The sequence below is a fragment of the Athene noctua genome, chromosome 7, assembly GCF_965140245.1.
Source record: "Athene noctua chromosome 7, bAthNoc1.hap1.1, whole genome shotgun sequence".
In the NCBI taxonomy this organism is placed as follows: Eukaryota; Metazoa; Chordata; class Aves; order Strigiformes; family Strigidae; genus Athene; species Athene noctua.
In genome coordinates, this window is record NC_134043.1 from 43,615,556 (window position 1) to 43,687,644 (window position 72,089).

A 72,089-nucleotide genomic window follows, 5' to 3' on the forward strand; every position below is an offset into this window, starting at 1 on the left:
ACAAGCAAGGTGTGAGGGGTGGACGGGACACACAAGCCTCTCGGTCCTAAGGACATCTGTCAAGGCAGTTACTGGATGCAGACATATAAAGTTTGTACCACTGTTCCCCTACAGAAACAAAAGAACAGAACACATCTGAATATCAAAGCTACTTTGCTTTCAGCAACATTTTTAGCACAACACTTCAAATCTCTTACTAGGTTCAGTGGTACAAAGACTCTTCGCTGGCACCTTCCACAAGTCATAAATTAGCAACAGCAGTAAAACAAGGCAGCCATTCCTGGGCTGAACCTCACGCCAGTAAACGCAACGATCACCTCTTAACCCCATAAAACAAGCATCCTGTATCTCCAAATCAGACTAGACAGCTGCAGAATACCAGCCCTGTGCTTGGGGCATGGGCTCCAGGGAGGAGTGTGGAAGGTGGCCCCCATTATTTCCTGCAGGTGGGGCAATTGCCTGTGACTATGCAGGGAGAGAAGTTGTCTTCACCTCTGCAGGGAGCCAGCTCCTAAATTTAATAAAGGTTTCTCCTTCCAATTGCTTCACTGAATATGAGAGCAACACTTGCTCTTGTAATAAGACATCACCTGCTTTTCAAGTACAAACTAAATGAGCTTTCCCCCCAAAATAATTGCCAACTATTAAAAGGTTACTGTTGGAGCTCTAGAGGACTGTTAAAATACAAAGAAAGATGTGCCACATTCTTCCTGAAGTGATACTTCAAACAAAAGCTATTTGTGTTTTGAAATGTGGCACTAGAACAATGACCAGTTGTTTTTGTAAAGTTTCAGACTGAGAACCGTGCAATTATTTTCTAAGAGTAGCATTTCTTTGTTGTTCATGGAAATGCTGGAAAAAAACCCAGGTGATTCAGTTGGTCCCTGCCTTAGTCAGCACAGGAGTCTTAGCCTATCTCTCATCAAGCCCACACTGGACAACGACCAGCTCGGGACCAGACCAGGCAACTCTGCTTCTGCCAGGGAACCATCCCCAGGGAACAGCCCCCATTTTCCTTTCACCTTCTTACTCCTCATTGCAGCCTCAAATCTTACACGAGATAGCAATTTGCTTTTGCTGTTTTGTTAAAAGCAGATTTTAAACAACTATTTTCTCCTTAAGAATCAATTCTTACACCTCTCACCATTTTGAGTGCTACTTAAGAGCACTTTGAAGGATCAGCTTTGCAACATCCACATGCACAGTCAGAATTGCATCAGTAACAGCCCAGAACTGCCTCATCACTATTACCCTGTAGGGTACAATTGCCTCACGCCCATAACCTTGAGAATTCCCTAGAATGGACAAGTTTGGGGTAGATTTTCTCCAGCCATATTGCATTGAACTTAAGCTGCTGCACTCTTTTTTTTTTTTTTTAGTGTCTGATCTTTCCTGTCATCACTCTGACCTGACAAATGTCTGGGTGGGGCACTTCCAGTGTACTCCCATCTCCCAGGAAGGCAAGGTATTAAAGCATGAACCAGTTTCATCCTTTGCCATGAAACCTCTGCAGTATGTGTTAGCATGGAAGACAACATCATTCACTGACACTGCTTACCCCTTGGCCTGAATTAGAACCAGGCACTGTGAAATGCTGCTCTAATTATGCTGTCTAGAATGGCTGGGCCACTGTTCATTAAACAAAAAAAGTTGAATTAACTGAATCCCCTTCTCATCAATCTCAGTTCTGACAGTTATTCTGACAATCAGGGCAGCATTAAGTGAGACTGCTTATGAAGAACAGAACCTGGAAGATGGTCTCACCTAGGACACAACTGCTTTTCCCTTGCAAGTCGCAAACTCGAACACATTGGGAGATGGAGACTAGCAGAGCAAACACCTGTTGAAGCACATACCCTCATGTCAGGAAGCAAAGGGGAAGACTTCACAAAACAAATGGTGAGAGAAAGATGCAGCAGCCATCTACTTACTGCAAAGCGTCCAAGGTGTAGTTCTGCCTGAAGAGCGGACATCCTTCGAGCTACTGTGGAAAAGCCACTCTCGGAGAGCAAACCCAGCACTGGAAGTTCAGTGCCAGCCCAGGCAGGCTAGTTTGCACCAGCCACAGCGAGGCGGCAGGAGCAGCAGCTTTTCTGCAGTGCGCAGCTGTGTGTCTGGACAAGGCAGTGGTGACCGCCAGCGTCTGACCAACCCAGGTAGTCACCACATGCATGCCCTGGCCTTGCAATCCTGCCCGAGAGCTGCCCAGAGCCCCACAGCACCTCAGCAACCATTGTTTGTCATCCACATGCTAATCCTCAGAATAACACCAAACTCCAACTTACCAGTTTCGGTGATGAAGCAGGTATATATTTTTTAAAATCTCAGAAAACATAACAACGTAAGACAAAATTCTATTCTATACCCCTTAAATTATATTTCAAGTACAGCTCTGCAAACTCAAACCAGAAAACAAGATGAAGAAGATCTGGTCTCCAGGCCAGTGATCCAGAGCTAGAAAGCACTATAATTAGAATCAGGACTGAGACTGAAGACCCCAGTTTGTTTGCAAAACTAATTAGCTAATGTCATTAGAAAGCAAGAGAATTAGAGAATAAGCAAGAGCAGAATCAGACTCTACAGCTATCTAAGCAAAGGACAGTTTAATAACTGTACTTAGGATATTTTTTAAAAGAAAAAAGAAATCAGTACGGATTAGATTTCAGCCTGGGCAATATTCATACGTCTCAGACTTAGCAAAATGGGTTGGAGAAGAGGGTTTTATCATAGTAAACACAGCTACTTCACAGCAAGATTTATTAATACATCCAAAAGAAAGAAAGAAAATCATTTTGTCACACTATATACAGATAATACATACAGTGTTTTATACACATATTACATCAGTTTTTACACAAGAAAAATATACATAAAAATGTAAACTTTTGTATACAAAAACCCTTAAACAAATTAAACAAGGACCAGATAACAAAAGGAGACCAATCTATTATCATTTCATTGATTTTTTTTTTTTTTTAATGGTAATACAGTACATTCATTGAGAAGTATGAGGAACATGTGAGCCAACCTTTCCTATTTAAAGGGAAAGTACAAACGCGAGCTTTCCTACCCGCCCCTGGAATGCTGTCCATGAGCCTCCAGCACTTAGAAGCAGTAGAGTGAGTTGCTATTGCTGCCGGGGACCCTGTAGGAAGCGACCCTTCTTCTCGGGCATCCCCATGCACCGCACTCTCCGAAAGCGACACATCTGCAGAAGCAACCTGGACTGGGCTTTTTGTGCGTATTAGCTAGACTTCCAGCTAATATCATGAGACGGGATGCAGCAATGCAAGTTTGTATGTTCCCTTTAAGCAGTCATTAAGTGGATTTAGCTTGCTGGAGGAAGTTGTTTATTTTTCCCAATGTACGGTATGCTGAACACATGTGTCAGGGATGAGAGGGAAGAAGGAAAGGGTGTAAGAGACTGCTAATCCTTGCTACCATGCAGTTACTTCAAAATCAGGTACGTTTGCAAGCTACAATTCACTGGTTCAAAATACACTGCCTCACCTTTGCTTTCCCACTGCAACTTGTTTACATTTTAAACTCTAGTGGCCAACCAACTGTAGGAGGCTCTTTGTTACAAGGCTGTTTCTGATATCAAAGCGTCATCAAGCTACCTTTAAAATGACACCAAACACAAACTTCTCTGAGACAGCCTTAAAAAGAGTGAGCATTGCCTCTAAGCACTTCAGATTGTCCATTTGCCACCTTCTCCTTTATTAAATCCAGGATATTTACCCTTAACTGCAAAAAGGATATTGGTTGAGATTCTGACATCTGTTTTGCTCCACTTGCACATAAACATTTTGGGGAATTGGAGGAAAAAAAAACCAAAAACCAAACCCACAACAATAAACCCAAACCTTAAAACCTCAGGCATCAAATAAGAAGGGAAGTACTTAATATGTTGGTGAAACAGTTGCAGAAACTCGCTGGAAACAAATGATAGATTCCAATGAAGGCTTCTCACATTAGATAAGTTTAAAGACTTGTTACAGACATCTTCAATAAAAACATCCATCCTCCACAAAAAAATGTAACACAATAGTGATGCACTGGTATTTCTCCTGAAAAGGACAGAAGGACATGAAATCTCCTTAGTGACATCAGTACTATTGAATGTAGGAGGTGAACAATGATTGACAAAAGTAAAGTAATGAGGGGAAAAAGCTGCATAAAAGAAACTATGAATCATTAATCATAATTGGACAAAGGGGAGGATGGGACAGAATGCAATTACAGTATGCCCCTGAAGGAAATAAATACTTAGAAACTTGTGTTTCTATTTCTTTCTTATGTCCATCTAATTTACGGTGGGAGTAAGGGCTTGTCTGCTTGCTTTTGGTTGTATTCTCTCTTTTTTTTTAATAACAACCCTTCTAGTAAAAAATCAAAAGACAATTACAAATGGCTTTTAGATAATTAAGAGTCTCCTTTTTAAAATAAAACTTTGATAACACATCTCTCCATTTCTTCTATATAATGCAGCTTCAGTGAAAATATGTCATAAGAGACAGCAATTTGCAAAAAGTGGGTAAAAATTGCTAACCAAGGTTCATAACATATACACATGTATATGCAGGACATCTACACTCTATATACATATTTAATATACGTATGCATGAGTATATATCAGGAGAGAACCAACAGGTATGTTCTCCACATACATAAACTGAAATAGCATAATATATGTGTGCATATAAATATGTATTATACACACACAGTACACAGACATACCCATACACACGCCCGAACATATGTATTATAGAAATAGTCGTATATGATTGAATGAAAGCTCAGATGAAACAGTACACCAGTTACCTTTTTCTAATAGAAATGCAAGGAAGACAAAGTTCCATGGCTGACTTGTGGCCAAGAAAAATCGTGCCATATCCATACTGAAAATGTGGAATGACATACGGCTTGAAGACCGAATTGGAGCAGCACTCTCCATTGAAACTGAAGCCTATGTTAGCCAGGAGTTTCAACAGTGCTTAAATGTGACTGAGCAGGTTTCTGACAGCTGCTTTCTGCTAAAAGGATACAGAGGCTCCATTTAGCCAGAAAACAGAAAATAAAATACTTAAAACCACAATTTACTTGCATAAGCAGGTTTATTCGATACACAATCAGATGCAAAGTGCTAGCATGTTAATGGTCAACTCTGCAGCTCATTTTAAAACCTGTTTAATGGTAAAATGTACTGAGCTGTGTTTGTCGATATGTTTGATGACAACGCCACTGCTCAGAACAGAGCACAGGACTGCCTTCTGCCTGCATTACAGGGAACACAAACCAAACTCTCTTTTTCTCCCCGGGGCTGAAAATTGAATACGGTTTTAGGTGGGCACATCTTGAATGTTTACCTCTAAAATATGATGCTGGGTTAACCATTTAATATGCTAGGAAGCTTTGCATCAGGTTCTAAGAACAGTTTGTGTTCATCTGCAAACCAACTGCAGCAGTCATACTCAAGCACAACTGAATAGCAGGGAAATTCTGCGTAAGTTCAAGCAAGTGCTCGGGGCCCAATTCAGCTGCCACTATAGTCACCAAGAGAATTCCCCTATGGCATGAGCAGAGCTGCATCGGGCCATTAAAGCTGATTGCTGCTAGCAAGAGAAACTGTAGAGATGCGGGGACAAGGAGGAGCTGGAATGAGGCAATGGAGCAGGGAAGCAGAAGAGGTTGGCATTGCAAGAGGCCTCAATGAGTATTAATATAGAATAAACAAAAGCAGAAACGTACAAGGAAACTCCACTGTGAGGGCTGAGGTAACACAAATCAATGGTGACCAAGCTCAGATCAGCCACTGATGTCATCCAAACCCCTCAGAAGAATTAAAACAACCTTGTTTGGCACAAGTGCTTACCTGTTACACATGTTACGTGGATAGTCTCTCTCTTTAGCTCACACACTTACTCATGTTACCACTAATGTACATGTGTGTGATACAACGTATAGTCCATCTATACATCTGTACGCATGTATATATAGATTTAGATTGATTGCATTCATACGTATTTATTGTACATCATGAGGGCAAGTCCACATTCAGCAAAAGTGCGACCAACATCTCATATACAGATATATCTCTCTGTACAGGTATACACAAAAATGGGTCTATTCTTCCCCATAAAGGCATAAAGATTTATGCTGCTAACTCCCATTACCACCAAATAAGCAGAAGGAAAGGCCTCTGACAACTTCCACCTCCCTGCCCTTTCACTTGTATGCATATGTGCCAGAAACGAATTGCTGGGAGGGGAAAAGGGGGAGGGATGCCTGGGGGGTATCAACATACTGATAGGGAGGGGGATATAAAAAAAAAAAAAAAAAAAAAATTGAAAAATTAAGATTTGATTTGCAACTGCTTAAAAAAAGCCTTCAAAAAATTCAAATGTCTGTGCAATACTGGAAGCTCTGCTTTTCTAAACAGATTTTTAAAGTCACCAGGATCATCATCATTAAAAGTGATACTGTATGAATAAATAACAATTAGGTTACTTCTCCAGCCTAAATAGAACAGTATGAAGAGTAAACCAATCTGTAAGAATGTTTCTGACTTCTCACAATTTCAAGTGAGAATTTCCATAAAGAAACCTTCCTTCTCCAATTATGAAAAAAAAAAAAGTTAAGTGGCCATAATTAAATTCAGAATTTCACAGCACAAGTGAAACTCCATGGACTGAAAGTGTATTTTGTTCTGCAATCTCACAACAGCAATTTCGGGGAAAAATTAATATACACAAAGACCCTCAGGAAAGAAAAGAACCTACTTGAAGACAAGATCCTTTTACAGAATGGAGATCACTCCACAAACTATGTCCCTTACAACCTAATTTGAAAACACAAGTACACCGATTGACAACATTTTCCAAGTCAGACCATAGGAGATTCGGGTATTAAATTTGCAAAGATACAGCAATTCCCATGCCTCCCCATCCCACCAAAAGCAACCCTTCTCATTTTAATTTCTCCTGAAAAACATTACTCATTTCTCCCATCTCTCCTCCTCCCCCCATTTGTTTTACTTAAAGGCTGTCTTTGGGAGCTTGGTATTTTCATGGCATTTTAAACAGGGCTCAACGCAACTCATTTAAAAAAACAGTAAAATTGACATGATATCAGAGTTAGCCTTATAACAGAAGATTATGTAGTAGAGAGTATCAGTTATTTATACAACAGTGAGGACGTAACAACCCCCTACTAAATAATCACATTTCTACAATACATTCCATCACCTCTCAACTACTTTTCTCTTTACAAAACTATGACCTACATACAATATACACATTCGTATCGCACATACATCCCCCCCCAATGCATATTTTTTGTGTGTATATATAATACATACATGCACACAAGCAGTCTAATTCTATTTATAAGTCACAGTGGGAATTCCTTTGTGAGGAAAGGAGGGGAAAAATTCCTGAATAAGACACTGTAGATTCCTAATGTTCCGACTTTTCAATTTCCAACTCACAGAGCTAACTGGAAATAAATACATTAAAAAAAGAAAAGGTCTTACAAACTTGGTTCACAACTTCCAGCTACAGTAGTTGGATTTTTAAAATTTGATCTATTTACCCTGTAACTAAATTTCTAATCATAGGTACAAACCACGGATAAATTATTGCAGAATGTAACACTCAAAATAAAATTTTAAAAGAGTTATAGGAACAGTAATATAAGGGTTAAAAAGAGTTCTATGCTTGTTGATACAGGATACCATTTTATTTTATTTATATATATATATCTATATATAGATATAGATATCTGCAAGGTAGCAAAGAATAGCTGTACACCTTGACACGGCAAAGATCCAGTGTAAAAAGGTGCTTCACTAGTTTGTTTTTCCAAAAAAGCTTGTATATAATTTTATAGCTATTAAAAACACATATGCAACATAATTCATTACACTCAATACAGCTTTAGTATAAAACTTATAATTTATGAGGTGATGTTAATAGCATAAATTAATATACCATTTCTCTTAAAATCTACAATAAGTATTCTGAAAGCTCATTGGGGAAGGGTATCTTTAAATAAAAAGTTTAAAGCTGAGCGTGATGAAAAAGATTCTGTATGTTGTACTTGAGATGAGAGCCCCGAGAAGAGAAAGAGTCCCTAAGCCAGACACCGTGGACTATAAAACTGAACAAAGATTTCTCCTTCTTGCGCTCTCACTTAGGTGACGCTCTACCTTAAATTATTATTTACTTTTAAAACTATTTACTTTTTTTTTTTTTTTTTTTTTGTTAACTGCCCTTATTTCCACAAGGAATCCCTGAGACATACCCAAAACCGTACAGTGAAGGTCATCACTGTTCAGAGAAACTGGTTCAACCCCTTCTGGTAGGATGTAGCTATTTTGCATGAGAATCAAACTGTCCATCACTTCAGAACGAATCTATTTGCACCGGAACCAACTACACTCTAAGATGCAGGTTAGAGTCATTTCAGGGTAAATCAGTCCACTCCAAGGTAGAAGCCAACCCCATCACAGTTAGCTACATCAGAGCAATCTGCACCAAAGTTAAAGTTTTCCAGAGGATATCTGGGAACGTTACCTATCCAGAGTTCACCTCCATGGGCACTGGCTGACAATGACAGAAAGCAGGTAAAAGATTAGCATTAGACCGAGTTCAACATGTGTATGCAGTCGAGAGGTGGGTACTCTGGACATCCCATTCTGTGTGTGTTTGGGGGACTAGTAAGGGGAAGGAGTAGGAAGAATGCATTTTTCTACATCGAGTAAGTACAGTTTGAAGGTCAAAAGCCCAAGTCTCATCCTCTTCACTTCCAAGCCAAATTCTATGAACCAGAGTAGAGTGAAAAGGTGCCAACACTTACTTCAAGGAGACAGAAAGCCTCCAACTATTGCTGTCAACCTATGGCCAAGCCCACTTTCTCCTTTCATGTTCCAGTACATTACCTTATTCCGTAGTAGTCAGAGAAGGAGTATGTGAAAGTACAATAAAACAGGGGAAAGCAAAGAACCCAACAACCATGAGAAGCAGCTGAACAGCAGAGGGAAAAGCTCTCATAATGGTTACTATTGTGGGCTTTTTTTTTTTTTTTTTTAAAGAAAGGCTGAAGACAAGGAGGGACAAAATTGTTTTAAGACATATCTTTTGTGACTCCTTCTCCTCCATCAAACTCTTCTTTAGCAACAAAACTAGTGTTTTTGTGTAGTTTTAAAGACAAAACCAAAACTTTACCTGATAGAGCTAAGGTCTCTCATGATCAGACCTCTCCTAAAGCCCAAGCTTAAGTTTAGTGAACACAAATATAGATTCTTTTCATCAGACCTCCTTACTTTTATTTGGGCTTGCGGATGTTAAAAAGAATAATTTAAATTTTTCTTTATGACTTTCTAGTGATGCAATTCTCAAAAGAGGAACTTGTGAGAAGGTAAACTTGCTAAAAATGTCTGCACATTCACTGCTAGTGTGTGCACTCCCGTGACCGATGTTGTACCCTTGGCATATGACATATTAGCGTGCTGTGAAACATCATCTTACTCATCATCTGAGAAATACTTTGATCTATTGCACTGCTGTTCTAGCATCCAAAATGTATGTTATGAACTGCAGTAATCTCTCCTCCTGTTCATTTTACAGTCAAATTTGCTCAGGACCACAGAAGACTTACCAGTTGGCATTACTTACTTTGGAAGTATCTGAGAATGGGAGAATAAAAGAAAGAATGATGAAGAATGTAGAGGAAGGAAATAAAGGAGGTACAAGAAGCAGCCCACAACACCCCATCATTAAATGTTACCCAAAAGATCAGAAAGACCTTGTGACCAGAAAGACCTAAAGATCTGCTCAGCACATTAGCCCAAAACTACTCCTTCAGTTAGTATTTCCACCATCACTGAACCTTGCAACAGGCCTGCACAGGAGACTCCTTCACATGTAGTAGTAAAAATACAAAAGTAAAACTAAATGTCCCACCAAGGAACCTTCCCAGACACCCACACAAATGCCTCACTGCAGAAGATCACTGCAGGTAAGTTTTCTATTGTTTGTCTGCTGAAAGCACCTCCTGTCACCGTCCCTGCACCCTTCAAGTCTTGAAAGATTCAACTGCAGGTAGCTGCCTCTTCTAAAAATTTTTCCCTCCTCCCTGCCCAAAGGCTCATACTGTTGGAGAATTAACAAGTGGATTCAGCTCACTGCAGCACAAAGACAGGGAGAAATACCTCTGGAGCCCTGCTGATGTCTACAGGGAAATGCAGCAGCCACGGTGTTGCAGGAGCTCGGGGAAGAGCTGGAGTTCAGAAGCGGGCTAACAACGCACGTATGTAACCACCAGGGCCAGCTTCTCAGGGAAGACATCTGTCCACTGTTTATCGTACTCCTTCGTGAGACTCTTCTTTCCCGGCAGATTCAATCCCAGACTGTATTTAGATGTGGTTACAGCAAAACGAAGCTTCAAACTGAATTTAGCTACTGGCTTGCAGGTTCAGTCCTAGGACCTTCACCTTGGCCATGCCCCTGAAGCCAGTGGCATCACACTGTGCCTAACAGCTCACAACACAACTTCCCAATTTTTCAATACCCATCTCCCTCTAACAAAAAAAAAAGTGCCACTTCCCTTGGCTTCTCTTTGCTATTATGGATGACTCTCCTTTCACCTTTTTTTTGCTTGCATTTGTACTTCTGATACCGTATCTCTGATTTTTGCCTAGCAGGTGATAAACTTCTCAGGGTCTTCCAATGCTTTCCAAATGAGAACTGCAAACCCTCATTTCGCTAACCTGCTGAAAGAAGTGAGAAATCTAGCTGTTTCGGTCTTCTCCACAGTGCCTGAGGCAGACTTGCAACTGTGCTAACTCTCGTCATTATTGATTTAAAGCCTTTATGCCCAACCATAGAGAGATGTGTGATACTAATGAGAAGGGAACTAAACAAGAACCTGGAGAAACTGGAAAGCAGGAGGAGACAAAATGATCCCATCTTTTTGCATCACGCATCCATCTTCTCGTATCCTAGTAATTAGAAGGCCAAAGAACAATTCAACTTTGAGGTATTGCAGTGCGTATGGCTCCCCTCAAAGTTGGTGTAGTCTTGCTAAGTGAAAGGAAACATCAAAGCATGTCTTACAGAATGCCTTACACACCAGGCCAGCATGAGGCTGTTCCTGATGAGCCTCTGTAACACTGTCGAAGTTCATCTTGCGTTAAGTACTTTTGTACAAGGACTAATTGAGGTGCTATTATTACCAAAAAAATTGTTACCGGTATTTTACTCTAAGTCTAATTTTTCAATTCTTTAAAACTCAAATATTATGTAAAGAAATTAACTTTTAGGTTCAACTAGTTTTATTCCATTCGTTAACATGTAAAGGGCACGACAGGTATTGACCATCTCAAATCAATGGACTGAAATTGCTCCACTGGCTCTTTGGTGAAAGGGTGATTAGAGTGCTAATTGCTATATGAGGAGATGATACTCAAAAACCTTTGCAGGAGAGCATGGATTCTACTCTGGAACAACATAAATAACAGCCTCAAGGACTACCTTAACCAGACCTGCAGTAGTTCCCAGAGGAAAAGGTGTGAAACATCTCTGGCTTCACATACTTCTGATTGGATATCTCACATCCAACAGTAAGACACTGATTCACTGAAGTCAATAGGTTGCGTGGGTGTAGAAGCCCACCTGGAATGATCCACCTTGTAAAGCTAAGCTCAAGACCCGTAACTGCTTGGTAAGCTGTAACCATGAAATTGGTGGCAGTGGAAAAACATGAGGTGAACCAGGAAAAGGCAAGAGTGGTGGCCCATTGCAGAACTCTGTGTCAGACAGGACAGAGGGATTCCTATTTCAAATGTATACAAACTGAAGTTTATTTTTAAAAGTGCAGCTTTATTGCAAACTTAGTTTGCTCATTGAAAAATGTTATGTAGTCACTTTTCAGGGAAGAGTCATCAAGGGATATATAAAAATTGAAGTGTAAGCTGGGGAAGAGAGTGGATATCCTAGGCTGCCTTAAAGGAATGCAGGTACATAATGGCCATTGATTCCAAATGGGAATTATGGACCTACACAGCTCTGACGCCTTTTAAAATTCCCTGTCTAAATCAATGCTCAGATTAGGAGCTGGGTTCTGTTCTGAGTTAGACTAGTACAAACTCACAGTGACCTTAGACCAAAGAGCTCCTCTGTCATTTATACCAATGCAACCAAGGAGAACTTGGCTCTCAGTTCTTCTCCTCCCTTCCCTTCCAGCATTTGCTAAGAAAGAGAAATGTGACGTGGGGCAAATATACTCTGCACTAGCTATAGCTTCATCAAAAAGTTTGATGGGCACAAGAATGATTTTAAGACCAAAGTCCTGAAACCAATTTATAGAAATTAACATCCTCTAAAATGACATGAATACACAAGCAGATTAAAGAATTGTCCATTTGGTATACTAGTTCTCCACTCTTTTTCAGCCAGTCATCCGAACACATTGAAGAAGGTATACGGACACAACTAAAATCATTTGCAAATCAAACAGTGTCTCCTCAACAAAGTATGTGGAACATAATACAAAAATAAATAAACGCCTTGTCAGATTTGCCTCATTTCACAATACCACTGGGCATTTCTCAATCAGCAGGACAATCACAAGCAGGATTTCATAGGCTTCAATTCAACTTTTTACATGATTTAAAAACATTTAAATGTTACAAACATATTTAAATCACCACTTAAAAATATTCGGCTTATATTATTAAGATCTATTTTACCAAGTATGAAATAAGGACTTCATAACAACAGAAGCATGAAAATCATTTTTGTTTCCTCCACCCACATACACTTGCAATTTCAGAAAAGGACATATGCATCATCCATACTCCTTTATATTTAAGGAGGACAAATCTTTCAAGAAAAGAGGGATAGTATGATTGCTACAACAGTAAGAAGACACAAGACCTATCCCATTTAAATTCTATTCCTTAACAAGATGGAAGGAGAGGTTTGGGTCAGAGATTTTGGTGTGGGCCTGACTGCTAACAAAATGAATTTCTATAGCAACTAAACTTCCTTCAATGATCCCTTGCTCAAACAACTTATTAGGCCTCCCTATTACACGTGCTTGGTATCTCTTAATTTCCTGAATTAGACTAGAATACATGCAGGTAGGATATTTTACTGTAAGGTAGAATGAGATCGGTCTTCTACAGTAACAGGCTGAAAAGTGGGATTTTCTATTCTCTCCCATCTGCATCTCAGAAACAAACCAAGAAGCGTAGAGACTTGTTATATTAAGTAGGACCTACTTTTATAGTCAAAGTCAGAGTACAGTAGCAAGTGTAAGATCACAAGCAAATTCCTTTTTTCCCTTCCTGACAAAGAGATGCAAGTAAACACCTCAGAATTTCTGCTGCATTTATCTCTTGGATTAAAAAACATTAAAAAAGTCTAAAAGCTAGCGGACTTATTTCTTTAAGAACTGATATTACTATCAAAGAGTCTGAATACTGTCTTTAGCAGGTGGGCAATAAAAGCAAAACTGTCCTGCAGACAGAAGGAATTCCTATCCCCCCAATTTTGCTTTAGTGATTTGTCTTTTGGATAGCCATAACTGCTGATAAGTACCTGCTAGTTCCTTACATACATTCAGCTTCCCATACAGAGCATCAACCCCTACAAGTGTCAAAAAAATTATATGGCTCCCAGGGCGGGAAAAACTATCCAAGAAAGTCTCAGTAGCTAGACACAATTTGAGAAATGCATCCATTTGAAACTTACCAAATGGTCTGACCTAGACTTGTGTGGATGGGCAGAATACCAACCAAATACTGCCGGTATCAGCTGGGAAATACCTGTCAGCCTGTCAGGCAAGGAGTTCTGGACAAAGCCACACCAGAAAAGGCAAATAATCAATGCTACAAGGCCACAGTAATTCAGCAAGGGAGGGAATTTCTGCACAGGAATCTTCACTAATCCATGCATGATCTATTTCAATCCTTCTGGTTTTTTTTTTTTTTCTTTTTTTTCCCTGGGCTAACTTTGTATCAGCCTTCAGATTTTTGGGCAATCGATCAACTGATCCCCTTGCTGCTCAATGAATTAAACACCACCGTAATAAAAAAACAAAAATTAGCATGCAGTAAGAACAGTGACCAGTTCTGGAAGGGGACAACTCCCACTTCACCAAAAGAAGAAAAGGAACTGCTGCTCCCTGCACCCCAAACACACACACGCACACAGAGGAGGTCAAGAGATTATTTTAAGAAACTGCCAAACTCATCCTTGAACCATGATCTTGACTTAGGACTTCAGTGCACCATTCTCAAATCAATGTGTGCAGCCAAGTTTTCCATGCCAGATGCTACCTTTGGGAAAAAAGTAAATTAAAAAAAAAAAAAATCAAAAGACTTCTGCCCACTGGAAAACTTTCTACCAGATGCTAATGGGATGGCAAGCACTGATCCAAACCCTAGGAAACAGTAACATGCATCAGTAATCTGAGGTATCTTCCCATTTCTAGGTCTTACTGCTAAGATCAATTACACCCAGTAACTGTGCTGTATCCTTAAGGAATTATTGGGGAACGGTGAACCTGCCTGCAATAAATGAGCACCGGTGCGTAACAAGCACATGTGAACGCTACAGCAAGGTTCACAGAGGGCTAACCCTGGTCAGTACTGAAGCAGGGGTTTTCTTCTCAACCCCCTCTTAAAAAAAAGGGAAGGGAGGACAGAAAAAATAAAGAAAAAGGAAAAAAAGGAAAGATAGAAAACACAGGTCCCCCATCTACCTGCACAGAGCCAGGCAGACAAGCTCAGTTGGAGGTGGTGAAGGGCGCAGATGCATTATTGGTACTGGTAGCGGTGGCACCGGTCACTGCGAAGCCCGTGGGAGGAGCTATGGAGCTGTGGCTGGGCTGCAGGTCCTTGGGGATGCCACTGTGGGAGCTCAGCTGGTGCCCGAAGGCTGCGCTGAACTGAGGGAGCTGTTGTTTAGGGGAGGTGGAGGCCATGAGTTCAGCGGAGGCAGGACCCATGCCACTAAAACTGGTCTGCGGTAACCCCGGAAGCACACTGGAGCTGTTGGGGGTCACAGTGGCGAAGGCAGGCTGTGTGGTCTCTGAGTGCGAGGTGGTAGGTGGTGTGGACAGGGAGGTGGACAGGAGGTGTCCATCTGCACCAAGAAGGTTGCTAAACGGAGAGGGGTCCCCAAGATTGACAGGAAGATTTCCCCAGTGAGTTCTGGGGTTGACCACCCCACTAAGTGGCACATCCAGCTGAGTTGGGAGCAAGTGCTGTGCCATCATGGGCATCTCTGCTGAGAAGGTAGCTGCCAAGTTATCACCAGAAAAGGATGTGGTGTGAGGGGATGTGATATGGTCACTGTAGGGAGACGGCACATGCTCACTATCATAATGGCTTCCATGGGGTGAGGAGTGTGAATGGTCACTGCTGTATTGCTGTCGTGAGGTGATCAGGTCATCTGCCTTGCTCAGCAGCTGGGCAGGGTGGGGCCTCTGGGAGGCATGGCTGCCATCATGAAGTCCATGAAACTGTCCTGGGAAGGCTCTCTCCCCAAGGCCACTCTGGCTTATCAGAGTGGCAGAAGTAAGGCCGACGTTGGCTGGGGCTGAGAATTGCCCCTGGATCTGCCCTGCCAGGGGCGTAGGTGGGTTGGACAAGGTAGCAGAACGGAGCAAGTTCTCATCCAGCTCCAGACCGGAGAAATTATCATGTACTATACGCCCATTCAACAGCTCCCCCAGATCCGTGTTAACCTCTCGACTCAAGGACTGCATTCCTGGAGCTCCAGCACCTGTAGAGAACACCCCTATCCCTCTATCTGACAGCTCCTGCACTGGCACACCATCTGTCTGTGTAAGTACTCCAATGGTACTCAGGCACTCAAGAGAAGTTACAGCCTGTAGGGCCCGTTCCAGTTCTTCAGCCTCTTCTGTAGTCGGAAGGAGATCTCCATTTTTACCTGCAGAAACAGGGACACCAGAAGTTAGTGTGCTCCTCTCAGGTGAGCCTGGCACTGGCACTCTAAGGATGCGGCTCGTACAGCAGTTCAGTACAGAGCTGTAGTTATGATAACCTTCCAGAATGGCTTGCAGTACACAGAAAATTTCATTCACCACTGTTCACCAGGTAAGCAAGGTGCGAAAAATGAGAAATTACACCTTCCTCTTCAATGGAACTCCCCTCTCTCCACCATCCTCTTCCACAAACTACAATACAAAATGCCTCCCAAACTTACTAGACCTAAAGTAAAAACACTTAAATAAGATTTTCTTCAACGTTGCAATAACAAATAGCCTACAAACTCCCTTCTACTTACGACATTACAGCATGGACTTAAAATTTACACAGTCAGTATAATCCAGGTTAATTTCAATTCAAACACAGTCTGACATCTCGTCATATCAGAAAGCGACCAAAGAAATCACGTACCCCAACTCTGAACTGTTCTAATTTCTTTGTTGTATGTCATAGGTACTGAGCTTTAGAATCGAGAAATTCAGGCACAGTTCTGATCAAAAGCTAGTTTCAAAAATGTATTTAAAGATTTTATTCTCACTCTCTTGTCCTTTTATCAAAGGCCAACATTGACTGTGATTCCAGCCCCACTCGATGGCAGAAAGATGCCATTACTGAGAATAGTCTTGATTAAACTGCAACACTGACAGGCAGTAAAAACGCAAAATGAATTATTAAAATACTAAACCAATTAGGATTTTCAGAGCAGTAATTACAAGAGCAAGCAGAGAACTACACACATGAACCTTCTTAAAGTCTGCTTTACTTCAGAGCTCACAAACAAATAATAGAGGAAATGTACACTTCCTTCTCTAGAATTTATTACCTTTAGGAAAGCAGGCAACCTCTCAAAACGCATTTTACAAACACTCACTTCTTCAGTTCACTGACTCTGTTCATGTTCATATAAAATAAAATAAAATGGTACCTTCAAAGAAATCAAAATCTTGCAAGTCATCGGGCAACCGCGGCAGGACATCAGAGAAGTCCTCCTGATTCAATTCCAAGTCATGTGGAATGTCTGTGATTTCATTGGCGATATCATCGGGCAGCTCATCGGCACTCAGCTCTGGTGTGGAGGGGCTCCTGGACAGAAAGCACCATTAGTCCCCAAGTGCTCAACTCAGATTCCTCCAAACGACAACTGTATATTGAATGCATATCCATCTATAATGGGTGTTTCCCCACACATTTTTTTTTTTTTCCCCTCATCATCTATGAAAAAAATGCTTTTAGAAAGTTTCTTTAGGAAGCTTACATTTAGCCTATTAAATACATAAGATGCAGCACCAGGAGCAAGATATTTTATCCATCAAATCCAATAATTGTTCAAATCTGAAATGACCCACTCTAAGGCCTTTTTTTCAAGTCACGTGCAGTTTCTAGCCTTGCTCCAGTCACTGATCAGCACAGCACCATCACACCTTTCTACAGTGCTCATTGACAATGTTCAAGCTACCAGTGGGCAAACTGGGGCAGAGCTACCACTGACCGTATGTGGGGCATCTCTACTGGCAGTGAGACACTAGCAGGCATGGTGAGGTTCCCTTGGGGCACTGCAGGAGGAATGGGTTTCTGGGGCCGGCGTGGGCCTCGCCTTCTCTTCTTCTTGTGTTTTTTGGTAAGTGCAGGTGGCTTTGTTTTTTTCCTGGGTTTCCTCTGCTGCTGGTGCTGAACTTTACGGGAGCTGTCCCCTCTCAAGAAATTGTCCTTTGGGAATAAAACAATAGCAATGGAAGCATATTAAGAACAAGTATCACTGTCCTTGCTTTCTTCCCTACCTAGTCATTCCACAGAGATTCACATGTAATGCAAGAGAGACTGCTCACTTACACCCAGGCAAGGTAACAAAATTTAAGCTGTTTCCTTCTTCGTTGATCCCAATGGCAAAAATCACATAGACCAAATTATGAGGTATGCTAAACAGGAGATAGTGCAGTGTCACTTTAAAAATCATCATAACAAACCCTAACTAAATCAGTAGAAAACTGTAACCTTTGGCAGAATTCCTGTAAGTATTAAAGAGAGAAAGCTGTTGTGAGGTGGCGATAATGGGGATAGTGTGCAGCAGCTGAAGCCATCATCCTCAAGTGCCCGCTGGCATAAAAGAGAGACAGCACTGAGGAAATTGAATTAATACTGTAGGGCTAGCGTAAGGACGTGGGTAAACAACTAAGGCCTCACTGCTTTTGATCAGCAGTCATTGACCGATTAAAAAATAAATCAAACCATCATCAGTTTTCAGTTGCCATCATACCAGGAATGGCAGAGGATTGTATGTGCTACAGAAGTAAACCCCGAGAGACAAACTGAAGGTTTCCTGGGAGAGGGGAAAATCCCCCACAAATCTGTGTAGTGCAGACCCTCACATTTTAATCCAGAAAACTTCATAATTCACCAATATTGGAGAGGCTGGACAAAAACAGTAACAAAACACCCACAACAACCCAGCAACAAAAAAAGAGGCAGTTTTACACCTAACGCCTTGAAGGAGGGACAAGACAGGAATGGGTTTGTGAATTATCCTAAAAATTTTGTTCTGGAAGATGAGAGGCGTAAAAGGAGGGCAGAGAACATCATCTTAATTTCTGCATCCTCTCAGCTTGTAGGAGGCCATGGATCCCTGAAGGAGGTTAAAGATAAATTCTAATAGTCACCAAAAGGTATAAAAAGTGGCAAACGCATTATTTGTATGATTGTAATTGCTATCTACACTTCCTCTAGAAAGTATTCTGGGCCCCACGTAGTGAGACTGCTTGAGATGTGGTGTTCTTACCCTACCACACGCATACTATATTCAGATCCAAAGGCCAGGAGTGAGCCCAAATAAAATGACCACAGGATCACCCACAATTATTTTCTATTTCTCAGTTCAAGAGAGGAATCAAATTTCTTCCAGTGAAGGATATTCTCATTCACACTTTATTAGATCCTCAAAAGTATGTAGATTTTCACAACATACTTTATACTAATTGGAAATGTTTGGCATGTTTTACCCTCTTAAGAAAAGTAAAAGGAAATGAACTCTTAAGTTCATACACTTGCTAGTTGTCAAGCAAGAGTTCATAGAAAGACTGGGGTTAAAACTCCTGATCATCCAATACACAAATAATTATAGTTTTGGCTTTCTACGTACCATTTTTTTGGCATGTTCTTCGCACAGAGGTGTCTGATGTGTAATGTCAAAAACTGGCACAGAGCACTGTTGACCATCTGCAAACTTGGCTGTGCAACTTGAGAAGAGCTGCTGAGAACGGTTCAATAAGATATCTGTGCATTTCTGCATCAGGAATAACACATGAGGCAACGACAGAGGAACGCCCTTTGATTTATCAATCTGATGAAGATCAGAGCCTTCAACTCTAGCTGTCCATAGATGCTATTTTTAATGAGTACCTTAACTTTGTTATTCAAGTTCAAAGCTAGGTAAGGCTCAAACCCAACTTTTAAAGTGAAAAACTGCATTCATGCAGAATCTCTAATGATTTTATTATATATTGAGATAGTTTTATAGAAGCAGCCATTTCACTAATGAGTTCTTAGCAAAAAAGAAGCCTTTTCCTGGAGTCTTAATCAATAGATCAATAGTAGCAGTTGGAACAGTGTAGTCAACAGGACTATTTCCTTACAGACTAATGACAATCCATACTGAAACATTAAAGAAAGAGTATTTCTTAATTCAATCTTTTAAGGTACATTCTTGGCATTTATCTTTAGAGCACAGACAAAGAAGTTTCAAGATCCTTCCTGCTCCTCTGAAAAAAAAGATGTGCAATCAGACAGAAAGGTCAAGTAAATCCAAACGTAAGCTTGCTGAGATTTCCTTCAGAAAAATCCCCTGCAGGAGTGAAAATGTTTCCACACTTACTGCAAATCAAACAGATATTTCATTGTGTTTTTTCAAACAACATTAGAAGCACTCCTTCCATCTTGAACAGTTCACAGACCTTAACATCACTATGTATGTTCATAAAACATTAAAACACAAAAGAAAGTACAAAGAAAATGGAAAACTGCAGAAAAGTCCAGGTGGCAGACTTGGATGGACAGGTCAGAATCAAGAGCCTGTTCATTTTAGGAGAGACTGTTTCCATTGAGAAGGAAGTGCAGAGGGAAAAAACGGGCACAAATGCAAAATCACTAACCCTGACATCTCTGCTCTACACACACCAACAAGGAAGATCATTTAAAGTTTGAAAAAAAAAAAAATAAAATCAGAATTGTGTGGCAAATCCCAATTTAAGGGGTCTGCAAAAATCAACCAAGAAAAATAAGCCATCTGTAAAACAAAAAGATCAAAAAGGTGCTGCAGACTGATACTGTTACAGATCAACACCAGTCACTTAAAAGAGCAAAACCAAAAGCTCCAACAAAAAGGAGTCACTGCAAGAAAAGCACCAACAATTCTTCATCTAAACCAAAAAATTACAAAGCCTGCAGAATTCTTAAGTATTCCACATCAAAAGTGAGGTTTGATTCTGAAGACTGTAAACAGGCAGACATCTAACATGTTCTCTCCTTTCTGAGATCTTCATGCATTGACTCTTAACATCCTTTTCAAGCTTTGCTTGAAATTCCGAGCACTGGGAATTCTTCCTCACCTAGAATATGGATTCTCCGGCTCCTTCTATTCTGCTCTTTAAACAGTGCAAAGTATCAGAATTCCACCTTTCTAGCCAGTGTAAGCCATCTTTTTATACTATGTGTAAAAACTTGTTCCTATAATCCCTTCATAGGTAGTTAGCCTATTGGAACCCACTGCATGAAAGTCACAAGGCTGAAAGCCACATGGTTTGTACCAAGATAGCCACAAAAGATGATCACTTTTGTAAAGGCTCCTTGCATCCACTAAATACAGTTTAAAGAGTAAAATGGTGTGACTATAACAGATACCAGTAGCAAACTACTTATCTTCACTGTCTACAGACCCAAATCACACAGACAAATTGAAAGCAAAGTAGTTGACAAACACTCACAAATAGGTATTTCTTTCTGAAAATATATTTTTCAATGCAAAAACCTAACACACAAACAAAACCCCCTAAAAAAGAACAGCTGCCATGTCTGAACGCAACTCCCAAACAGTTAAGAGGATACGCTGAAAACAATGCCTGGTGAATGGAAGGGCCTTGTTAGTGCACTGTTCTCCCTTCGAAGTCCCACTACAAGTTGTTGGTTCTGCATCTCTCTGCCTCGCTTGGCTTGTGCTGAAAAGAAAAGCATAAAAGAGCTTAGAGACAAAACCCCAGTCTCAGGTGGTTACTTAGCACAACTATTGCACTGAATGTGGCACAATAGGATGAAAAAATTATAACACACGTGTGTGTGTCATGATCCAGATGGGTGCACACTACAACCACACTCTGCACAGGGATACAGAATAAATGTCAATGACAAGTGAAGGTGTGACTGCAGTAACAGGATTACTGTTTATTTCACAGGGCTTTAATTGTAATGAGAGGTGCTGTGTGCTGCTACCATGTAAATACTACAACACCTTGCAACAGAGCCAAGGACAGCAGTAGGTGAGTGTCAACACAGGGGTGACCCTTAAAATGAGGTCAGTCTTTAGAATACAATGTACTGGGTATGCCTACATGGGCAGTCAAGTGCACTTCCAAGCCTGTTCATAAAACATGCCGAGCATCCCCAGAGCTTACATGCAAGCATGTGCTCAGACAAACTTAGACTGAGCTCTGGAGTGGCAGAACCTGAGCGTGCTCAACATGGGTAAAAGCTCTCCTTCATCAACGTGCTACAGCCCAATCCACCAGCAGGTGCCCGGAGCTGAGTGCTTCCTCAGCACAGCCTCAATGCTTTGAGCCTGAGCTGCAAGCAGGCGACCAGACAGCAGTGTGGATGAGTACTGCAAGCGTTACACAGCTCGCTTGGTGTTAGCCTGCTCTCGAGGCATTTGTCACCTTCATGTAGATAAAGCTGGCGATTCCAGGGCTGACTTTCACCTCTGTACACGTTGTTTTCTAGGTTGACAAAAAGCTGTCTGTAGCCTGACTGCTTTCCTTCAGCCATTTCTGTCATCGACTGCACTTTGACTGAGCAAAGTTTTAGTTAGCAATATTACTCATGTGAAAAATTCGTAACTGAAAAAAGACTCTGTGGTTACTTAAATTAACCAGAGCAGTGATGACAGGCATACCTGGCTTTGCCAGTCAACCTAAAATATAATCTTTTTTGCATAATAAAAGGCAAAAATAATGGGGGGGGGGGAATCAATCAAACCCACAACATTAAGAGCTTGCCGGTTTGTTAAGGTTTTGCTGCAATTTAAGTTTGGAGACATTTACACAACTTCATAAACTAGCAGTGTACCTATATGTTACACCTCTGAACAGATCTTCAGCATCACTCTACCTCCCCAACAATGAACCCTCCACGTGTCATGAACCACAGCCCACTGTCCAGGAACAAAATCATCCCATAACCAGAATATACTCTCAGTACCCTGCTCCAGCCTGCCTCTCATGCTAGCCTTCCCTACCCCCCGCAATCACACATCCCGTAAAGCAAAACCACAACAGCACAAGAATGCTGCTGATACCCCAGACATAATGCCAGGGTTCAGACTTACTCTGTTCCTGCACAAATATGAATCAACCAACTCTCAATATGCTGAGAGCTAGAGGGATGTTGACATTATCTAGAAAGAATTCCCACAGAAGGTAACCTTCAGAGTTGTTAGAAGATATTTATTTTGTTGCCAAGTTTCATTTAATGTTAGATTGAGTTAAATCTAACAAAAAGTATGAGCTTAAGTTTGATTTGCTGGGAAGATAATTAAGAGGAGGTACAGTGTTTTCCAAAAAAGCTGTGAAAAACAAAATCTGAATTGAAGCAGTGAACTGCAGACCTGACTGCACACCTTCTAAAGAATTGGGCTTAGTAAAGTACCAGATATTTGAAGGCAGCCAAAATACATAGAATAATTAATAAAAATAAATTTTCGCAGGCCACTAACTTCTTTTGTGACATTTAAGAAATGAGGCCCAGATACTGCTGAATGAACAATCCACATTTTAAAACACAAAGCTGGAGAATGCCTGTCTTCTTAGCAAACGCTGTATACCGTGTTTATTTTACTCCACTGACAGGCATTTATGTGTCAGGGTTTTTCTGCCTTGTGCACGCCTACCAGTTTCAGAGTTCAGCTTTTCAGCTGCTGGATACTCTGCCCATCTCCACCCTGCCCAGACCCCAGGCTACTGCAGTCACAGGGGAAGGTCTAACCTGGTACGAGCACACGTAGCTCTTCGGAGTTCTTGTATCAGTTGCCCAGCACGCTCCGGCTCTCTGCTGGCCGCCTGCAGCAAGGCTTTCCGGAGTGTATGCCGGCATTTCTTCTGACGAGATTCTGCCCGCTCCAGGCGGCAGAGGTGCTTGTATTTCTGCTGAAAGTAAGTGCAAAGTCTGGTCACCCTGGAACTCCTGTCATCTGCATTGTCATCATCGGACCTGAAGAAGGGAAAATAAAAACAAATGAGTTTTAAGTAATTTTTTTTCAAGGAAGCTAATTTGTCATTTTAATAGAATTGTTAAGTTGGCATCCATCTTCCAGCCTCACAAACATCCAAAGGCTGAAATCAGGCAGGGATGCTTGAGAAATTGTAAAAGCGGGACCTCTTTTGAATTCTAAAGGTACTCACCCTTCTTAGTATGTCATTATTAGAGATTACATCAATTTATCATCAAGTCTGACACATTTAAATGTCTGGAGCCTGCTGTTCAAAAAAAATCTATACCGTTAACCTTTATTTACTGTAAATGTCTCAGCAAATGAGACAAACTCTTAAATCAAAGTGCAATTAATGGACAAGACAAGGGTGGGGAACTATGTAGCAGAAATTTATTGAAGAAAGGTCATGCTGGAGAAGATGGTAAAATTCTAACAAGTACCGAAACTGCTGACTTTTTCCAATTGCTTTTACCCTGCCAGGTGGTGTATTCCTTTCTAAACCAAAATACACACTCACACAGCTAACAGTTGATACTGCTTTCCTCTTGCTGCAGAGTTAAAGTAGAGTTACAGTACAGTCATGGAGAAGAAATTCACATTTAACTCCAAAGGTACTGAGGGAAAAATCATACTAGGGCTAAGGAACGACAAGATGAAAGACCGATCCAATTCTTTGCTTAAGAAAGCATTTCCCATTAAGAAAGCATTTCTCATTTATCTTGGCGTTCTGAATGCCCTGGCACATAGCAACAAGACCATCAAGCCATGTCACCATATTCAATTAAATTAAGTAAAAATCAGGAAACATAATAAAATCATCACTGGGACTTGTTAAAACAATGTCTATGAAGCTACCCAGAAGTCCTCCACGAGCACTGGTTTGCAGAATGATATTCTTGTTCATAGAGCAACAAAGAGTGTGCACTGACTCTAAACAAAGCAGACTTCGTTCAGTTTTTCCTTTAAACTTTTCCTTATAGAACAGAGACACTTTGCTAACTTTCCTATCTGTAAAACAAAATAAAGGCAGGGGGAAGAAATAAAGTCTAAATGACACAAATCACAAGCTCCCCAAGGTTCAGACTGCAGCGCTTGGCCAGCAAGAAACAAGGAGAACCTGCACACAGCAAAGCGGACCACAACTAGCTAATGATAGAAGAGATGCAAAATACCAGCCACGATATTTACTAAATATAGTAAGATCCAGAAATGCAAGCAGAATAGCTGTCCCTGAAAGGCAGCATGACTAAGATCTACTTTCCTTTCTGGAAACTTTTATTCCATTCACACGCAGACCAAATTTAAGAGACTGCATCCATCTCCACTATGGCTGCCCACAAAAACTCCACAGGAGCAAACACTGCCTTGACACAACTGCACATTTTTATAAAGTTTTGTGTAAAGTCAACTGTACTATCTATTTTGTTTGTTACAACATATTACAGATTATTTTCTAGAAGCATAAATTACTTTTAATTAAATCTCCACAATTAAATGCTTAGTAGCAAACACAACTTGTTAAAAATATTTAACATATGTAATGTTTAATATTTTCACACCGAAAATGAAAAGAAAATACACTTTTAAGATCTCTTAGGAAAGCATGCCTACTGGGAAAAACAACCTGTTTAGAAAAATTTAATTGTGTGCTATTTAATATAGATTTTCCTTTCTCCAATGTATTAATATAAAACAGCAATACATGGATGGGATCAATTAGATACGGGTAGGTTTCTTAGATTTTTCATTACTGCTCTGGGCCAAGATTAAACAAAGTTGCAGACATAATGACACAATTTTAAATACAGTTACAAATTAACTTTAAGAAAAAACAGGAATACTCCTTCGGGAAAAAAAAAATGTTTCTTTTGGGTGGAAAGAGTGTCTTTTAATGCAAATGTCTCTGCATTTGAGAGTTCTTGCTTCCCTCCCATTGAAATAAGACAGAAAAAAGTCATCGTATGTTAAAACATTTTATCTCATAAACTGCAGTTTATGAGATCGTTTTTAAAAAGTAAATGAAGACATATATATAAGACAGAAAGAAATCATGCCTGCAGTGGACAAGGGCTTATTTTCACAGAAGGATAGACTGGTTTGGGTTGGAAGGGACCTTAAAGATCACTTAGTTCCCACCCCCCTGCCATGGGCAGGGACACCTTCCACCAGCCCAGGTTGCCCAAAGCCCCGTCCAGCCTGGCCTTGAACCCTGCCAGGGAGGGGGCAGCCACAGCTGCTCTGGGCAGCCTGTGCCAGGGCCTCACCCCCCTCACAGGGAAGAGTTTCTTCTTTACACCTAATCTACATCTACCCTCTTTCAGTTTAAAACCGTTACCCCTCATCCTATCCCTACACCCCCTGACGCAGAGTCCCTCCCCAGCTTTCCTGCAGCCCCTTTCAGTACTGGAAGGCCGCTGTAGGGTCTCCCCAGAGCCTTCTCTTCTCTGGGCTGAACACCCCCAACTCTCTCAGCCTGTCCTCACAGGGGAGGTGCTCCAGCCCCCGATCATCTTTGTGGCCTCCTCTGGACCCGCTCAAGCAGATCCATGTCCTTTTTGTGTTGGGGGCCCCAGAGCTGGACACAGCACTGCAGGTGGGGTCTCATGAGAGCGGAGTAGAGGGGAAGAATCCCCTCCCTCGCCCTGCTGGCCACACTGCTCTTGATGCAGCCCAGGACACGGTTGGATTTCTGGGCTGTGAGCGCACATTGCTGGCTCACAGTCAGTTTTCCATCCACTAGTACCCCCGAGTCCTTCTCCTCAGGGCTGCTCTCAATCCACTCATCATTCAGCCTGTATTTGTGCTTGGGATTGCCCCGACCCATGTGCAGGACCTTGCCCTTGGCCTGGTTGAACTCCATGAGGTTTGCACGGTCCCACCTCTCCGGCCTGTCCAGGTCCCTCTGGATGGCACAGCCCTTCCCTCCAGCATGTCGACTGCCCAACACAGCTCGCTGTCATCAGCAAACTGCTGAGGGTGCACTCAATCCCACTGTCCATGTCGCCAACAAAGATGTTAAACAGCACCGGTCCCAGCACCGACCCCTGAGGAACGTCACTCCTCCCTGCTCTCCCCTCGGACACTGAGCCACTGACCACAACTCTGAGTGTGACCATCCAGCCAATTCCTTATCCACTGAGTGGTCCATCCGTCAAATCCATGTCTCTCCAATTTAGAGACAAGGATGTCGTGTGGGACAGCGTCAAATGTAATTTTGAGGCAGTTTCTAAAAGCCTATTTGGAATTGTGTTCCCAGGCCAGTAAGATAAATCAAAACATATATGTTTAAAGAAACCTAAAAATATCATAATAACACCTACTCTTTTTTTTTTTTTTTACTGGGCAAGTACTGAAACCGAAAGGTACTTTTTTGTTGTCCTTTCATAAACAAGTTTGCCAAATTCTATTTAGTTTATTCTCTTAAACTGCATACATAACTTCTGAAGTTCAACTTAATGTGTGGCATTTCATTTTTTAAGATTTCTGAAAATGCACGCAAACTATTTGATAATCCAAAATGCTTCTTCCCAACTCTTCCTTTTAAGATTGTCATTGTAAACATCAGGGGAATTATTGCTCTGTGTTCATGAAGAAAACAAAGGCAGCACAAAGTAGCAGAAAGCAAGAGCAAAAGGCTAGCATGAGCAGTCAGGCACCATCAGGGAACCAGGAGAACACGCTTTCTACTCTGATACACCCCAGCAACTGTACTTCAAAACCCTCTGTAAGGAGTGATTTGAAGAACCTTCCCTTTTCCCTTTCAGTTCTTCTAGTTATTGGAAGTTATTAAATCCAACTTTGACAATACAGTGTTGATATTTGCTCCTTTGAGTGAGCTGGTACGAGGAGGGACTCCAATCCTCACACTCCCTTTTCAAACTTGCTACCTGAAATGCTCACTTTATCTGGATTTCAGCATACGAAGTGAAAAACTACTTTCTTTTAAAGCCATTTGTTTCCCGGTACTTTCTAAACTACAAGACCCAGCAATCAAATCACTCATCTGCAGCACAGATCAGCTCCTGCTTTCCCTCCAAATCGCTGCTCCCAGTGAGGAATTTCTCCCACCCCAGCAGTCTGTCCTGCCAGCTGCCCTGCCTGCACTGGGGCCGGTGCCAGCTCCTGTGCTACAATTTGAACTCAAACATATATACCTGCCTCGAAGCATTGCATCCTGGAATCCTGTGACCACAGAAACCTGATTTTTCAAAATTAAAGGACAGAATAATAAAAGCAAACTGTGTTTCCACAGACGACAACAATATTAATTTTACAGATTAAAAACCAGAAATGCTGAGTACAAGCTGTCCAGTAATTTAGAAATTAACTACTTGCTTTCTTTTAATAATCTGTTCTGAGAAACACCCTTCCTGCTGTCTTCCACAGACTCAAAATGGAAACGGACAGAACAGAGTTAGCTGGTGGAGAGTTATCCCTTTCACACAGGGACCACAAGCTCAGACACAAATGAACAGAGAAAAAAGAGCTTTAATTTTACTACCAAAAAATGTTAAGTAAATTCCTGTAAGTTTAGGTATGTGATTTCAGAATCTAAAGGTTTTGGGAAACAACCTCCATCAGTTTTCTGGTAAAATTAGCCTCCAAAATTCAGAGCTGTAACAAGTCATTGGCTGACTACGTTAGGAGCCCTAAGTCTGCAGCTGCCAGAGGAGCAAGACAGACCACATCGCAAAAGTGTCAAGTGAAACACTTCAGCTAATAAAAACCTCTACAGAAGCTTGCAGAAAAGGAATTAAAGTTTTAGAAGGCTGACATCAAGTGAATGTATCAACGTTTATCAATAAACAAAATTAGGAAAGTTGTTGAAGAGCTAACATTGGGCAGGCTGATGGAAGCAGAAAAGGAGCCAGTATTGTACAAAAATTTATCCATCACGATAGTTAAGACAGTATTTAATTGAAGTGTACAAAATGCTAGAATGGAACAGAAAATGTCAAGACAAGGTATTATTTTTCTCTCAGTACGTGAAAAGAGTAGGAAGAATCCAAAGGAAGTTAAGACAAATGGAAGACAAAACACACAGAGATGACCTTTATAATTTGACAAAATATAGGGATCTATGGAAGAACCAGATCAAATGTCAAGAGAGAAGAGTGTAAGAGAAGTTATTTAATAGATATATCTGCTTTGAAAATTATGTATGATTTGAAAGTCTGAAAGTCTGTTCATGTTTTCCCAAAACAGTTTATTTAAAAGTTGCCTTTTAAGTTAAAACTAATGTTTTTTAAAGCTCACCCACTCTCTCTGACTGCTGATGCCCTAAAAAACAATGGTCATTCATAAGAGGAAAATCCCTTTATTTTAAAAAAGGAAAGTCTACACACTGCTACTGAGCTTTGAGTCACTGAAAGCTCTCAGTATTTAGTATCCCAGTGTCTCTCCTGATGACAGAGATACAGCTTTGTAATTCACCTTGTGAACAATCTTTAGAGATAGTAAAGTTTCAATTCTGAAAGAAAGTTTCAGAATTTCCATGTAATAACAAAATAAAGTTTCATTAACATCATTACTCTAACTGTGATATTTAAAAATTAAACGATTAGGAGAGAGTTGTAGTATCAAAAAGTCCAGTTGCACAGTGAAAGAGAATCACATTACAGAAACTACAATCAAATTTTACTGAGACCCCCATTTCCTTTTGTAATGAAACTGAAGCATATTGATAACAATACTATGCTTGGGATGCTTTGCTTTAACTTTGCACCTTAAAATTTACTGTAATAGACATATATTATCATATCCTGCTGTAAGTTCAGATTCATGACTTCGCAGTATATGGAGAACACCGTAAGCCTTTCTGCACCAGCAGCTAGTACCTGCTCTGCTTATCCAATCACATCACTTCCTTTCAACGCTCCCAACTCTTTGACAGTTTATTCAACACTTAATTATGAAAAGAAACGCCATGCTCTTTAAAAAAACACATTAAAATAACATTCTGCACAATTACTGTAAGGATTAATGAGTAAAATATAGTAAGTTTACTAACGAAGTTATTCACAAATACTAGGAAAGACAAGAAACCAACAGCAACTCCCTTCATTTGGTTGTAATTCAGGAAATACCCCTACTCAGCAAGGCACACAAGTTCATGAATAAATCCCACTAAACTCAATTAAATTTAGGCAAATAAGCTTCAATTCTTTCCTGATGCATCCTTCTCATAACAGACTGCACAAAGGTCTCTAAGTTAGGTGGAAACTGGGACAGAAGGCGACAAGCTGTTTCAGAGCTCTTGGAAACAAACGAGTTCAAACAATCCTTTGTTTCAGCAAAGCACTCAAACAAGTGCTTAGGTTCCACTGACTCCACTTGAAGTGAAGCTCACATTTACATGATTTATTCCATCAAGGCCAGCATGAATACTAAAGAATCATACTCACTCGTGTCTCTCATAGCCGAGGGTTTCTCGGATAGACCATGCAACCTGGTAAGGGGAGGCTTGCTCTGAATCCTCCAACTCTTCTCCACTGTCTTCAGACCAGTCCAGCCCTAAGGGAATGGAAAACATGAAAGGTGGATGAAAAGTATATCCACCTCATATAAGTCTCTGAGCAAACTACGGGACAAAAGATGAATGTGTAGTATAGTAACAAGCAGAATTACGTTTGATTAAATCATATAATATTCTCAATTACACTGGAAAATTTACAGTAACAGCTCCGTCACAGTGTGAAAATAGCTTGCACTGATTTTTGTCAAATTTTAGTTTTCCTTTTAAAATCCCTGTTGGCTTCTTTACCCATAAGCAGTGGAAGAAGAATCACCAGCTTCCTTATCCACAGAAAAATATTACAGTTTTCATACCAAGCACATGGAATCTTTAGAGACGAGGTAAGAGAAGTCCCTGCCATGAAGAACTGACTGCCTGCTAATTTTTAATACTGTATGATCTAAATAGGTCACTTACACTTCTGTTTACATTCTGACCCCTGCTCTGTGCCAAAACAGAGAGAATAGGAAAACTCTTAAGACAGAGCAGCATGGACAGAGACAGACACACAGCTACACAGGATGTTCCTCTGCTCAGTCTCTGTAATTGCCTGCCAAATGCATATATTAGCATGAACAGAGAGCTAAAGGAAGAGATGCAAATAATCCTGCACTTTTACTAAGCAGCACACTTTAGTTTAATGATGATGCAGTAGCATCAACTTATTGTATGCACCAGCAGCCTCAGTTAGTCAAGCTAAACACAATCGTTGAACAGGACAGCCAGAAGCAGAGCCCAATAAGTTCTCTGGTGGAAGACTTTATCTGGAGCTCCATCTTTTGCAGTTTTTCTTACTCTCTGTCTCCCATCCAGTGGAATTCTTGCCAATTCCTTAGAGCAGGTGGGATATAATTAAGATATCTTAAGACATTTGATAAAATGCCAGAATTATACTTTCAACTTAAATGTTTTTTCACTCTCATCTCCTTCCATAAAGGAATAAAAAAGCCAGCTTAATCATTGGATAAAGATGTCTACAATTGATACCATGTGACAAATTATTTACCCAAAGCTTAAAAATAAAACCAGAGGTTGCATTGTTTTGCTTCTAACGGGTACTGCAGAAATGAAGGAATAAAATCTAATCCAGATTCAGCTATACTCACACTGCAGTTACATTAACATCCACTTACACGGCTCTGATGTAGGTACACATAAAACAGCTGCATCTTTTTAAAGACTCTGTGCAGTCATCTCTAGTGCTACTCTATCATAAAAAAGAAATCCTGAAATTCTCTGAACCAGCATAACTAGTGTTTAATATTAAGGCATATTATGAATAAATAACAAATATATCTTCCACTGTCAGATATTCAATATCTAAATTCCATTACTTTGCCAAATATAAAATGTTATGTTATAATTTCATACACGTACAATTATGCATCTGCATAACTGTACATTTCTAGGTCTAATCAGGTTTTTTACTATGCCTTGTTTTTAGGAAAACGTATTCTCTTCACCACTTGAGAATGTAAAACATTAAACACAGAAAGTGATATTTCTGCAGTCTTTCAAAACACAGGTCACTTCCTAAGCTATTGGGGTCTGTGACTCTCAGAAGTGCCTCTGGAGCTGCCATTCCTCAAAAGACCTGCATTATATATAGGACCATCAAAGCGGTTTTCTGATGAACAATGTCCTTTGGAGACATGCTATGGGATGCTAATTATCTTCTGAACAAATAGTCAAGCTATCCCACGAGTGCCAAAGGGCAGATCTTAACAGGAAATTTTAAAAAGGTTAATTGAAATAGCAAAAATTACAGATGTTTGCAATTAAATAAGATGTTTTATGAAGAACATGCAGATTTATTTGAAGGGGTTTTTTTTTAAACATCATAAATGGCATTCCTGATCTAATATCACACACTGACTACTGTTGCCCTTTTCCTTGTCAGTATTTTATTTTCATAGCAGCAGGTTGGTTATATTTACCTACATTTTCACAAGCAGCAATTGATTATTATGGTTTCTAGACAATACATAAGGAGGAGACTATTCCTGCAGTGGTATGTGGACAAGAGTCCACCCCTCCAATTACCCTCTGTAATGGTCCTGCCCTCTTGGAGTGGTATTTTGCTTTTGTTCATCCTCATTCTGTACACAAATCGGCCCAAGTCGAGCAAAATTCTCTTGTGCTCCAGTTTTCCCAGCCAGGTCAACTGAAAATTTGGATCTGCAGAGAATGATGGGCCAAATCTCCAAACTTTTACATGTGCTTATTTTGCAATGGGCACTTGTCTCATATCTAACATTCAATCTAACTTTGTCCACTCATGTAGGTACAGCTGGCACCACATTTACTACTCGAGTTGCAAACCTTCTATACAATGCCTGTATCATCCAAGCAAGGTTTTCTACACTTCAGTCTGATTTCTCAAATTGTTAACTGAGCATTAAGAACAACCAAAATGCCCTAAACCACACGTGATGGGTGCAGGCATTCCCTTCAGAGAGAACAAGTCTAAAGAAAACACCAAGAGATTACCTAGTTCAGGGTTAATTTCTAAGGCCCACACGGGAATGCAGCACAGGGCAATGAAGACATTCCCATTTTGTCTTTTGGTTTCAGATTAAAAAAATAAGGTGGCAGTGCATCTATTATCTACCCACCTAAATGTGGAAACAGATCAGTGTCCAGCTGCTGTTTTCGAGTGCACAGTTTCACCAGTCTCTGTAGCCGGCTCATGCAGGATGAGTGTGGAGAGAAGGCTGTGGCTTTCATGAGGACCCGATCAGTCCTTGGAGGGTCCGTGACAGGAGCCCTGGTGGGTGGCAGGAGGGGCAGAGGTCTCTTGTTAGACAACTGCCGGGCTTGTGCTATAGTGTGTGTGGTGGGTGCCACTCCCTGCATTGGTAGGCTGGTGTTCGGAGGTTGAGGTGACTTGCAGACTACGCCCTGCGATAGCCCTGTCGGCTTTAACGAAGCTGATGAAGGTGGCAGATGGGAGTGCTGCTGCTGCAGAGGCTGCTGCTGCAAAGGTGCAGGAAGGGGGCTAAAGTGCTCTTGGCGAACTTTTAAAATCTCTGTCTCTCTCTGGCGCTGCCGGTTTTGAGCCAACTTGCTTTGCAACTTTTTCCTCACTGTTGCCCCTTTCTTTAGGTCATCATCCTCCTCATTGAAAGCAAAGGGGTCTTCTAATTCTGCCTCCAGGTAGTGGAGAGGAAGCCTAGCCCCTGGAGGAGAGAGGGACATCCCATCCAATCCATTGGGCATCTTCAAGGCCAGGGTGGGCACCGTCAGACTGAAGGCCATAGCATCCATCTGATGCCTGACCTTTACCTCCTCTATGGGATCATTCTTTTTCTTCCTCTCCTTTTTCGGTATAAAGCCAAGTACCTGCAGGTGGCTGTTGCAGTACCTTTGAAAAGTAAAAGCAGTCAGTTATTAACTCTTGTAAGTAAAATCTGAAGAAAACAGACATCACTAAAGGGAAACCACCCCCCCCCATCTCATGTGAATATAGTTCAAAACACAAGAGGTTTTACAAGAAGTGTACACAACTGCTTCTAATACCACAGACAGCTATGATGTTCCCAAACTGTAACAGAAAACAAAAAACTTACACAAGTGATAATTTGTAATCTTCAGATATAAAAGCCTTCATTCATTATTCATAGGAGATTCACACACCACCATGCAAAATATTTACTCTCTCATAGGGTAAATACTCAGAAAGCAAAGTGAACAAAACAAATGGACTGTCTGATACATAAACCAGTAAGAACTTGAGCTATTAACTAAGATTGTTTCAAAAGCTCCCAAGAAAAAATACACTGAAGACTACTTCCTTTCATTTGGCTGTTCTTTCACTGGAAGTAGCTATCGTTTTCATCTACACACACACTATTATTATGAATTCCACTGTAGTAGGAAGGAGTTTCTTATACGGACAATTTCACTAGAGATACCTGTTGAGAAGGGTCACTATTTGCACTTAATGAACAAGTAGCATAAATATTTAAATTGTTTTAGGAGCTCTACCATGATGAATTTTTATCCAGAGCATTAGCTGAATGTTCTTCAAACAAAAATCTAGTTTAAAAGAAATTCTCTGCTGCCCAAAAATGTTTACACAATGCCAGGAATATGTACACATACAATCCACAAACATGGATTTTAAGCTCTTCTAATTAAAAAAAAGCTTTTAAAGTCATGTTATTAAAAAAAAGAAGGAAAAAAGTCTTCAAAAGTTTGTAATGAAAATGAAAATAATTACGATCACAGATAACATACTAAGAAGTAAACAATTTATTTTTGTCTGATTAAAACAAGCAGGTGATAGAAACATAGGAACCATGATCTGATCCTTTTCCTGCTTCACACAGGCAGGCCCTCCTGCCTCTGTAAAGTGCTATCAGCAATCAGACTTCTGCCCTTGCAGGATTCCATCTATAACCTGCAGCTTACAGATGAAAACAAAGATATAAGGAAAGAGTGATGATACCTACATCAAGGTATTTATGGACAAGAACAAGAAATACTCATGAAGGTATTCTTTGAAATCTGATCAGTATGAATCCAAGAAGAGTATGCATTGTTGAACAGGTTAAAATTTAAATTATTCCTGGTCTCCATGGAGAAAAAATAGTAGAAAAGCTCAAACCTTCAGTTTAGTGACTTTCATCTTGTTGACCCACCCCTAAAGAAGCAGTGAACTGCTTCTAAAAGGTGCATAAAGGATAAAAACCAAAAAGCAAATTCGTATATGCTCCTTAATGATCTCCATATATGTAGTTTCTTGAGGGATCCACAAATTAGAAAAGGCTGAAAAGTACGGCTACTTATTATTGTCTAAATAATTTCTTTATTACATTAAGTTGTAAGTAATAAATAAATCTAGATAAGGCAAGCTAAAAGCCAGCAATGTGTGGAGTCCTTACTAGAACACATTGGAATACTGTAAATTCATACTGAGAGATGCACTTCTAAAAGTAAAATTATATAATGAGGGCTCAATAAAGCTTCCCTTAAAGTCAACAGCTCTATTCCCTTAATTAAGCACTTTAAATATTTTGTTTGAACAAGAATGAGAGCAGTTACAACAGCACTTTTAGTATGATGGAAGAAAAAACAATAAACAAACAAAGCAAACAAAGGGGATTTTTTTTTCCCCTTTTGTTCCAATAAAGAGTTTTACTCAATGTGAATGCTTTCCTTATATTGTTCAGAACTTAAATATTGCCACCTTGTGCTTGTGCTGACATGAGGTGGTAACACTGGCTAGCCTGCTTTCATTGTGAAAAACAAAGAGAAAGCAAAAAATAGAAAACGTGAATAAACCTATGAAAAGGTAATAAACTTGCTAACATTCTCTGAGTTTTAGGCATTAAGGGTTTTGCTCGTTCACACATAATTGGTTTGATATGGCACAGAATAAAGCTTTGGCTCTTAAAACTGACCATACTGCATCACTGAAAGCCAGCTGTACCTTATGGAGGCATCAACTCTGGACACAAACCCATAGATAATGAAAATACAGATCACATGCATGTGCAGACTCCAGTACACATTGACTTGGCTCTATGCTTTAGGGTCTGTCTGTCAATCCTCTGTCTTCCAGCATAACCAAGGCGGATACACCTTGAACTAGAAGGAGCAAGAAGAACTGGGAAAAGCACTGAAGTCTTCTTTGGGTAGAAAAGACTACATGCAGGCAGTTTTGGCTAGGCGTAATTTATTAGCACCAACTCAACCTTGGCCTTGTCAGGCTCTAGCTGGTCCGCTGCAGAGCTCAGCGGGCAGGCGCACCCATTTCCCCATCCTTCAGGTTCCACAAGGGCTTTTTAGTTGGACCTGGCCCAAACTGGCTCTGACTTTACGTGGCGCTGCAGAGCCTGGTGCAGACATGAACTGACTCTGCGGGAACCAGTCTATAACCAGCCGAGTTAAGGCAATAAACTCTTTGAATCAGATGTAATGCCAGGAAAGGCATTAGTAGTTCATGCTCCATGGAAGACAGATTACTGGGAAGACTTGAACAGCATCTGCAAGTAGCACAGTCCCTTTTACATAGCTCTGAGCATGAAACCCATAAGGGTCAAGCTGGCCCTACAAGAGCAAATTCTGACGTGCCTGTCTTAGTGGCTCAATTTGTCACTTCTATAACCTGTGAGTTATTCGCAGCTGACAGTATCACACTGAGTATCTAATATACCTTCTTTTCCCCTTCCTCACTCAGTACCAAAGGTACTTATTTTGTGCACGTGAGGCTGAATGCAGTCAGTCCATATGGCAAGAGCAATGGGTTGATATCCATTAAAACTATCATAACATGAAGCACACAAAAGGTGATGGGCTCTGAAGGCTTCAGTTGGACAGTTGGGAGGGCAACATCATTGGGAGGGCAAGAACCCAGACAGCAAGGTTTTCCACCTACAACTGCATTCTGCTTCCCAGTACCTCCCAGACTGGTATCAAGTTCTGTCACTTATTTAAAGGAAGATTCAAGTGAACTGGAGAGCATCTTGCATATTAATAAAATATTTAAAGATTTTCTTCAAAGAGGAGAAATAGAGATAAAATGTGTTTAACCCTGCTAAATTGTAATAACCCTATACTTAAAAATTAAGTTAAACTTCATTACCTATGTATCTACTTGGATAAGAAAGAATTAGGAGATGTATTCAGAGGAAATACAGATACAGAACCCGTGTCTGTATCATCCCATATGTATTCCTTAAAAAAAACAAGACTATGAATAGAGAAACTAGAGTTCAGATAAGGCAATGAAGCCATGCACTATTAATAGATTTAAATTGTAGAATGTTAATGGTTAATAAGAAATCTAATAATATGGCAGCATATTAAACATCTTTGTGGCTGGTAGCATCTCATTTGTCTGGGGTCAAGTGATAATTTTTTTTTAATTATCTGTGGACAGCCTATGAAGCTTTTGGCATGTAATGCATGCATCCTGTTGAGACATTTCATTTTTTATAATCTTTAAAAGTATATAAGAAGATAGCTGTCAGAGCATCATACAGCCTGCTTCTGATCATGTACAGTTAGTTACATGTCTAAAACTGTGACAAAATGACCATCTGACAGTAATTTTGTACACAGAAAATTAAAAGCTACAAGTGAAGAACTCAGACATAGCAAACATCTTTATATCGAACAAAGTGTGAAAAAAGTCTCCTAAGAAACAGATACAGGTTTGCCTGCCAAAAAAAAAAAAGTTTAGAGCAGGCACAGTCTTATCACTAGCATTCATTAAGTTTTATTGTTAAAATTAAACTCTGCCCTGAGAAGCAGTCTTTTAAAATATTCTTTCAAACTATCACATCCTCTCATTTGAAATTAAAAGTTTATTTTCTCCTTCAGACACCTGCTGTCCTCTTCAAGTACTGTAATGTGACACTCGACATGCAATTGAATTATTCTAATATAACATACACCAGATGTCATGACCACACTTCACTTTAACTTGAGAAAAATCAAGAAGAACAAAGTGTGAACTCAATTCAAGGTGTAAAGAGAAATCTCAAATTCCATGGGAACATATGAGACCTAAAAAAGTGTCATTAAGTACTATTATTTCTATTGTTTTTAAGTATGACCCCTGGTAAACAGCAATTCTGGCTCAGTCAGCTCTTGCATCTGAAATTACAGCATGCCATTTACGCTAACAATTTCCATGATCATTTCTGTGAGCTTATTTCCAAAGAGACTCAACTGTACAGTAGCAGAGAAACAGTCACCGACTGTCAAATTACAGCTTAAAGTTATTCATCTTGTGCCATTTGAGCATTTGCCCTACAGCTTTTGACAAACATTCATGTTTTTTTTTCTCACTTCATCAGTCTCCTCAGCTGAAATGGCAGGTGAAGTGCAAGTTAATTTAGAGCACAGTCCAACTGTTGTTTCAGACAAGAGAGGGAGCTGTGAGCTGAGAAGGAAGTTATATGTAGGGCACAGTGGGAACACTGCTAATAATGCAAAAGGTTAGTGAATGGCAGCTAATAATGTGAAAGGTCAGTGAAGAGTGGTTTGATTCTTTTTTTGGCATATTTTGTTTATATTTTAGGTTAAAAAAAAATCATTTCTAACAGAACAAGCCTCAGATAGTTAGCACACTCATTAATTAAATACTGTGTTACTGGCAAAACCTGCAACCATGGCTCTGAAAAATTAAAGTCATATATACCTGGCAGCCAAGATCAGACAAATTCTGCTATTTCAGTCCAAACAACACCAATGAGACTGGTGCTCAGGAAGTCTTAAAGAGCAAGGAAGAATGTCCTTGTGGTTACAGTATGGGCTGCAATTCAGGAAATCTGGTTTGAATTCCCAGCTCTCCAACAACTTCAAGCACTATCTCTTGCAAGGCATTTAATACCCGGGCACCTTGGGCATCTTCATTTGGGCAGGGAGGGGGAGAGAAAGGGGGGAAGCAAAGGTGACTGGACAGCACTTTCCCAGGTGGCTCATCTGTTATCAAGCCATAATTATTTTATTCCAGTAATACAACACTACAGATCAGTACCAAATCATAAATACCGAACTGTAATTCTGGATTTGTCCCTATGTGTCACTGCTCCCTAAGCCCAGAAGGTATGCATTTTCCGCTGTTTTCCCTGAAAAAGCAGATGGAAGTGTGCTCTTGGCACAGCTGGCCAAACAAGCAGGCCTTTTTAAGAGTATGTACTGTGAGTGACAAAGCAAATTAATTAGAACAGCAGGTACTGTGTAGAAGGTTTGATCCACAGTTTATAGTGAATTTGAGAAAAGCAATGAACTCTCCCAAAAACTTCCTTGGGCATAAGTTACTGCCCCCTTTCTGAGTACTTGACTACCACAGAAAATAAAATAAATTTTACTGGTCTTAAAACAAAACCCTCAAAGGAACATCCTGGAATTCAACCCATTCAGGCCAGTTCCTCCCTCATCCTGAAACCAAGCAGCATTTTAAAAGAAAACTCAAGCCTATGTCCCAGCCAATTCCCACTTTGCAGATGGGGAGCCACAACTCACCTACGGTCCTCAGATTTGGGGATGGGGTTGGTGCAGCGTTGGCTGTTATACTTGGCCACATATTCACATTGCTTGAAGGGGGCAGTCTTGTCCTCCAGAACGTGTCTAATACAGAAGGCGTAGCCGTTAAGTCGCCTCTGCTTGCACAGTTTGGGGCTATACGAGCACAAGGGCTTATTGTCAACCTCAGAGAAGTGTATGTGTTTGCCTTCATACATCACGTGACTCTATTCCTTGTGAACATCAGCTGAAAGAATCAAAATATGAACACAAATCACATAAGTGAAAAAAAACCACATTCAGCTCTAGATTGTCTGTTTCATTTTGGCAGGAAAGAAGGACTCAAAACAATACCTGATTTTAAATCTTCTGTACCATATCAGTGTTAAGAGAGAGCCCCAAGGACACCACTATCCTGGAATGATGATGAATCAAGATGAAGCAGATTGTCTAAGGAAAATACCAAAAAGGTCAATCAGAATAAAATAGATATTATTACTGTTCAATAAGTAAGTGGCCAGATGTAGCCACTAAACCTGTCGTTCAGCTAGCATCCAATCAGCCAAATCCACTAGCACAATAGTTTTTAATCAGTAGTCACAGATCTTTGGAAACCATGAAAGGAAAATTACGGGGGGGGGAGCAAATTCTATTGCCACCACACTTAAACCTGTTAAACAAAACTCCATTCATCTACCAGAAAGTGATTAGGAGCTACAAGTTGAAAAAGGTTAAGTGTCAGATAAGATCACCTGCTTTCAGGAATCAAGTTGAATGACAATTAATCCATTTGACTGCAGAGGTTTTACTTCAAGTATCTCTGCTTACAAAAATGCTGGCAACTATCATTGCTCTGCAAAATTTTAATTTCATCAGGCAGTACAAGAATTTCTTTACCACACCTGATGAACAGTCTTCAGATCTTGTAGCTGCCCACAGCTTCTGCAAGCATCAATATGCAGTCCTTCCTGAGGTTTTCATGGTTCTTCAGAGCTTTTCCTACCTTACTGCACTTATTTTAGGTAAACACAGGCATTAATAATGTCAGAGGCAGTATTCTATTGATGCCAGGAGGGCTGAAATGTCATTTCAGCAAGATGTTAATTTTTTCCCCTAAAATAAGATTTCTACAATGCAAATCCATGCAATCATAAGGCACTTTTCCATTTCCCAACACTATGGAGTCTTTTTTTTTTAAAAAAAAAAAGATTGCCAAAAAAAAACAAACAAAAAAACCCACCCCAAAGTACCATCAAATAAAATTAACAGTACACATATTCTGCAGCTACTCTGCTACACTCAGCTTAGCCTGCAAAAGGCAGCTTTTATTCAGAAAGGCCAGCCCAAAGCACTGGAATAAACTCTTCTGAACATTCAGTACCCAGTTCAGTTTTGTATGCATTATATACCAAGCAAAGGAATGTACATAGAGGTGATATTCAGGAAGTATGTAATAAATTAGACATGTGACAAATGTACAGATTACCACCTCAATCAACTTACTTGTTCCCAAGGCCCAAAACGGAGAGAACACAATTGCAAGGAGGGAACCTACACAGAATTTGCAGGAAAGATGCAGTTTCCTCTTGTGAAGGTACAAGCCTTCACTTCCCGCTGTGTAAAAGCGCCTTGAGAAAATGACAAGCACTATGTCACTAGAGGACTAGAAAACCAACTTTAAGTCTCTAGGGCAAAACAAAACACCCTATCACCTCTAAGAGTAAACTGCATAAACCAGGCCTTTCATTAGCACATATTTAGCTGTAGAAGCAGAGGGACAAAAGACTATTACAAATTTAAAAGCACACTTTCAACTCTTGAAACAGTTGTATACGCACACATGCGGCATACACATCATACAGAATGGAGACACACGCTACAAAATGTAACTAACACAAGCGACCCAATTAATTATTTGACAACAATAAGGATAATTTTGTATTTCCTCTTTATATAAATACCTTCCTTTCCATGCACACATGCAAGCACACACCCTCAGGGGCAGGGACCTGGCACTTTGTTCACATCAGATAGGCCACAACACAATCAGGAACATCTAAACAGGTTCCAATCACCTTTCCCAACTTATCTCAAAGCATTGTAGGGCATATGCAAAGCACATACCATGTATATTTGAAAATGGAGTATGACCCGTCACAACACATCAGTCTTAAGAACAAAAAACTTCATTGTTGGCTGTGCCCTTCAAAAACACAGAATGGGAAGAGGGAACTATCTCTTCTTTAACAATGTTGATAACCAAATAAACCTTTCAGACACCTTTGTTAAGGCACATGCACTTCAGTATTATCCAGCAACAATGAGTCTTAACTAATTGCATCCTATACACACAAGGAAGCTGACAGAAAGCCTTTTGCTCTGGAGTTTGCTTCTCTCAACAGTTAACCAAAGCTTGTATCTGGTGGTATACTGGACAGGATGAAAAACTTGAAAGAAAAAGTGCATCTTGGAGTTGCGGTGACTCACATGCTGCTATTATCTCTCAATTTTATTTACCCCCTTCTTTAGGCTACTACTAGCATGGCTTTGCAGTTTTTGATGGATCAATGACCTTCTACTCTTTTGCACAACCCAGCAATATTTCTTTTCTGAAGGTTATCAAGCAACAAACCAAAGAAAAAGTGTTTCTCAAAACTGTGCAAAGTGAACAGTGAGAAGTATGTACCTGGTGTGCTTCCGTTAAGCTTCTGTAAAGAAACTGTTCCACAGTTCCCAGCCACTATAATCCTGGATTTATTCTTGTGCCCCCAGTCTTATTTTTGGATTTAACTCATAATTAAGTCTGATTTTTGCATTTAACTTGACTGTGTCAAGGCAGGCATAGTATTTTACTTCTCACTTGTCTGAAAGATACAAGGCACAAGTACAATGCCATATGAAACACTGAAGCAAAAATACTAACAATAGTCCTCAGGGAACCCAGTGAGCTTGAACATGAATTTTTGGGTCTATATATACACTGAGAGAAGCTCATGCAAATACAACCTTGTTAAAAATTCTGATAGGAAACAATGGGTGCAACTACAGTGCAATGAACAAAAAGCTAATATACCTAGCAGCCAATGTTATATAAAGACCCCCACCCCACCGCCCGCCCGCAACTCCCTCAAACATGCAATTATATCTTTTTTGGTAGATTTCTCCACAGACTCCCCGAAAAACAGTGCACTATCTGAATATACAGGATCAGAGACTGAAGTTGTACTTAATCCAAAAAAAAAAAAAAAAGAGCTTTTTCTTTTTACTTCCATAGCATACCAAATATTTATATATATAAATAACGAAGACTTTTAAATGTACTGATTCTACTGATTCTGATTTAATCTGATGCAGTATTTTATTTTAAGCAAAACATACAGAAGTTCTTAACGGAGCTTTTTGCTGCTACATAAAAAGTAGCACAAGCATGGAATAGGCACATGTCGCTTAACTGAAGAGAACTGAAACTACACTTAGCTAAATAGCGGGTGGGGGAGAAATTATTTTTGTCCCACAGGATTCTGTAAGAGATGACGGAAACATGGACTTCCCCTGGAAAAATCAAATGCTTGAGCAGCTGTACTTCACTGCAAAAAATATCAGGGTACAAAACTTTCTGGAAACTGTTTTGGGTTTTGCATTTATACTCCACATTGAAGCTGTAGAAAGGTTCAACAGAAACATAACTTATGCCTGCATTCACTCACACTAGCTTTAGCCACAATCCATGAATAAGAAATTAGATGCTGCTTCTTGAGGAACCTGGATTTTCCTTGAACAACTGCTTCTAAAGAAAAGATTTTGAGCTAGTCAGAAGCAATGGGGCAAAGAACAGAAAAGAATCCAAAAATGTGTGCCATTGCCAAATGAAGACATGACTGAGGTTCAAAAAATCACAGTAGGGGATAAAGTAAATATAGAATGGTCATATATGATATCACACAGTATTGGAACTAGGGGTACGTGATGAAGCTAGTAAGAGATTGACTCAAAACACATTAAAGAAGTACTTCTTCATTTTTACTACTCATGGGTAGTGAAGTAGAACTTGCTGTCACAGGAGGCTATGGAAGCAGACAGTTATCATCAGATTCAAAAAGACAATAGAGAAGTTCCTAGACAGTGGGACATAAGTGATGCACCTGATAGCATGTCTAATTTAACAAATATGGATGGTGTAGGAGCAAAAGAAAACACTGCTATTCCTAAATAGCATCACTTACTCCTACTGCCCAAGACAGAACACTAGGTTGGATCGATCCCTGATTTGACCCAGCAGATATTTCTCACATTCTTATGAGGTCACCACTAATATTTGTAACTTGATAACACATTCATTTCTCCCTTTCTCCCATTTTTTATTCCTGAGCAGCTGACTGGAAGAAAATCTTCTCCCTCTGACGAAAGCCCTAGCTGGACATGTGAAGAGCAATCAACTTAGCATGCCAGCAAGGCTTTGTAGCAAGGACAGGCAGGACACAGAGCAAAGCCACACTCCGTGACATCATCACTTAGAGCAGAGCTACTTGTCCTGCTGAGTGCAGCCACTGGTGGTCCATAAAACAACAGAAGGCAGTTTGCAAAGTGACTGTAAAAAGAGAAATGAAAGACTTAAATACACACAGGTACACACCTGCGCAACTGTCAGTACCTGCTGTCAGGCACAGGAAGAAGCCAGCTCCCAACTGCTTTTAGTACTGGCAAGCAGGCATAATCAGTTCCCTTGCAGCACATATCAGCTCCAAGACAACAAAGCTGTAGCTCTGCACTCCACATGCCCTCTTCCAAAACAGTTAAACAGTCCTTCAAAGAGGCTGGGAAAAAGTGTAGCAGGAAACTTTTTGGGGCAATCTTTGCTAGACCATACTGAGGATCAGCATTACATCATATAAAAATTTGTTACCTGACATCATCTGTAGTCTACATAGAAGTTAGTGGTCTAGTCGCTATTAGAAAGCCCAAAGCATTATAGCCCCAAAACTCCACTGCTAATTTTGAGAAAACATTTGCTGAAAATATTAGAATATTTTAAATCATGTGGGTTAGACACATTCTTAAACATACGCTCAGAACTTGACATTCAACATAGGTAAGACCCTTTTAGGCAATGGAATCCCCAAAAGCATTGTAAATTGCAAGGCAATTATATGTCGGTGGTTAAAAGATGTATAATTAAAAGGACTGAGCTCAGAGCTTCACACATTGCATCCAAACAAAAGCCACGATTAAAGAGGTCTTATATGTGTTGTTTTGCATTTGCTAGTACTAGCACAGATTTCATGTTAAATTGCTTGGTGTGTTCATGACATCTCACAGACAAGGCACAATCATCTACATATGCTTCCAAAATCATCAGCTTGGGGCCAGAAATGGAATATGGATCTCCAAGAATCTCTGCTTTTCCACAAACACTAATAGCATAAATAGGAGTTCTACCGATTCTTCAACTTGACCAAGAAAGTCACTAAAGGGTCACTATCTGACCCTTTTGCTAACAGTAAATACATAGATTTTAAGATGTTTGGGCAATGTGGAATTTCATCCACTCAGAGATGATCTTAAAAATCATTGCAAAAAGACATGTATTTAAAGCTACATTACAGTAAAACCTTTCAGTCAGTAGTAGTAAAAAATATGAGAGAAAGCAAAAACATTTGGTTTTTATATTTCATACTAAGAGACTTTAGGTAACTAGTACCTCTCTGTGAAGTGCCCTGTTCTATCAAGAGAAGCTGCACCACATCTAATTGTGGTCAACATCAACACCACAAAGTTGTAACTTCTGTCCCCGTTCTGTGATCTAGCCATAACTTTGGCTTAGTTCTGCTCATTTAACAGCTCAATACTCTACTACGCTCAGCTACCAAACCAAGACTGCTGCAATTCTGGAAACAAGAGGGTTTTGGTTAGTAAAAGCATCCAAATTGAGACAGAAATCACTGGAAAGACCAAAGTCAACTACAAGAGTTCCTGTAGAGAACTTTTATTAACTAGAGTACAATCCTTACTCAAGGAGGCCTCTAAAGAGCCCACACAAGTCAAGGTACTGCACACACATGCAAGTACCCTGACAGATTAAGACATTTAACATGCTATGATCTTACTAGACATTTTTAGTTATCAGCTGGAATCGTACTTTGGACTACTTTTTTTCATATGTTAAAATCTACCTTGGAAGACAGAAGCAGCAACATTGTCCTCATTCTGCCTTTTTAGAAAGCTTATTACTTCAACTCTGCAAAAAGGCAGTTTATATTGCATAAGGACGTCTGACTTATTAGCAGAAAGCAGCAGTATATTTCAGGCAATACTGATAATACAGATTATGTTTCAGAATATAATGCAATAAATACAGAATTAGATTTAAGTATTATTCCTAATAGTAAGAATGGCTAGAGAACTTACAGACTTGTAACAAGTTTCAATGAACAGCAGCAAACATAACTAAGAGAAGGAAAATAAATCTTTTTGTCCCAAAACTGAACAAGTGGTTCGTTCTCCTACACAAAATGAAATTAAGCAGGAATTTTAATTTCAGCTAATTCACTCATATGATGAACAGTACCTTAAAGAAAACATGACTAAGCCAGCCCAAAGCCTAAAAAACAACAAACATTTGAGACTCTAGGAATTTTAGAAACTTCAAAGAATTTCTAAAGAGAAAAGAGGTTAATTAGGAAGATTCTTAACTGTCACTAAGAGTACATTCCTACAGATTTCAATAAAATTATTTCCTAAACATGGCTCTTCCTGACCTAAGGTTGAAGGCAGGCTCCGTATCTTTGGAATTCTTTTGAACAAGGATTTTTCTATTTGAGCTGAAGGTCTCAGGCCCCAGTCCTGCAATCACATCCTCACAGGCAGATTCTCGTGCTTGCACAGAAGCACACTTATTCCAATGTGGCTATAAACAGGCCCAGGTTTTGACAAGACGACTGGGGCTGCAGAAAAGCGGCCTTCAGATGCAGCAATAAATGGAACATTTAGGCCATTGCAACATCGCAGAAATGCATTTTAAAAAGTTACCTCAAAATATCAAAACCATGATCCTGAGAGAAAGCAGAGACTAAACGTCCCACAGCATACCTTGCATCTGTACTTCAACAACAACAAAATCCAGCTGCAAGTCTAAGTCTTTTATTTATTTAAATAACAGATAACCTGCACTTGCATATGAGGTTAAACAAAATACCTTAGTCTTATTTTTAGTCTCAATACTGCAAAGACAAACAAGCTTATTTTCACATAATAGAATATCATTCTTGCTTCACTAGGAATACTCAATAAATAAAATAAAGCATTAGAGCTCCTTACAGAGCAGCCTTTTAGCAGTTATAAGCTATCAAAGTTTCAATATGGTATTACAATAAATTTGTACCTCCTGAGGATCTACCATACTGTGAGAACATGGTACAAGTAACTCTGTAGGACCCGGCCCTACATGCAAATTCATCCACTCATCATAAAAATCTTAAAACATCAAAATAACACCCCCTACGTAAATTTTGGGTTGCTTTCTGTAGATAATTTAGCTTCACAATTAATAAGACTTGTCTGATGTATGTATATACCGCAAACAAATCACATAAAAGGCTGGAGATGGCTGTGAAAAAGTCACCAGGTTGTGACAGTTTCATACAAAACATGAGCTCTCCGGTTCAGCAGCGGTACCCGATGGGGATGGCCTGAGCCTGAAACGCTGCAAAGTACAGGGGTGCCCACAGGAGAGGACACCCAACTACAGGGGAATGATGCATTGCCCTCAATTTGCCAATTTTCTTTTTAAGTCTACCAATCTTCAAAAATTGAGAACAGCCTTAAAATAAACCATCGTATGTTGTTAAGTAACAAAGTTAGAACTAACTATAGATCTACATATTTTAATCGGATGGTATAATATAAGGCTTTAAGGTAAACATTACTGTCATTTCCAAAATTCATTTGAGGTTACCCATGCACAGCCATTAGCATTTTGAGCTTAAAGACATATTAAGGAACATTTGACCAAAACTACACATATCCCGCATTAGAAACTGGAGCTATTTCACCTGTGCGGGGTGAAGTGTGTTGGTGGGTTTTCCAGTGGACTCACTTCACAACTACCAGACGTTCTTTTCCCTGAAAAAAAGGATCCTTTCATTTTCAGTTCGGGGGAGGGGGGGCGAGGCACCTCACAAGGGACCCCCACCCCAGCAGGACCCCAGCCCGCGGGGAGAGCTTGGGTACCCCAGCAGGGACACGAGAGGGGGCCAGGGCCCGAGTCCGCACACAGCCCTTTCCGCGTAGGGGCCACTGGGGCGCTCCCTCCCCCTGTCGCCCACTGTCCCGCAGATGGCAACCGGCCCTGGGGCAGTGGGGGTGGCTGAGAGCCCCGGGCCCGGGCCCCGGCGGGGCTGGGGTGGCTGCCAGCCCCGGCACGTGGCGGGTGGAAAGGCGAGGCAGCCCCTCACTCCTGTCCCTCACGCCCACCTTCGGGGGCCGCTCCGGGGCCCCCGTGTGCCAGCAGCTCCGCGGGGGGGGGCACTGGCGGCCTCCCCGCACCCTCAAAACCACCCCCCCACTCCCTCCCAAAAAGTTGTAAGGCGAATCAGCCCGCCGCTCGCCCAGTGGAGGGGGGACACCGGCGGGGCAGAAAGGGGGGACAGGACGGGACGGGGGGGCCGCGGCCGCGTTCCGGGGCGCCCCCGCCCCGCCGGACCCGTCTTTACGGCCGCGGCCGCGAGGCGGGCGGCAGCGGCGAGGGGGGGAAGCACCCTAAAAACGCCGCGAAACTTTCCAGGCCGCGGCCGGCGCGGCCCCGCACGCCCCGCGGGACCGGCACCGCCTCCGCCGCGGCAGCCCCGGACCCGGTTGGGGGAGGGGGCACCCCTACCCCCCCCCACCCCAGCCACTGCCACCCATGAAAAGTGATTTCGGCAAATTAATGCCGCCCTCAGCCCCCCCCCCGCCCCGTCCCGCGGTCCCCCTCGACCCGCCGCCCCGCGCGGGGGGAGGGGGGGGGGGGGCAGCGGCCCCGGCCGAGGCGCCCCCGCCGCCTCCCCCCGGCCACCAAGCTCCGGCGGCGGCGGGGCTCGGCCCGCTTTGGGCCCGGGGCCCGGCGCGGGGGGCCCGGCGGGGCGGGGAGCGGAGCTGCCGGGCCGCGCCGCGCTGAGGCCTAGCGCCCCCCCGCCCCCGTTCTCTCCCGCCGCCCTTCACCTTCCAGGCAAAGGCGCCACGGCGCCGCGCCCCGACCCTCCCGCTGGGCCCCGGCAGCCGTCTCACCCCCCTTCGGCGCTCCTCTCGGTGCCCGAAAGCCTCAAAACCCCCCCCGGATCCCCTCACCCCCCGCTGCGGCCTACACCGCCCCGGCCGATCCCCGGGCTCGCGTAGCCCGCCTCCCCGCCCGCCCTGCACGCTTCGCACCGCCTGCCGCGCTACGCGAGCCCGGGGATGCAGGCCGGGCCTGGCTTACCTTTCCAGCTGCTTTTTTTTTCTCCTCTCTCTCCTCTCCCCCCTTTCCCTCTGTTGGGCTGACAGATCAGAGTTTCCTCCCCAGCAGAGGGACTGGGAATGGGCTCGGGCTCTGTGCTGAGGAGCTGCTGCCCCCCTGGCTCTGAGAAGATCCTGCTTTTTGTGGGGAGGAAGCTTTGGGGGCTCTTTATTATTTTAAAACTACAAAGTGCTCAGAGGGTAGGTGATTATTAAGGGGAATCCCTGAATATATTCTCCAGCAAAGAAGGCAGGGCTGCTGGGGCTGCTCAAGAAGAGAGCCAGCAGCCTCCTACAGCACCACTACAGGCACTGAGAGGACATAACATCAGAGAGCGGCTCCTCTGCCCTCCAAAACAACAACTTTCCTACCATCTTGGAGGTAGTAGAGAGGGAGAGAGGGAGGGGGAAAAAAAGTACAGAAGGTTTTTATAAAGTGTCAATTTGGGGGAGGGAGCCAAATGGCCAAAATCAAATTTTTTATCATTGATGTGACTTTTTATTTTAAATAAAAATAAAATGCAAAGGCACGTGGCTGAAGAAATAATTTTCTTTATAACCTGTTAAGATCAGCTTTCTGGAAAAAAAAAATTAAATGGAGGTATGGTAAAAAAATGTTATTTTTAGTAACGTTGTTTTTCTTTAAAAATTAAAAATGCGTATTTTTTTTCCTGTAATTTATAAAGTTGATAACTTTTTGTCGTTGTGTGATAGTTCTAAAAAATTAGTATGTAATTCTGAAAGTTAGTGTAACTTTTTTTTTTTTGGTACTCGTACTCTCAGTAGAACAGCTGAGATTGATGTGGGATGGTTTGGCGTTAACTGTACCATTACATCTTTCTCTCTCAAGGTATTGTAGATAAAACTGAATGTACAGGTAGGAAAAAATAACTTTTTTTTTTTTTTTTTTCCCCACCCCCAGAGCTAAGCCATGTAGAGAAGCTATGGGGGATTTAATGAAAGTGAGTGGAACCTGTGATATATTCTGAGAAATTCTGCTAATCTGTCATAAATTTAGAATTGTCTGCCCTTCAGGATGGGATGTGAAAAAATAAAGCTTCTAGCAAGAAATTTGGAGGCAATAGTTGAGTTTTGTTTTTAATGTTTTCAAAGCACTTTGCAGCCTTCTAAAATCTGGTTTAGTTAAATTACTGTTTCGATTTGGGGGCTTTGTTCCTGATATTTATGAATACTATTATTCCCAAATATGGAGTTGAGAAATGCTATAAATTTCTATTACAATATCTTGCAATATAAAATAGACGTGTTTTTCTTTGCTGCAGATGTTTTTATTAGATTGTAAAAAATATATGAACTGCTGTCGAAACAATGTGAGATGCTGTGGTGTATCTATAGGTGAAGACACTGATTGCTGTATTCAGCAAACCTATGATGATGTTTCTTGCAATAGGATTATGCACAGCCCTGTTCAGAGATAAACTGCAAAGATGCCTTTTTATTTGTCCTGAAGGAAGAGGAAATAATTAGGAAACTAATGAGCTATACATAAAAAAAAAAAAAAAAAAGTATTTGTTTTTTCCTTTGTAAGAATTCAGGTGCTATAGGCTAATTGAACTGCAGTCAGACTAAGGTCATATCAATGAAGGTATTGAATTACTTAGTGTGTTATCAACCTCTTCCCCTCCTCTGTCAAATTTGAAATAATGTTGTTTTAACTCTGTTACTATAATCTTAAAAAAAAAAAAAATCCTGAATTTAGATAAATTCCCTTTTCACAATATACTTTGTGTTTGCCTAGCTGGTATAGTGAGCGTAGTTTCTGTGTTTATAGTGGGGCTTTGTTTAGATAAATTAGTTTGAATTAAAGTATAATTAAAAGTTAGTGGTTCTTTGTGTCAGACTGTGTATTTTTTGTTCAGCAGGAATTTTTTTAAATTATGGTTAGTCTACCTAGTACATTTTAATAATCCAGAGTGTTGTATTCTGTGGAGTTATTGCATAGGAACTGTTTTTCTGTATCATATTATTAATCCATTAAATGCATTATTCTGCTCTGACATGAGAAAAAAAAATCAAATGTTACTCTTATATCATATTTTAAAAGATTTTGTATTTTGTATAGAAGTAATGCGATAATTAGGGCACTTCATAATCTTACCAGTTATTATTGTGTGCTTTGGAGCATGAAGTATAATGATTCTTTTTGTAAGATATTTAAACAAAAAGTACTTTTATATTCTATTCCTAAAATTCATTACAGGAATGACAGGGATTACAAATGTTGGTCATATGTGGGATGATTAAAAAAAACTTTTGAAATATTATGAATACATTATCCCAATGGATTCAGAAATTCAACAAATGCAGCATGAACTAATATTTCCTTCTCTTTTATTCTAAATAAATAAAGGACCAAATTTTCAGACCCCAGTTTTGCAAGTGCTTGCAGGCCTGATAAATAATTCAGAAGTGTTTGAAGAATCACTTAATACTTACTTGTGTAAAAGTTTTGCCAATCGGTAGGGTTTTGCTAGAGTCCCAAATTCAAGTTTCTTCAGTAAGTGATGTCTTGTATCTAGCACTATGTTGAACAAGAGAATTACTACTTTTAACTGTAATTCAGTAGTTCACTATAATTCAACAGTAGTTCAACTTAGTTCTCTTTATTGCCCTATTAAAAGAAATTTTTAGTGTTTCAGGAAGAGAGCCATGCCATGAACAACTGGTCTATACCGAGCCTTTCTGTGGGATTCTTGAGAATATCTGTATGGCACACTGAAGGGTATCTTAGTATTTTTTTTAAATGGGATGCAGATGATACAACATGTTAAAAGAAATGGCTATGAAAGCACTTGAGAACCTGAACACAGAAACAATATTAAACCCTTTATTTGGCTTATATGCTTGACTTAGAAGATACTGAGTTTAATCAAGATTACTTGCATGCCTAAATTTAAACATGCCTCATAGTAGCATTGCGCATTTTGGTGACATCCTGAGATCTATTTGATGTGTGTTAATTGCAAAGCCAGAATGTTAAGTGATAGGAAAATAATTTTGAATCTGATTTGGAATGGGAAAGCTGAAATGGGATTTTTTTTTTTTTTGTTAGTGTTTTGTACAAAAAAGAATCTTTACGGAGGACAAAGTAAAGAGGAAAAATTCACTAGATCTTAGTTACACGGACTATTGTGTAATCATCCCACAGAAAAATTAAAATCTGTATGTTATGGATGGAGGAATTTATTTAACAAAACTTTATTTATTTACCTGAGAGGATTAAAAGGATTTGCTTTTCAGTAAAAGTTGCAAATATTAATTTGTTTTGCTGACAACAAAATGTTACACAGTAACACCCTAAGGAGCAAAGTCTGCTAGCTTTAGCGATGCAGAATTAAAAGGTTTTTTAAAATAAATTGTTTAAGGACAAGACTCTTAAGTTGGGAGATGCATCATTTTGATAGAGTAGAGCAGTACTCTGAAAGTATGTTGGGGACCAAATTGGAGACCTCTACAAGGACAGTAGGTAAACTCAAAGCGAGAAATATTCCCTGTACAACATGAAGAATTGCATTCTGGAAATTCCATTTCTTCGTTACAGAATAGGTCTGTCTGTGGCCACATACCTGAACCAACCACTCCAGCCAGTAAATGTCTTGTATGCTTGAGCACAGAGTGGTCAAAGAACATTAGTGTTCCTAAATCACTAGTTTCTGGCTAATGAGGCATACTTCACTGCTGTGTCTCACTGGTGTTAATAGTGAGACAGAGGGCAGTGACATAGTTGAAATAAGCTTTGTGAGTCTAATGAAAGTAATGGAGAAGATGCTTTAGGTTGTATACCAGTTAATGGAGGAGGATGCATCAAGAAATAAACCTTGACAATCTCCCAAGGTCATATGCACCCTGACTGCAGACCTCAGGAATTTCCAAAGCATGACTTAGGCTCTGTGCATGTGGTGAAGAGTCTGGGGCTTTCAGCAAATAGTGTTGTAATGTCAGCATCTTGGTGTTATTCCTTGAAAGTCACATACGTTCTGAGGAGACGGTTCCAATGTCTTCAAATGCTTGTGGAAGGGATCAGCAATATATTTAAAATGCAGTGAATATTGTGAAGGGCATGAACAACTCTGAGATGTTCGTTAGAGACTTTAATATATAAAGCCACATTGTATAGAAGATCTTGTCTTCAGGCATTTAAACACTGAAAAGGGTGTCAAATTAAATAAAAAAAACCAAAATTATGGTTAGACGCATTCTTAAGCAACATCTTGAGCAGCAGTTTTATGTGGTACTGGTTTATTTAATTGTGGTAAGATCTGGGGTCAAGCTAACCATTAGAGCCCAGCATAATAGTATTATTGAACAGTGCTTGTTCTTACTTTTCAACAATTCTTTAACCCAGAAATTTTATTGCAGTGGTTGTCTCTAGCATATCTGAATTTCAGTTACCCTGTCTGCTGCAGTAGTATGTCTTTGATAACCGGCATGCTTTTTGCTGCTTTTCCAAACATCAGAATCCCTATACTGAAAATATTGTCTATGGTCCAAGAATTTTTCTCTAACAAATACACCCAAGTTATGGCATAAATTCAGCTTCTTAATTCAGCTGCTAAACCCCTTCAAACCCGTGTTTTAGTGCACTCCTACGTGGCAGATAGCACAGCTGAAAGTATAGGACAAGCCATATGTAGAAGAGAGTAACTTTGCTTTACTTCATTTAAAGTCATAAATGCTAGCAAAGCAACAAAGTACAGACAGCCTTGTTTTCCTGAGTCTTAGGGGCTTCATTAAAGCTTATTGGAGCTATGGGAATTTTGCTGTGATTTCAGTAGGAGTGTAGTTGCAAAAGTATTTAACCAATTGGGAGCAGACATATGCTAGCTATCGCATGATAATGTAATTAATTGATAGTGAACTGTACTGAAAATAGTAATTAACTAAGACGTAACTAATGTGTTCTTCGTTATCAATGTGTGTTTTAATCTGCATTAAATAAATGGTATTGTCTTCCAAAAGCTCAGCAAAGACAAAATAGTAAGACTGTTAATTGTGGGAAGGCTGTCCAGACTGCATGACAGGCATCTGTGGAGACTTCTTTAAATAGAAGACAAGTGAATGGAATAAACTGTTCCAGCAGAATGCTCCACTACAGTCCCATTTTGCTGGGAAGCCCACTGTTAATTCAAAATATACTATTGTGTCATTGCTACCTGCTTCTGTCTCTTGATACTTCATTAACTGTAATTGTAGTGGTTAAGAAGCTACCCACTTTGTCACCAGTCCTTCTTTCTGCTATTTGGTTATTCATTTACAATCAGGTTAGAGTGGCTTTTGGTCACCACTACAAACCAGAACGATGAGAATTCTCACTCTGGACCAAATCAGCAATCTCTCGGTCTTCTGAGTAGCCAGTGTAAGATGCTTCAAAGGTGTGGAATACCTTGTGATGGATAATTCAGAAATGAAAAACATGCAGAACGGGATCTTTCAAAAACAGCTGAAGATGAGCTAACTTCAAAGCATAAGGCTTAATTAGTCTAGGGTCATGCGATCCCAGTGGATTTTGAAAGTTGTTACACATGAACCTTTTTGCTCTTAGTATGTTTTGTTTGATGCATGGTTCTCATCTCTGATCCATTTCAAACAGACACAGGTGTACAGAAGGCAACAAGAAGAAATAAAATTATTTATTTGAAATATTAGTTAAGTATATTTAAAATCTAGTATTAGCATCAGAGTGAGGATGTCTCTACCAACTCTTACGCCTTACTACACAGAGGCCTCTCAATCTCAGCAGGCTTACTCGGCCCTAGGCACTGTGAATGGATGGTTGCATGTAGCCAGAGGAAAACATTTATTAACAGCATTTAGCATAGCAGGCTTTGCTGATTGTGGAGTCACCCACAGAGAGTTTAAATTGGAAGGCTTTGTATACGTTGCCCAGTGACTTTCTGTGCGGTGCCTCTGTTGTGCTCAGCTGTGGGGAGTTGCGGATACTCAAGTGCTTTGGGACACATTGCTGACATCATTCCATCAGCTAAAATATGTTACTGTGAAGTGTCTTCTGGATCAAACCTTACAGAACAGAGAGGACCATGACTTGTATAAACCCCCCTCACAGCTAAGGATCTGAACAAAATTTTCCTTGAGACTCTGTAAGCTTCAGTGTTTAATTTCCAAAGGTACCTGTGCCCATTTGACATTTTATGAATAATAATGTTTATATGTTAATATAAATAAATTAATAGTAGGGTTGTTTGTTTGGTTTTTTTTTTAATAGGAATTTTAAAACTGCTTCTTGAGCAGGACAACTTCTCAGGTAACTCTGAGAGAGCTTACCCCATAAAATGTGTTCTCATAGTCCTGATAAAAAGCTTACTTCAGTTGTTAGTGAAGTCCTTAACTTTTAGGTGCACTTTGTAATTCCTCACTTATTGTTGCTATTTTTTTTCTAATGATGGTAGTCACAATTAAGTCCTCTTCTATCAGTTTGCTTGTTAGCACTTTTCTGTTCATGTCCTGTCAGCACCTTGAAAGAGTCAGTCTCTCAACCCTTCATCGCTGAAGGTGATTTCCTCTAATTGCATATTCAAAGGACAACAAAACAAATAAGAGACTGTCTTGTTTAGGGAGAAGATGTTTTGGCCATTGTTTGGAGTATTTTGAGGAGCAGGTGTGTGGGGACAGGGATAGACATGAGGTTGTGTACCTTTTCTCTGTGGATTAAGATGGATGCCAGGCTGCCACTCAGCTTTTTCTTGAGCTCTATATATTTTAGCTGCTTTCCTGGGAGCTTCAATGGCAATACAGAGTGCATCCCCCAGCCGAGCAGACAGCAGCCACTATCTTGCAAGCATCTATCAGCCTCAGAAGAGGCACTGATCCCAAATCTTTTACTTCCTGGAGAAATGCTAGAGCCACTTCCTCTTCTGCCTTGAGGTACACTTCAAAATACATAAAATGAGTCAGTTACAACTATTTTTATGGATGGCCTGGTTTGTTGGCTCTTTCAAAGTCTTGCTGAGAACATGTGTCAGTTTGACTTGACTTTTCATTTGGGACCACCTGGTTTCTTTTTATTGAAGCAGCTCACTAAACGGCTCAGGATTTAAAGCAGTCTCCCTCTGAAACTGTGGGATATACCCATGGGATGGTGGTGCTTCCAGGAAGATGGCTACTGAACACAGGGCTTTAAAAAATGTTTTTGTTGTTTTAAAATCACAGCTTTAGACTTAGATGCTTAAATCTGCAGGTATTTTGACAAAGTTTGTTTAACCGACTGCTGGCGTTAACCTGGCCTACTGTAAGTGCTTAGTAGAGTTTTACCTCGAATTAACACACGCTTTTCCTTCTCCACTCCCCACAACCTTCTGCTGAAGGCAGGCAAGGTTTAATCTAAGCCATGTTTGGGGTTAATTGCTTGCATGTAAGAGCCATGTTCACACAGTGCTGTGTTGAGAGAAGATACTTAATGGCCAAACCCATCCCTCTCTCTCCTAGACACAGAGCTGTGCTTTCTTATGCTGTCTGTGCAGGCAGGAGTGTACAGAAAAAAGCGACATGAAGGTTACTGGATCATAACTGGTGATGCACCAGTGAGAAATTCTGCCAGTTGACCACCAGGTGGTACTAGGGCTGCATTTAGGGAATTAAATTGCCTTCAGTTCTGGTCTTCGCTTTCCCTGCCCACCCCCCCAACAGAATCTGGATAAATGCACCCACCGACGTTGCACTTAGAGGTTTGCTGCATCAGCAGAACTGACTGTTCAGGCAATGTATCACCTAGGTAATTAGCCTTTACTTTTACAGTCAAGAACAACACTTTGAGCATGTTCATCTCCCATCATCCCAGCTCTTCATTGCCACTTTCTCAGAATGCTCTGCTTTAATCTGAGGTTGCCGCTTCAGAACCAGTAAGTAGTAGCACTGTTAACTTTTTTTAAACAGAACTAGGCATGAATAGCCCCGTTTCTGTAGATTTCTGTTGCAATATTTTGCCCAGACTACATTACCTCCCTTCCTTTGCACAGACCCCTAGTATCCTTTTCTTGCTAGCTGGGTCAAAGTCCACATGTGCATTGACTGTCCAGCCACCAGAACAAACAGAAGAGATAAGGGAAGGGCTAAACTCTAAACTTAGTTAAGAATGCTAATTTAGACTTCTCTTTACTATCTCGTTGCTATTACCAAGTTTGGCTGAAAAGTTCTATACTCAGTGACTAGTTAGGCAGGGAAGAGGGTAGAAGCAGAACAGACAGTACTGCATGTACTGCTTATCCTTTTTATCTTTCAAGATAAGGCCTGGACACTTTTTGAAAAGAAACAGGGATCTCCTATACACATTTGTCGTGGTTTACCCCAGCCAGCAACCAAGCACTAAGCAAGTAACTGTATCCCAGCTGAAACCAGGACAACACTAACTAAAGGATGCAGAGCTTTCAAAAAAAACCAAAGCAAAAAGTAATGTGTGCCAGGGCTCGCAGAGTTAAATAACACTACAACATTTAAGGAAGAAAAAAAAAAAAAAAGCTTCCGAAGCTTTCTCCAAAGCTTCTGAACCTTTAGAAATTCTGAAGTGAAGAAGTGGTAGTTGGCATTGCACAGCTGAAATCATTCCTCTGTGTTTGTACAACATGGGTTTTCAGGAAGAAAATAAGGTTTTCATCCTAGGAACCTGAGAACCAAATGTTTTACTGAATATAGGATTCAGCTACACCCTTTCCTCTTAAACCTACCATCTGTGAGAAGAGCCAACTGCCTTGCTGTTGGCATATGTTCTCACACACATTCCTCTTTTGCTATGTCCCTGCCATAAACCCCTCTTCCTCCTAAAGTAACATTCCATAAGGACAACATGAAGGTTTTATGCTGTACTTGGTCACACATGTGAACACACACTATGTGAACTGCCACATTAAAAACAGACTACAGTATTTCTAGATATCTCATTTAACATGCATAGTAGTATCTTTCAATAAAGTGAATGGATGCCTTTATTTTGTACCACCAAGAGAACTGACCCTGTTGGTAACTGGAGGATGGCAGGCTGAGTCAATGTCCAACATTTAAGACTTAGTCAGCTAGTAAAGACACTGAGCTATACCAGAATAACCAAGTTTTTCTTCCTTGGCAGAAGAAAAACCATTTAGAAAAACATTACTTGCTTGTTACTGAAAAATTTCAAGCATGAAGAAAAAAAGAGTTTTATAAAGTTAAGGCTTCTACAGCATCCCTCTCATGTACTCCGTATTATTCTACACCAAAAAATTAGCTTTTCCTCATGCATAATTAACACTTTTTTGAAATAAATTCCCTTTCTTACAGTGAGTCACAGGGAAAAGGCAAGGGGTAATGTGTACAAGTTACTCCTGGGAAGATTCCGATTGGACACAAGAGAAGAATTTTTCACAGAACAAACAGCCACTGTAATAATCTCCCCAAGGAAGTGGTGGATTCTCCACCATTGGACACTTTCAAGATTCAGCTGGACAGGGTGCTGGGGCCATCTTGTCTAGACCGTGCTTTTGCCAGAAAGGTTGGACCAGGTGATCCTTGAGGTCCCTTCCAACCTGGTATTCTGTGATTCTATGAAAGCTGGAAGTGATGACTTTATAGTATTGTTCCCATATGCATGATCCCTGGAAGAATTTCTCTAAACCTTCTTACCCTAGTAGCATGGTGAAGAGGAAGCGATCCTTCTTCCAAACTTACATTAATCAGCATAACAAACGAGAGAGTCACTATTCTGAAGTAATTCTAAAGCTTGAGAAAAAAAAACAAACACAAACCCACACCAGAAAACACCACACACAACCCCCCTTCCCCCACTTTGCTATAAAGATCAGCATACAGAGAAACCATTCTGAGATCTTTTCTGTATTTGAATTGGTGCGGCTAAAGGCCTTTATATTTTTGCTAAATTTTTAAAGCAGTTCAATATGAGGCTCTGTGAAAATTGCTTTTCTTTTCGCGACATCAAAATTAATTCCTCCATGAGTAGTTTGTCAACTGAAATGCAGTGAAGAAACATACAGCTATCTAGAGCAATGGAAGGTCTAACACTGATGTAAACCATGTATGATTGGCTCAAAAGAGGGAAAACTTGCTCTGAAAGTGCATTACAAAAATAGCATGTTCACGCTCTCACCTGTGCTTAAAATTAAGATACCTGGAGACTCTGGAAGAAGGTTACAATCCCTTATTTTTGCCATGTACACTTGTTCCTAGCAAATGAAGATTTACTGAGTCTTAGTTGCTTACTGAGTTCTTTTCATGCAAGAAGTGTGAGCTATATGAATTACATAGGTAATGGATTGTTTGGTATTATAATTTATTAGTATGCAATCATCACATACTCTGCCTCTGGGTAAGTAAGCTGAGTGCTGCACATGCTCTCAGACCCAACAACAGTCCTATAATATGGGACTATCTGAGCTGATGAAAATGTGAATGAAAAGAAAAATACAACAACCTAGCAAATAGATTTTGGAAAAAAAAAAATCAGTCACAGCAGTTAACTGCAAAAAATACTTGGATGGAGGTGGTAGCAGTCTGATTAGTCTTTAGCAGCTGGCTGGCTCTTCTACTGCATGAGCACCTTCAACAACAGCTTTCACACACTTGGCCATTGTCTGGGATGCTCTACTGATTGAATCTGAAAAAAAATAATCCAAACACATGTCAGTGTGTTTTAACTGTTCATTTGCAAAATTATACACAGACACAAGAGAGATTTAACACAAGACTACATGCAAAGAGGATAAAGAAAATTGCTTAGTTGAAAAATAGTCTAGTTGTCTGTGCTTTATGCAAATTCCAAACCATTTTACTGGAAAATTTTGTTTCTTCAAACGACTCAAATCCTATATATCTTAGTGAAAAGCTTTAACTGCCTCATAAGAATCTTACTGTAAAGCTAAGTAAAATGTATTGCTGATTTCAGAATGAAAAGGCCATACTATACATACCTGTCATATAAAAGTCTTTTATTGTGAGCTGAGGTGGAACAAGAGGATCAGCAAGAAGCTGTTGCTTCACTAACTGTGGCAGGAAATGAAAAAAAAAGTAAAGGTCAGCTTTATGATAGGAACTTGTTACCAAAGCATTTGTTTAGTGAATTCTGCATTCAGTGCAGGTCAAAGAATGCTTGTAGTACTACCTATGAAGAAGGCCCATTTCTATAAAAAGCATCAAGTCGTGTAACAGCACTAAATCATGCCCAGATGCTTCAGGTTTGGTTACCTTTGACAATTCATTTGCCTGGCTGAAGTAGTTAGCCTCTTCCACATCATCGTATCGAACCAGATTAGGTGATACTTCTTCTAAACGCTTCCGTACTTCATCAAGGTTCTCATAAGGCAAGGTCATACCAGCCAACTAAGAGATTCACAGAAAGAAATGCCATCAAGTCTAGGGATTCAATACACAGTGGTTTAAATTACCAATCCATTAACATACCTAAAGTAAAATCAGGACAAATCTACACTCGTGAAAACACAGGTAGTTATAATGTGAAGCAAAGTCACAGTATGCTGTTGGACTTCTGATGCCTACAGTTAAGACTTCTCCATGTTAAAAAATTAGGCTGTCCTGTATGCTATACAAAGAAAAAAAAAAAAGTACTTTTCTCCTTCTGTACAGTACGCTTGTACTTTCCCTAGTTTCCCACCAAATGAGATAGAAGTTGATGCAATTATCAGTGCATCTTGTTCACAGTGACTAGTAAGTACATATTTGACCTTATCTAATGGTGCCAGATCCTGTCCTCAGGAGTTCATGTTGTTTTCTTTCTAAAAGGCAAAGAAACTGCACCCTTCCACCAGTTTCCTCTAAAGCACTTCATGAAGACCATCAGAATTTGCAGACAAAGCATTCTGATAGCATACAGCAGCTACAATATTAGTGCTATCCTCAAAAGGGAAACAGTATGACTTAACTCACAGAATTATCAAAGGATTCAATACAAATCATTACTTCTTAAGACTGCAGTCATGTATTTCCCAGAAAGTGTACCTCTCTTTTGGAAGTATTTTTCAACATAAAAGGAACTTAACCTCTTAGTATACTTTTATTAGAAGCAATATATAACAGCAACAGTACCTCGGAGACAGCTCTAATAATTCTCCAGTCTTCCCTTGCCATCCCAGGTGGTGTTACTGCTACTCTTGTCTGCTGGGCCCTACCCTCAGTATTCACATATGTGGCCGTCTTCTCTGTATATGCTGCTCCTGGCAGAATAACGTCAGCCATGGGAGCTCCTACATCCCCGTGATGTCCTAAATACATGGAAAGAGGAAACAGTATACAACCATATAAGACTTTAAGTCAAAATACATAATTTCTGTGTTCCCAGAAAAAAAGGAGTTTCTAAGGTTCACTTAACCAGTAATATAAAGCCTATTAGGCTGACTGCTCTGAGGTCTTACTTGCCTAATACTTTGGGGAGAATGAACAGTCTACAGGCAGTAAGTAGTGAGTGGTAGTTCAGTATGTATAGCTACTCAGCTGGAACAAGGATGCTTAGTGAACTAAGACCATCTTTTAGTATGTTAGAACACCTGGGAACCAATGGCATTTTATCTGCTAGGTTTGAAGCTATGCTCCAGGAGATCAAAATGGTTTATTATACCTTATTACTCATCAACAGTTTCTAGTTTTTTTCTAAGAAATAACCAGTATCTCAGTTATGTGTTGGAAGTTCCTTTTCCTGGCAGAAAATAAAGGCTAGAATTTATCAAAGGGTCAGAAATGTTTATAAGAATATGCCACTGTTCAGGCTTTCTCTCCAGCTATCAGATAGCAACATCTTTCTTAATTTACATCTACTAATTACCTTGATAGATGATAAAACAATCCTTTGGCAAATCCTGACGTGTTATACAACCCGAATCTGCTCCCAAGAGATACAGTACTTTGGGAGGATTTTTCCTAATTGCCTCCACTCCTGGTTTGAAACCCAGATCCAAAGCAGCTACCTGGCTTGCAACCCTATAGGAACAAACACATTGTGACTTTAAGTTATTTCAGAATTCTCCCTCTCCCGTCAGAACAGACCTATCTTATTTTTTTGACTAAGTATTTAGGAGGGACATGAGGTCTCTTAACAGTAAGAGGAGAAAAAGTAAGAATAAAGGCAGCTGAAAATTTTGACAGAGTGTTTGACAGAATATCAAGCTGGTTTTGCATTTTGACAAATTGATGCCGTTTGAAGTTTTCACGGGGAATCTCACCTATTTAAGATGGGATAGCAAAATAAAGGCAGATGTTCCAGGTCAGGGCCTAGTGGCAGGCAGCTCACTTGTCATCTGGAACATCAAGGTTCACATTTCAGCTACGAATTGTACTCAACAGGCCTTTAATTTAAGGCACTCATGTGGAAGATGAAAGACCAGCTGCTGGACCATGAACTACTCTGAAGCACTTTAAGACTTAAGACCACTATTTCATCACTATTCATTTATTCACAAATAAAAATACTTTTAAAAGATTGAAATAATCACTCTTGTCCTGCATAATCCAGTGCCAGACTTACATTTAAGCGAAAAGGGATTTTCTGTATAGAGTACATATCTTTCAACGTTACTTGCGTTTGTCTGACACAATCAGACCTATAGGTTCCATTAAGTTGCTTTTTACACCTATGGTAGGGAGGATGGTGCACCAAAAGCATGCAAGTCAGTAATATAAAAGACTGCCAAACCACATGTAAAACAGGTATCATGAGCGTTATTTAAGTCATGTTCTGGTATTAAATGTTTCAGTTTCAACAGCAGGATTTTATATTCAAGTTTCCTTCAGAGGTCCAAGCCCTACTCTTTGCTATACTAGTTTTACATCAGTGAAGCTGCTTTAGGCAGGACTTTGTTGAGTCTCTGAATCTGAGCACCACTACATTTGCTGAAATAATTTTTCCTTTACAGAGGTTGTCAATTTGACAGACAGTTTTAGAAAGAGAATGGGGAAGGACTGTCCCAAGAGAAACTTGCCTATTAAAAGAATAACTAAGATCAAAAGCCCTAAAATGAAAAGCTTTGAAGCTTTTCAATTAACTATTAAGAAACTCCCCAGTAAAAGGAATATTATAAGAAACTATATTATTTAAGTACTCTTGCCCTTTTGTTTTTCTTCCTCCAGATAAAAAGCAATCATTTGGAAAGTGATACCGGTCTGCTGTGCATTCTACTGAGCACTGTTGTATGTTATTATGCTCTCTTGTATTCTATACCTCCTAATTTAAAGTTTACATTATACATTTAAATATAACAGATTAATGAAATCTTATGGAGAGCCCGAAAAGTTTCCCAGGTCAAGTGACCCATTTTTATTAAAAAAGTTTCTGCAGTTTGTACTTCGTTTTTTCATATTCCCTACAGGTTCTAACCTGATAATCTGCTTGTGTGTACACAGATCTGCACACGTAACACTGTGGTAACGTGTGTTACATGTAACGTCTTATAGTGTGAATAAAAGTTGCTCCCAAAAAAGCTTTAAAGCAAACCTGTGGAGGATGTTCATGACTTTCCAATCAGAACCAACACCGCTCTTAGTCCTGGCATTTTGTGCAATAGTGGAAACAGCAGCATGGATAGCTGCTCCATCACTGCGCTGCAGTGCTGCACTACCTACCACCACCATTGGCTTTTTGGCCTGGTCGAGGACCTGTACAGGTAAAGAATCAAAAAATTCATTCCAAGGCTCTGAAGACAATTCTTGGTGCAGATAATGTAATAAATCCCATAATTTCTACCTAAGTCTTCTATGCAAAGCTACAGTTCTGAAATGGTCATTGTTTCATATAAAGCCAAGAGAAACTGCTATAAGCAATACACTACTCTGTCAATACAAAACTATACTCTTGATAACCAGACATTTAAATGGAAAGAGCAGCAGCTAAAACAGCCTGTTTATATTAAGAAATACTCCTGGAGTTTCCTGCACTCCAAAGTTTTACACACCTGAATATATTAAACAGTTCACACATACTTGGTGCACACTAATCATTACCTCATCTCTGCATTTGATTAAAAGCAAATAACCCCATCTAGAACATGGTACTTCTCTTCAAAGCTGTCTCTGTGGGGGAATTCGGATTATTATTCAATACATCTGAAATTTAACAGTCACATCTTAAGCTGTGCGTACCTTAGAGAACGCGTGTTTTCCAGAAGCAATGTCCTGGAGAATCTGTGGGGACTCTCCCAGATGATCATATGTGTAGGTCAAATTCACAGGAGAGCCAACAAGGGCCACTTGCAAGTCATTGTGAAGCCAGCTGAAAACACAGCAAACGTTTTACAAAAATCAAAGCAATACAGAGTTTTACTCAACCAAAGCCACTAATTATAATTTTAGCAATAACTTAGTAGGATGCAAATTCCTTCAAAGGAATTGAAACAGCATTCATTGTTTTGGTAACATGCAGTTTAGCATCATCCTGACTGTTAAGCAAGCTTAATTTTTTTTTAGGACTATTTCTCTAGGTACATTCTGGGACCAGTGCACCAACGTATCTTACATGAGAAATTCGTAACTCCCCTCAAACTTTTGCCAACTCAGTGGAAAAAATGTTGTATAAAATGAGGTGCTATAAATTTAGATCTCTTTCAGTGTTAGGAAAAAACAAACAAAACAAAAAACCTCAGACCTACAGCTACTATTAAGTTTACTTTGCTTAACTGTTAGTTACTTCAGAATTTAAGTTAAAGTCATTTGCAGGAGTAAAGAATTCTGAATTTGACAGCACTGGCGGTTCTAGAAATTATTTATTTCTTAGATAAATGGATCAAAGTTTAGCTGGTGAGAAATTTTCATTTTCTGCAGCTTCTCATAGCACAGACTGATAAAAATATATGAATCGTTCATAAATTTAATTGCATTTTTTCCTCTCAAAATTTTAATGCCACTGTTGTTTAAAATTAATGTATCTTGGAAGATCCCAGCATTAGGAAGGACAGGGCTTTTATAAACCTCAGTTATCTCCTGATGACATATCTTGTTAAAGTTGAATTAACAATGTTCAAAACTTTGGGAAAGCCACATTACTTGGAAAAAAAAAGTTAAACTTGAATGACTGCTTCTAAAATCAGCAAGTTTGCTTTGTTGTAACAATACAAAAAGCAGCAAACCGATGCTGAAAATAATTCTTTAAGGAATATGCTTTAATAAACTTCTGTAAGACAGAAAATCTGAGGTGTCTGTGTAATGTAACAAAGGAATAAATGTCTGAGTATATGAACTTACGTAAAATGTCAAAGCGAGAATGAACAAAACACGGTTGTATACTACAGGGAGAAAACATCCCCTTTTTCTATACCTATATCACCATTCCCTTTACTAAAAGATGAACTGAATCCAGTGACTCCATCTGGATGAACACTCTCAACTTACTGCCTGCGGCTCCACCTGAGCACTGCATCAAATCCAGATGGATTTGCATGCTTATCCACCACCAAGGCATACAAACCTCTTTCGAATTCTGGCATTAAAAAGCGGTGCCTCAAAGCGTGGATTGGTGCCAACCAGAAGCAGGACATCTGCCTCCTCCACTCCAGCAATCTTGGTATTAAGCAGGTAGTTAGAGCGTAAATCTGTGCTGTAACAAAAGGATGCAAAAAAGGATGAGAATTCAGTAAAAGGGAGAAATGAAGGTATGGTAAAGATTCTAGATACTCAAAATATTTTTTCATCTGAGGAATAGAAAGGGAAAGAAGAGATTTCTCAATCTGAATTACCAAATAAAAAGTAAAAGTGTCTCTCTTTCATAAGTATCAGACACAGCAAAACTTTAAAGGAATTACAATGTGGCTATTTCCTATGTTTACAGTTACTGTCAGCCTTCACAAACTTCATCTGCTATTACACAGTTTACAAGGTCATAATTCTACTATAGTTTTCACAACACAAACAGAAATAGACTAGATTATCCAATTTACAACAGAGTGTAACTGGTTTTCAGTAGCCTACTGCTAAACTGCAGCAGCCCCAAACAGTAAAGTGTGCAATCCCTGCCATAGTAGAGACTATGCATCATCTCACAATCCATATAATATGCAAACGCATCTATAAATGAATATTGTAAATGCAAACAAAACCTGCTAAAGCATCAGCAGTTGCTATCCTTGGTCATTTCAGAATCTTACCATGAGGTGATCCGCAGACTGGAAAGGTTAACATACTAATTACAGACAAACTTTGCCTGAACTCTTACCCAGCTCCAGCAGTAGGGAAGACTTCTTCAGTGCAAAGCGTGTCACAATTTACTCTATTCAGTAAGTCTTTCAGAGCTATTAGCGCTTCTGCATCCACCAGTCCGCCTACAATTGCTGCTGCTTCCTTACCTTTAACAGCCTGTAGCTGGAGAGAAAGTATAAACATAAGCAAAAGAAACCACTGAAATAAATTCCCATTTGGCCCAGATGAATGTTTGTTACATTGGGATGTGCCAAAGCCAGCATGCAGCTGTTGGCCCAGAGTAGCACAAACTGTCAGCAGTGTCTGGCTTCCACAAGGCAGCAACTCCAGCTCCTTCAGAACTCATTATAAACAAAGAGCGGCGATCTTATTCTATGCAGGTCTCTCCCACTTGAGTTATTGCTCAGATATGGCTCATTCTCATTCAGTGTGGTGAGGAGAGGAAGACTGGTGAATGCTTTTATTTTAATGAAGCTACCGCGCAGACAGAATACAAACTTCCATAACACAAGCTCAGGCAGTAAACTCAACTCAAAGGTATTATCTGAGAAGCAATAGCTTTCGTAACAAACCCTGCTACTGTACCACAGACAAAACATCCTTGAGGGAAGTTCAATTACAGTTATTCAATTCTACTTCATCCCACATAAAAATTTTAATCAAAATCCAGAGCAGTCATGCAGCACTTCATTTAAACAGCAGAATCAATCACCACACAGAGAAAGCACTGAGGCAAGCACAATTCAGATAAGTAATACAGAATTAATGGCTTTGATGGCAAAAGTGGTGATAGCACAGTTTAAATAAATTTAAAGAAGTCTTCAGATAAATCAGAGTAATTCAGGAAAGTTGTTTCCTCCTGAATTTCTGAAGGAACTGTTTAGTTTCCTATTTGAATGTCCCAATGTCCCAAATGAAATCATGAAAAAACAAAGTTCTTCAGATGGTCTAATCCATGAAACAGGAAATAATATTCAAAAGAAATTTAAGTGGAAATACAATGGATTAGAAGTCTAACATTCAAAAAAAAAAAGCCTTTTTCTATGTAACTTTTAATATTAATGACTGTAACATGTCCAGCTTTAGAAATTAATTTTACACTACATATATTGAAAATTGTTCTTACCACACCAGCAACACGAGTTAATACATCCTCCCATGAGGCATAAACAAATAGTCCTTTCTCATTTTTAATCATTGGCTGAGTAAGTCTTTGACGCTTCAGACCATCATAAGCAAACCTAAGTGAACACCACTAATATTATTAAAGAGCAAAGACAAAAGATAATTGTGTATACTAAATATTTTCTACAACTAACTGAGTTTTCTAACAGCTTGTAGTGATTAGAAAAGAGAAACACAAGAAATATTTCCCCTGAAAATGTAACTTTTCCTTCGCAAAAGCAAGCAAAAAAGATCTGCAATACAAATTTAAAAGTTACTGTAAAAAAAGCAGCTACAAAAATGGAAACGGTAGAAAACTCAGTAACTTCAATTATAGCATTACAAATACGTTTTATCAATTATTCTTCACTATAGCTTTACAATATTAACAGTGGGATCCAGAAGTAGTGCTCCTGTCCACATTTCTGATTCTGCAAAGCACGCCTTTAATGCGTGCATAAACGTGCACATGGGTACAAACACCTCCCACACACCTTGTTTTGTCAGATATCCATTCCTCGTTGATATCTTCATGCAGCCTTGGCAAAATTCTCATTACTTCTCCAGTTCTCGTGCTCACTACAATGTTGCTTCCAAGTGCATCAAGAACATCAATTGACTCTACCTTCCTGTTTAGAAGAACAAATAAACCATTTGCAGTTTTCTATATACAAGCAGCAACAGACTGCCCGTCTAAAACAAAACAACAACAAAAATAAAGTACCGTAGGTTTAGCTTTGGATATACACATGAGAGCTTGGTTTCACAAGATATTTTAAATAATATCCTCAGCAATTACTGAGTTGATGACTTTGACTTTTCCTTTACACACATTGTTTACTGAGCAGTCAGCACAACCTACAAGTCCAAAACATTTTAGAGTAAAAATAAGGGAAGAATAGTCTACATAAACTATAATATTCTTCCTTTTGTTGAATGAGCTGTAAGTAACAGAATTTGTGTTAGATTCAGTCTGTGGAAAAGTCTACAACAAAAACACAGAGAATAAAAATCAGAGAAAACCGTTGGTATCATAGATGGACCTACTCAAGATAAAGTGTATGACAGAAGCAGAGAAAGCTGCATATTCATTATGAGTTAAGATACATACCTCGTCTCCCATGGGCGTGCAGTAAAGGCATATGGCTTGGAGGTAAGAGCACCAACTGGGCAGATGTCAATAATATTTCCGGATAACTCAGACATGAACATTTTTTCAACGTAAGTACCAACTTGCATATCATTTCCTCTTCCAGTTGTTCCCAAGTCATCTACCCCTGCAACCTCACTAGCAAACCTGGTAGTTGCAGAAAGAATGAAAAACAAATCTGGAATGTACAACAGCAACACAGCATATTTTTCAACACTTATCTCATTTTCTTAAGATAAAACATTAGCCTGAGTTCATACTCCTGAGAGAAAACCATTGTTTAGATGCATTAGTCAGCGCTAATCACATGCAGGACTACACATCTGCAAAATTTCATGCAGACAAGGCTACAAAAACTAGGTGGCGTTAAATCAAAAAACATAGCAGTTCAGTGCTCACTTTCTGGAACTAGGTGGGTACACTGTATTCTTTTCCATCTTGCTCAAGTTAGCTGGTACTGAATCTCATGACTACAGAACTGCATAAATACAGCTAACAGAGGCTGTCTAGAATAAACAAATCTTGCAATTGTGGCCGAGGACTTAAATGTTTTAAAATCCATTCTGGCACTATCACCATGAGACCAGTCCTGCCCTGTATAATTCTGATTTCACTTTCATGTTTTGGCCATCTCTCCCTATTTCTTGTATGACAGCTGTCTGGTAGCTCTGGGAAATCAGCTATCAGTCCCTGCCAGAAATAAGATTCTTAAGTACAGTCAGAAAATAAATTAAGAAATTGACTGCCCCTCGTGGTATTTCTTTCACAAGAAACAAGCTGATATAAATATGCATGCTCAGTACTCTCTCCAGTGAAAAATAACGTACATTACCTGATACATCGAGTGCACTGTATACACCGAGTCATGATTGTTTTGACTAATGGACCAATGTTCTTGTCCTCCACAGCACGTTTTCCCTCTCTAAATCTACTCCTATCACTGCCGAACATCATCGATTGATCCTAGAACAGACAACAGAAAACAGATATATCCAGGCTGCTGGAAAGCATAATTTCAGCTAAGACAAGAGTATTATTACATGTCTACACAATTTAATCAGATGTCATACCTGTAGATCACATTCTCCACCCTGATCACAGATAGGACAGTCCAGTGGGTGATTTGCCAGCAGGAACTCCATTACACCCTCTCTGTTGGGTTTGGGAGTTAAGGTTAATGTCAACCTTATATCATTCAGCAGATAGTACAGCTTAGCAGCTACAGGAGGCTAAAAGAAAGGTACCTTGCTTTCCTGGACTTCTCAGAGTTTGTCAGTATGTTCCACCCCTTCATAACTGGCATGGCACAAGCAGCAACTGGCTGCAATCATCATACAAAGCAAGCATGAACACAACACGTTTCTTCTCAACATGGGCACAAACCCCAACCTCTCCCTTCCCCCAAATTCTTACATAGACACTGGTTATTAATTTAACATGTTGTGGAAATAAAAAGGTATCTGCAAGGAAAAAAAATAAGATCTAACCGGTAAAGTCACTAGAAGCTATATTAATAATCTGCTATATAAAAAGGTTAAATTAGTTATAATTTACTTATTTTTAAAATTGAAAACTCTATACTTTTGGGTTCCAATTCGAGTAGTTATAGAAAAAAGAATGTAAACTGTAACAGATACAAGGCAAGTTAAAGAGATTCAGCAGAGATCTGGAAACCTCTAGAACTGAAGTTCAAGATATGCATCATTTACGAGATATTTATTTGGATAAAGCCTATACAAAGAATTTTGGAACAAAATTGTTCACAAGATTACCACAAGATTAACAAAAGCTCCTGCTCAGAAAATGAATCCCTCCTACTTTTCAATCACATGATGAGAAGAGACCATCTGACTTCCACGTTTAGTGATAACCTAGCATTTCCAGAGAGCTCAAACTATGGAATTCAAGTTGAGGAGAGCTAGAAAACACACAGCTGACAAATGCTCGTGTCCAGGAGCAAAATAATCCCTAAGAATCTGAGAACTGACTGATCCATAGGCAATCACAGTGGTCCACCAGGGAGAAGGGAAAAAGCTGCTTTGAGCAGCTGAATGACAACAATTTGTGTGCTAATGATAGTACAGACAATTATTTACAAGATTTAAGCTAGGTCTTAGGCACAGCAGAAAATTACAGTCCCTACTGAAACACATACCATACCTTTGGAGCTTTCTCTATTTCCACAAGACACATCCTACAGTTTCCAGCAACAGAGAGGCGATCATGGTAACAAAAACGAGGTATCTGAATTCCAGCCTTTTCACAGGCCTATAAAGAATAAGAAACAAAGGAAAGTTAAATTGTAATTAGACCTCTCAGTTCCACCTCATAAAACACTATTTTCAAAGAATAACAGTGTCATTGCTCAGGAATATAGAGCATTTACCTTTCATCTTAAGAAGTGACTATAAATAAAAAATTGCAATCAAGCAGAAGCATGTCAGGTTATCAATTACAAATATATTTTTTCCAAAATTTGTAACTGATTGAGGAAATGAGAACTGACCTCTCATTCATTCTTTCCTCCAAGCGCACTGAAAATTCTCTCTGCTAGGACACTGGCCATACAAATAAATTTTTAAAGAATGCGTGCACTATTTAAAGAAAAGTGCATGAAAGGAAAATTTTAAAAATATAAAGGAAACAACAATGGACATAATGATTTCTGATAATTCAACAACACAGATACTCTCTATATAAAGTTACTGGAGCATAGTCCATCTTCAACTTCACTAGAACCCCAATCTCAAAGAAACATTCTTCTATAACATGTCTGGAGAAGAGATAGGAGGACAGAGGCAACAGATTTCCAGAGAACAGACAAAGACGGCCTTTCCTGTGTAAAATCCCCACAGCTGATGGGATCTATGCTATAGCTATGCCTGCCAGAAGAAATACCATCGAATTCAATAAAAAAAGAACTAACAAGATCTAGTTTTTCTTACAATTTCTACAAAAAATTATCACAAGTAAGTAAAACCAAAAAGCTAATAAAAAATAGCGTTTAAGAAAATTTTACACTAGACTCCTGCTGGGGGCATTCTAATGCCTAAATTAGTAACCTGTATCCAAAGAATGAGGGATATGTTTTGAAATAAACGTTATGTACTTTAATGTTCTAACTCACTATACCACATCCCCATTCAATGGCTCCTTAAAAAGTTAGGCTGGAAGATCTACTTGAAATTTTGGCTTGAAAAGCAACGATGCAGAGTATGGGCTGGGAGATCCAGCTTCCATTTCTTCCCGCACCAAGAAGAATAAAAGTAGCAAAGGATCAGCATTCTGAATCACAAGAACTAATAACCAAAAGGAGACAATCCCTCATTTACCAGAGACACCACTTTAATAAAATACTAAATTAATATGTTCTGAAAGACTACCAGGTCACAAAGAGTTCAGAGCAAGAATTTCAAGCAGAAAGTCTGTTACTGCATTGCACAAATTAGTGGAGTTGGAATTCATGCTGCATGCATCTTCTTTCAGACAATATAGCAGATGCTTCTTTTTCAAACACTGAACTCCCCAAAGGCTTTTTGCCACATCAAATTGCATCACAGTCACCAAAAAGACCCCTAAAGAAATCATGTAAAGGGTTGGGGTTTTTTGCTATACAGAATAGAATGTGCTGCTGAGAAGTCAGATAGAGTGCAAGACAAATTCTGCATGCCACTCCCCACACCTGAAGTACTGTGGTTCCTGGGTTCACCAATACAGGATGACCATCCACAAACACTTCTATTTGGTTGCTGGCTGCTGTTGCAGTTGTACGCCCTGAGACACGGAAAAAGAAAACAAAAACTTTCAGTTACTGCTCGATGCAAACCATCAGGCCCCAGGCTCCTCATCTTCGTTTTCCAGTTCCAGAACCTGGCCCACACAGAAGTTCAGAGCTGCAAATGAAGTACACATACATGCCCTTCAATCTATCAATTACGTATGCGTGAATTTTATCACCACACACACACACACACACACGAACTAGAGACACTTACCACACACTTTGGAGGACTGGGTGACCCCAGCTAAGGTCCTGCGGACTGCAGGTAGTCGAAGCATGGTCCTGTGAGAAAACAGCACTGAGTTTTTATCAGTTCAAATGTTTGCTGACAGGTTTTAAACAGGCAGAGTAAAAATTTCCACAACAGTTGCAAAGAAGAATGTATGCACC

The 72,089-nt window shown here is 40.0% G+C and overlaps 2 protein-coding genes across 6 annotated transcripts in view; both read right to left on the bottom strand.

Moving 5' to 3' along the window:
* Positions 1–2,746: 2,746 nt before the first annotated feature.
* Positions 2,747–48,816, bottom strand: INO80D (INO80 complex subunit D). 5 transcript variants are annotated; one of them, XM_074911148.1, is made up of 13 exons: positions 48,434–48,816; positions 47,031–47,100; positions 39,337–39,432; positions 38,983–39,229; positions 32,619–33,367; positions 29,894–30,002; positions 23,264–23,488; positions 21,116–21,225; positions 19,155–19,288; positions 17,511–17,728; positions 16,947–17,104; positions 14,770–15,962; positions 2,751–4,070 (listed from the first exon to the last, which is right to left on the bottom strand). In XM_074911148.1, exons 4-12 carry the CDS (start codon positions 39,198–39,200, stop codon positions 14,794–14,796), a joined length of 3,090 nt encoding a protein of 1,029 aa, XP_074767249.1. In that variant the 5' UTR covers positions 39,201–39,229; positions 39,337–39,432; positions 47,031–47,100; positions 48,434–48,816; the 3' UTR covers positions 2,751–4,070; positions 14,770–14,793. The 5 variants fall into 5 exon arrangements, with proteins under 5 accessions (XP_074767247.1, XP_074767252.1, XP_074767248.1 ...); XM_074911146.1 differs by having other exon boundaries at positions 2,747–15,962; XM_074911151.1 differs by lacking the exon at positions 48,434–48,816 and having other exon boundaries at positions 2,747–15,962; positions 39,337–39,392; positions 47,031–47,459.
* A 9,458-nt stretch (positions 48,817–58,274) lies between these two features.
* Positions 58,275–72,089, bottom strand: part of NDUFS1 (NADH:ubiquinone oxidoreductase core subunit S1) — a 14,575-nt gene continuing 760 nt past the window's right edge. Inside the window, exons 2-19 of the mRNA XM_074911152.1 lie at positions 71,914–71,981; positions 71,601–71,692; positions 70,079–70,186; positions 69,163–69,239; positions 68,989–69,070; positions 68,751–68,881; positions 67,880–68,065; positions 67,263–67,397; positions 66,731–66,845; positions 65,621–65,766; positions 64,877–65,005; positions 63,556–63,685; positions 62,912–63,072; positions 61,247–61,401; positions 60,514–60,689; positions 59,656–59,790; positions 59,382–59,454; positions 58,275–59,068 (exon numbers count right to left, since the gene is read on the bottom strand). Coding sequence (XP_074767253.1) covers positions 58,977–59,068; positions 59,382–59,454; positions 59,656–59,790; positions 60,514–60,689; positions 61,247–61,401; positions 62,912–63,072; positions 63,556–63,685; positions 64,877–65,005; positions 65,621–65,766; positions 66,731–66,845; positions 67,263–67,397; positions 67,880–68,065; positions 68,751–68,881; positions 68,989–69,070; positions 69,163–69,239; positions 70,079–70,186; positions 71,601–71,692; positions 71,914–71,977 — 2,187 coding nt within the window. The 5' untranslated portion in view covers positions 71,978–71,981 and the 3' untranslated portion in view covers positions 58,275–58,976. The remainder of the gene's footprint in view (positions 59,069–59,381; positions 59,455–59,655; positions 59,791–60,513; positions 60,690–61,246; positions 61,402–62,911; positions 63,073–63,555; positions 63,686–64,876; positions 65,006–65,620; positions 65,767–66,730; positions 66,846–67,262; positions 67,398–67,879; positions 68,066–68,750; positions 68,882–68,988; positions 69,071–69,162; positions 69,240–70,078; positions 70,187–71,600; positions 71,693–71,913; positions 71,982–72,089) is intronic.

What these genes read in the sequence shown, in the direction of transcription:
- INO80D (XM_074911146.1), bottom strand. Translation starts at nt 39,200, where the DNA reads ATGTATGAAGGCAAACACATACACTTCTCTGAGGTTGACAATAAGCCC. An exon ending in TGATCTGTTTCCACATTTAG is followed by an intron (nt 30,003 to 32,618) that starts GTGGGTAGATAA and finishes CCATTCCCTTAG; the next exon opens with GGCTGGACTGGTCTGAAGAC. An exon ending in AGATTTTGATTTCTTTGAAG is followed by an intron (nt 15,963 to 16,946) that starts GTACCATTTTAT and finishes CTGTTTCTGCAG; the next exon opens with GTAAAAATGGAGATCTCCTT.